The following is a 72,089-nucleotide window of genomic DNA, read 5'->3' as shown; positions in this document are numbered from 1 at the left end:
TTATCGCGACGAACGACATCTAAAATTTTTGATTGGTCTCGAGTATGTTTTTTCTGTTGACTGACTGTTGAGAAAATTTCTTCACCAAATCGTCCTAGCTAGAAATTTCACCGTCAGGTAACTTTTCAAACCACTCTCTTGCTGCCCCTATTAGTGTCAATGCGAACATGTGACACCAATAGGGAAGCGTCGAACCACTAACACCACCTATCGCCACAAAGTTCTGGAGATGATCGCTTGGATCAGTCATACCATTGTATTTACTTACCGATATAGGTATTTTAGCATTAACAGGAAAGGGTGCTGTGGCAATGCTTGCTATGAACTTTGATTTCTCAGCGAAAGCCGCGGGGCGATATGGTTTGGTAAAGTCTCGTTCAGCATTGCTATGGTACTCGATGTGGCGGACGGTGTCATGCGGACGACTACTTCTCGCCTGGGAGCTCATCCTACTATCCCCGGAATACATACTGTAATCTCCCGGGTGATAAGATGAATCGTAACTATCAAACTCGTCCAAATAAGATGGTATCCGCATGTCTATGCGAGGACGAGGGCGTAGCCTTGGTAACTCGCAAAACTCTGGCTCCGCCTGTTGGCTGTAACGAATCTGACTTCCTCTCACTATTGGTGGAGGGGAAGGAGATCCTCTAGGGGATTCCTCATAATCCAAAGTGCGAGCGTAAAGTCGTTCGTTACGCTTTCTACGCTCGTATTCAGCCACCAAATTTTGTCGTTGCATGCGGAGCCACTCTTCAGGAGTTAATGCTTATCTGGATCTAGAATTACATTGGTGAGATCTCGCGATGTCAGAATCGCCTGAATCATTTTCCAGATCTAATTCGGGCCGTTTCCGGCGAGTCTCATCCGTAATTCGTTTTTGACCCAAATTAGAACCTTCCGGTGCCAAGGCACGTCCCATGTTTGTGGGAGTGGGATCGGTTGGTGCTGTAACATTTTCTTGGGAAAAACCCAGTGATTCGTGACCCCGGAGAAGTGACACGTTCAAGAGCACGCCACCCGGAGTCGTGATACGTGCAAAATCACTAAGACCCGGAGGTGCTTCTGTGTTAGTTATACGTGAATCGGGTGCAGCAGTTCCCGTCGGCCCTTTAGGAAGTTTACTCATATCAAACGAACCAAAAACCAACAGAGACAAAATTATGCAGTTCTAACACCAACACGGATGGCGCCAATGAAGAAACACGGATCCAATCCCCGGGTATGGGTCCTGGATCCAATGAGTCTACAGGGTAAGATACGATAATAACTACCAATGATATGAGTGTGACTTCCCAAAGTCCAATGACCGGAACCTGCAAAACAGACACCGTGAGTCTCGTAACAGGAAGGAAAAGAGGGGGGGGTCTTCCTGTAACCACCCTCCGGCGTGAGAATCAGTAACGTTCGTAAATGGAGAAAGTACTGAAGTAAACAGACTAAGTGTAGTCAGAATGCAAGTGAGTGAATGAATACCTCATACCGTTTGACAAGGTATATATATAGCCGGAGGATGTAGGAAGGTGATTGGGCAAGCTGTCCTCTTCCAGAAGATCTTTGATAACTGCCTGGACGCGTGTCCTCTTGTGATAGGTTGAGCTATACGTCCCATGTGCATGGGTATAACAACCTGGACACGCGTGGCCCAATGATAGGATGGATTGCACCCAGGCCATGTGCACGGTTATAACAAACTGGCCAGGGGTCCTTTATTTATTGACTGTTCAGTCACGTATTCCCCAAGTAAAAGTCATGAACCTTCTTCTAGAGAGTATTTGAGTGATGACAACTGTCCCGCTGGCATTGTCTTCCGGATGTTTAGGCGGACAGATATCCCATCCTGCGGATGACTTTTGAGGATGCCAGGATGCTTTTGCGCGTGTTGTGAGGACGTTCCTCCTCATTCGTGATATGCGGGTGGTCCATGTGTCCCGCGGGTGGCTTATAAGAGGATTCTCTGTGACCCGCGGGTGATACTTAAGATTATTTGGGTCTTATTTGGTACCCTACCTCTACAGTCCACTAACACCTCATCTATATTTGTATCTTAGTTCCTCCCTATACAAGATTGTAAATAATAAGTTTGTAAATAATAAGTTACAAATAGCTTAAAAAACTAGTGTTTGCATTAATTAACTTTTTAAGCTCAAATAACTTATATATACTTTATTATTTTTGAAAATTGAAATATAAATTTATAAATTTTATTATCTTTAATTTAAATAGCACTATTATTTATTTTAAAAGAATCATATCTTTAGTTACTTATATTTATTTTTACCTTTTTAATGTATGTCATTCTAATTATCAAGCTACAACAATAACTTTCTGAAACATTTACATACAAATGATTAAGCTTAAGCTATGACATTTAAATAAAAATACATATAGGTAACTTTTTTTTAACATACCCTAGATCATTTTTACTTTGTAACTCAGATATCTAATAATATAAGTTTTTTATAACAATCAGTTTTTTATTTTACTTTTTGTTTGAATGGTGAATTTTCAATCATTTGAGATACTTGAACACAGGACCTCTCAACCTCTTAGTCGGGCCACCAACCCCCTTAAGGCAATGTGTAATGGGGCGAAGAAAGGGGCGAAGAGGGGTGACTTTTGGGTAGAACACCGCCCCCTTGGGCGAAATGGGTGGGAGCATGGGTTATTTGTCGCCGGAAGAAGATTGATTTTATTATTATTATATTACTAGTGTGTGTTATACATACATATATATATATATATATATATATATATGTAGCCCCTACACCATTACACCCAAAACACAAATTCTCATCCCTTGCTGACTGGGCGCCACACGGCGTAAAACGCCCCATTTGTAGTCCCTCCACTACGCATAGCCTAATTAGCTTTCTTTTTGAAGAGCTACTTTTTTTCATTACCAATTTTAAGTGAGACTATAATATTCCACAACCATTAGTTGAAAATTATACACCTTTGCAACTAGAACAAGCCAGTATAGTTAACCCCATTAATTAGTTAACGCACATTAACCACTTGTTTCAAAATTTAAAGAAGAATATGTCAAGTTACATAAACCCATAAAAACTTTTCAATGTTGTAGCATGTTATCCAAGTTGTCACACTTGTCATTTTCGCAAATTCAAGAGTTTGGGGACCGTTTTAATGAGGTAACATCCGACTTACTTGTTTCTTTGAGTTGTTTGACTCCTTGTGATAATTTTCGGGCATTTTCTATTCCAAAAATATTACGATTAGTCGAGTTGTACCCATACGATTTTGATGAAAGTGATAAAAGAAGACTCCCGGTTGAACTCGCGACATACATCAATAATTTGAAAGGAGATAAACGGTTTAAAAACTTGAATGGTTTAGCAAGTCTTGTTCAATTGATGATTCAAACAAAGAAACACCATTCCTTTGCATTGGTGTATCGTTTATTAAAGTTAGCTCTCGTATTACCCGTCGCATTTGCAACCGTTGAAAAATCCTTTTTGGCGATGAAGTATGTGAAGTACGATTACGTAATCAAATGGGTGATGAAAATTTAAGCGACAATTGTATTTGTTACATTGAGAAAGACCTGTTATCCAATGTTAAAGTAGATGATGTAATGGTTATATTTCAAAACTTGTAGAGAACAACTTTAATATATTGGTTATCTAATATTTTGTCTGGCAATCCTTTTTTTATATATGACCCGACCCGATTCGACTTGACAGTTGTATTAGTACCGACCTTAAAAATTCCCGAACTCTGTGAAAAGTTTTTCTGAATCCACCACTGCACTGCAAAGAGCTCACCATTATCCTACTATTAATCGAAATACTTATAGGTTCCTCAATCAAGGGTTATTTTTTAGTTTATTTGTCAACTTTAGTGTTTGAAAATTAACAAATCATTATTTTTGTTGTTGCCACAGTTGTGTAGTCAACAAACTTACTCACATAGGTTGCGTCCACGAGATTTGAATATATCTAAATGGATGAACGGTTTGCCTGTGAGGTGACGGTGCTTTGTCGATGGTGATTATTATGGTTTCGATGGTAGTGGTGCCGATGATAAACGTTGATTGGTGTTGAGAACTTGAGATAGGCATAGACAAGGCTATAAAACTACTTAGTTGAGTCCATCGTGTTATGCATAGTAATGTTTTTAAATAATTTATAAAAGTAGTGGCGTAATTTGTTACCCATTTGACTTTTTTTTATATAGAAAAACAAGTTAAGATGAGAAACAACAAAGATGGATAAACCCATATTTAGTCCCGTATAAATCAATTACCCATATTTAGTCCCTTTTTCTTTAGGCAATACGTCTGATCAAAGTTTAGGGGACATGCCTTAAATTGTTTTGTTGAGGTAACCATAACTTCTATACATACCAACCCAAGCCTAGAAGTCTAAAACTAGGTTTTGGATATTAGATATTATTATCAATATTATTATTATTCTCTCTTCTTTGTTAAAAAGTTACGATATTTGATTTTCAGTATAATATACTGAAGATTGATGGAAGGGTTTGGGAGGTATTGGGTTCAAGTCTCAAAAACGTAAAAAAAAAAAACTCACTTTACGGAATATTGATTTTAGAAATTCGGTCTTTTTAATGTAAAATGAAAAATTAGAAAAACAAGAAAAATACAAAATCGATTTTGTTATTGTTTTGGGCTACTATCTTTGTAAGCTGAGCTAACGACACACATGGGCCCAGGCCCAGATTATTTTTTACTTCATGGTTCGTACTTCATGCCATAGCAAGTGCTATATGCCTCTAATTATATAGAAGAGAACCCACCCCCACCATCATAGCAGGATATGTTTATAGGAACAATAACACGTGAATCATGTATAAAAACACTAGTTTGAGGCCTATGTATTACACGGGTAATTGTTGAAAGTTTTAAACTTTGACCATTAAGTGAAATACAGTCAACAAATTGATCATATATTGTTAATACAATTATAATTAAATTAAAATTACAGAAGTTACATAACCAAGATTACACAAATATGTTACAAATAGGTAAAAACTTCCTTTTACACTACATTTGTGATTGTATTAGCAGGTATACATTATTTATCAAAAATCAAAATTTTTAGTCCATGTCTGCATGTAACTCTTAATAAAGTAACATATAGGCCTGTTTATAACTCTTGATATAGCTATTTATAGTTGTCCGTGTGACAAAAAAGGTTCTCCAAATACATACCAACTCTAGATAAATGATAATATATATCCATAATACTAATAAAAAAAATTCATACACATAAAATGTCATAGCTTTTAATCAATTAATATGATGTCATTTGAGAACATCTCCCCAGTTCATCAAAAAAAAAAAAAAACTACATGATTATCCCTAAAACCAGATGTCTGACTTTGATGATATAATTATCCTTAGAATCTTTACAGTTTTAAATTAATTGATCATGATAAATTTGTTGTCATTAATATTCTGTGTGTGACAAATTTTTAATTGACTTTATATTTTATAATTAAAAATTGTATAATCAAGCAAAATAAAAACCGAAATTTAAATATAACAAAATGATTTGTTTATTTTATATTAATGTAATTGCCAGGAAAATAAAAATACATAATAACATTAAAACCATGTTCAAATAATAGTGATTATTCTGAGTTAAAAGAATATTAGAAGATTTAAAGTTGCATAAAATGAATATAGTGATTCTTATTTATAATCTTTGAAAGTAGGGCTGCCACTTTTACCCGTAACATGAAACCCAACCCAAGAAAACCTGTACTTGAACCCAAACTAACATGACTCGAGAAACTTGAATCTAAGAAAATACTAACCCGAACTTGAACCGAAGTAATTCGGATTGGTTCTTGGGTCCGAATTCTAGGTTTCGGGTCAACCCGAAAACTTTTAATCTTAAAAATTATATGTATTTTTAGGTATTAAAGGCTAAGCCTTAGCCGATGACGTTATCAAAATTTAGTCTAAGTCGATTGTTCTCATTCCACATATTATGAATCGAATGTTTATTATTTTGAATATAAACCATAATAAAAACTTTAATTAACACTTCAAAATTCACTAATCGTCTCTTGTCAATCCATATGGAGAATACTTATTATATGTACTAATGGATTTAATTGGAATAAACCTATAATTTCAATGTCATATATTGAAATGACTTAAAAGATAAGGACCATATATGAAAATTGGTTGAAAAAAAGGTGAGGAGTGCTATGGTGTTGACAAGTGGCAAAATTGGTAGGCTTTTATTAGAATAAATAGATAGATGTGTAATTAGTTGTATTAAAGAAACTTTTATTTTTAATTCATATTTCTTTTATTTTAGTTAATATTCAAATCATCTACTACCTTACTACCGCCCTTTTATTTAACGACGTTTGCAATTACCTTAAGTATCTGAGCTAGTCTTTATGAGACTCCACGAGCAATCACATTTTGATGTGTATTTGTATTTTTGCTTTACGAAAAAGCAGAAGAAAAAAAGATGGATTTGTATTTCACCAAAGCTAAAGTATCGCTAGGGTAAAGAGGTCGTAAGTTTTATAATTATGTTATAACTATGTCTATATGCATATCGTCAAGATTGTTAGATAAGTTCTTTGTTACCTTCAAACAAATAAAGAAATCTTATCTATAGATTTTAGAATTAGGTGTTAAAATAGGGATGACGGTTCCTAACATGACCCAACATGATATGAAAACATACATATTTTGGGGGGGTGGGTTAACGTGGCTCATTTTATTAAACAGGTCAACCCAACACACAAATTGTTTATTAAATGGTTTAACATAACACATCTCAAACACGAGATCAAAAAATACATGTTTTAGGGTGGGCTAACAGCCTATCACAACTCATTTAATTAAGCAGAACACGAACCGAATAATTGAGTTGTTACTCAGTTTGCTATCTTTGTCTTTGTTACTTATCCACCTACACAAATAATTGAGAAGAGAGTTGAAACTAAGATGTTTTCTCCTTTCTTCACCTGTAAGAACACCTCCATTCTGAAATTTTCAAGTGACCCATCAAGTTGAGAAAACAATGCCATGAATTAGTTTTTTCTTTTTGTCAGAAACCAGTAACGTGCCAAGCCAAATGACGATCCCAAAGACAGAAAGATATTGAATTGAGGTCAAAGCTAGCCATTTGCAAACGGCAACCCATATTTTGGACACCGTCCCATACTCTCCAAATAAATGATACATAGACTTCTCCGAATTAGAAAATATAGGGGAAAGAAGTTAATGAACATCAATTCTCATGATTATTTATTTTTTTAGCATTTTGATTGTATCACACGAAAACGAATATATTATCTTCTGTTAGGATAACAAATTTGTTGTAATAATCAATACAATTTTGTCATGCATTTTATTTGGATCAATTTTCTAGGGTTTTATTTTGTATTTAGGATGTCAATTATATACATGATAGTACAAGTGCTTAAAAGAGAAACAAATGCAATTTTGAAGCTAAAGGACTATAACTATCATTTTAGCATAGTACTATTTCTTTTTCTATTGAAATCGTAAATAGTAAATACAAAATGAGTATCTAGATTGGCCGTGCAGGTCTATGCTCGAGAATGCGATGGTCTCATAGCTAGTTCCCTTTCGACAATTCATCTCTCGCAATTTCTAGGGTTTACATTTCAATCTTCGTGTTGTTTCTGGTTATTAATTATTGCATGTTGATGTTATAGTGTAGCATTGTAAGTCGTTCAATTCATGTTAAACTGTTGTCCTTGAGTAGTGTAGATTTAGGGTTTAGTTCCTGTGAGATTGTCAGATTGTTTGCGTTACGAAGTATATGTAATAATAAAAACACACTTAACTATAATAAAACTAGACAAAGAACAATATTAGGATTATCCTCCATTTTTATATAATCAGTTTGTATTTTCTCATCATCAATTTAAAAAGTAATGCCATTTTTTTAATAAATTAATTAAAATTTAAAACTGTGTTCTCATTACTAGGCCCCAACGTTCTTCGGATGCATCATTAGTTATCATTTTTCTACTGGAAAGTTATAAGATGGGTTTATTTAATGATTACATGGAATGAAAAAAAAAAAGTTTCTTGTATATTAAAATAGAGATATAAATGTAAACCAATTAAATGTAAACAAAATCAAACTAGAAATTGCAAAGCTGTAATATTTTTGTAGTTCTTAAAACTACTAGTCTATCTTACTATACTAATAAACAAAAATAATGATGTCTATGTGTCATAATCACATTCATTCCTAGATTAAAATCCCTACTAATCTTCTAATTTCATTTCTTCTTAATTCATGCTATCCATGGGTCATTGGTGAAAATGGTTTGAAACTTTGACCCATGAGTTATATCTCAAGATATAATGCACACATTAATGACTATTAGCAACAATCTAAAATCTAAAATATAATTTTGCTCAATGTATTTGTTAAAGATGTAAACAAATGTTTTAAGAATAAGGACTCGTAAATTCAGTTTGAATTATGCAAGACTTTTCACTTCATATATATAAAGTTTTAATTATGCTATTTAATTCAAATTTTCAATTAATGTGATTATTAATTTTGTATCTTTATTTGATTTTCTAAACGTAGTCATTCTATAAAAACTTTTAGACATTGAAATCATGATCAGTTATACCTAAAATAATTAGAGTCATGTAATTTGGATTTTTGCTAAAATGTTATAAATCCGAATTCTTTGATTTTTGGAAACTGTCAAATTTCGAGGGGGGGGGGGGTTATTTTATAAACATTGATTACATAATCAATTTCAACAAAACAAATCTTATGTTACTCTACTAATAAAAGAAAATGTTGATGTTTAGGTGTCAAGCCTACATTCACTCTGAGTATAATTTTTCATCATAATATCTAATCTCTCATCTCATTCATCCTAATTATCCATTAGTCAAAACCATTTTATCGGTTGGATTATAACATAGTTAAATGGATTTTATTAATTATTTAAAGATGTATAAATGCCACATTTATAATCACCATTCAAGATGAGTTGATGCTAAATGAAATCAATTACTAGTTTGGTTCAGGGGCGGATCCAGCATACAAACGGGTGGTTCTCCGGAACCACCCGAGTTTCGAAATAATAGTGTACGGATATATAGAAGACGCGTAGGAACCACCTTATAAATTAAGAGGGAACCACCTAAAAAAATTCCTGGATCCGCCACTGGTTTGGTTGTGGTTTTTCAACATTGTAGAAAGTATATATTTAAGTGTGCTATATGTAATCTGATAACATTATACTCTAGTTTATTGTCTATATGCATATTGATCATCATCTTTTAAACATTGTTACATGAAAATTTACATTAAGTTCATATTATCCATCATGTGTAGTACACGTGGTGAAACATGAAAAAGATATATTTTATAAGTTGTGAAACGAGAAAAATTTATAATTCATAAATCGTTTACTTTGTCTAATACATTAATTTACATGTTCAATGAGACCTTAAAATGATGATTACAAATTTGAAATACTTCTTTGTATACAAAATTTGTATCACATGTTGCACTTAATGTGAAGACATCTTTTGGACATGCAATTCTATTACCAAATTGTGTTTGTCGCATTTTAGACTACAATTGTATCACATGTTTAGTTCTGATTTAACCTGAGACAATCATTGAATATGTACGACTCATTTTAAAAAATGGTATGTCGATAAAAACTAATATAGCCTCAAAGGCCCGTATAGGACCTTGCATTTATAGCAACTCGGTTTATTAACATCAATGAATCTTTTATATTTATTATATGGTAGCTACACACAATTTCAATCATAAGAAATATTTTAAGAATCACATTTAAAATATCATACCTGATTTATTTAATCTATTTTTACTTTTATATTTGTTTATTTATTTAAATAACATAACTTATATATTTTTGTCATTTGACAAATCTCGTGTAATACACTGGTTCAAAGACTAGTTCTTTTATATAAACCAATTGAAGAACATAGTTCTTTTATATAAACCAATTGAAGAACATATAAAAAATCTCTACACATTGATATTTGATAAAAAACACTATAAACTGTTTTGACTCCCAACTAATGGACGATAACCTCTGACTAACAATCTTATTCTGATTTAATTTTTAATTGTAAACAAATGAATGGTGACTTTTATCATTAACTCATGCTTTACCTCAGCTTCTGAATTTATGTTTTTATTCAGTGGCTAAAATTATATAATTAAGAAGATTTAAAGTTTAAATTGATAAAAAGCAAGAACCCGAACGGGAATAGTTTTTTATAGATTATTTTCTTATTAATGAAGATTACAATTAAGAAACCAATGCATAAAAAAAGATAAATAATAAGAAAACCTAATTAGAGTACAACAAAAAAATAAACTAATAGATAAATTTGATAAATATATATATATTTTTGAATAGCAAATTCCTATTTTTACTCTACACCAATATTACACGCATTTGCAATGTTGTTGAGACCGGACCGGACCGGACGGTCGAATCGGTTTGACCGGGATTCGGTCCACTGACCAGTCCGGTTCACACAGTTCGCTCGGCTGCTAGAGAACCGGCCGGTCCGAACCGGCTCGGCCGGTTGGACCGGAAAACCGGACCGGTTTTGTATGAAAAAAATATTTTTTTTTTGAAAAATCATTTTTTAAGATTGACCCGTCATTTTTTACCAAATTTGTTCGGCCGGTCCGACCGGTTCGACCAGTTGAAACGGTGAACCGGGAGGCTGTCCGGTTCGATGTCCGGTCCGGTTATGAAAACATTGCGCATTTGCTAGGTTTTAAGGTGACTACATGAGACCTCCTTCTTAAGAGAAACTTGTCTCTACCATAAACATTAGGATCATATCATAAACATTTGAGTAGGTGTTAAGGTATGTGTCCATATAACTAAAACACATGAATAAATAAACAAACTCAAATTACTTTTGAAATTTGCGGTATGGTACGTATATGGTGGCTTGTTTTTTCTCCTTAGAAACGACCCGTGAACTTAACATGTGCACCACTTTTCTTTGTCCACTAAAACCTCATCTATATTTGTATCTTAGTTCCTCCCTATGCCACTAATGTTTGTCCTTTAAATCATCAAATATTTGTACCAATAAAGTTGTAAATAATGAGTTACAAATACCCTTAGTGTAAAAAACTGAAAAAGGGTTAAATCTTCATTGTTGAATTTCTTATAGTTTGAATTTTATTTGCATTAATTAACTTTTTTAAGCTCAAATAACTTACATATACTTTATTATATTTGATAATTGAAATATAAATTTATAAATATTATTATTTTTAATTTGAATAGTACTATCTATTTATTTTAAAAGAATCATATCTTTAGTTACTTATATTTAAATTTTCCTTTTTAATGCATGTCATTCTAATTATCAAGCTACACCAATAACTTTCTGAAACATTTACATACAAATGATTAAGCTTAAGCTATGATATTTAAATAAAAATACATATAGGTAACTTTTTTTTAACATACCCTAAATTATTTTTATTGTGTAACTCAGATATCTAATAATATAAGTTTTTTATAACAATTAGTTTTTTATTTTACTTTTTATTTGAATGGTGAATTTTCAATCATTTGAGATACTTGAACACAAGACCTCTCAACCTCTTAGTGCTTTAAAGGTTTTGTCTTTGTTAACGGGCCACCAGCCCCCTTAATTAGCGTTCTTTTTGAAGAGCTATGTTTTTTCTTTACCAAATTTACTTCATGTCTCAAATGAGACTATAATCCACAACCATTTAGTTGAAAATCATAAACCTTTGCAACTAGAACAAGCTAGTGGTTAACCCCATTAGTTAGTTAACACACATTAACTAGTGTTTCCAAATTTAAAAAAGAATATTGTCAAAGCAACTAGACCCAAGTTGGCCATAAAAAGTTTTCAATGTTGTAGCATGTTATCCAAGTTGTCACACTTGTCATTTTCGCTGCCAGAATGCCTTCGGTATGTACTATGTAACAGGAATTGAAACAAAAGTAGCTAGAAAAGGAACAAAATTTTACGTGGAAACACAAAGATTTCAATAAACCTCAGAATCCAAAAAACCTTAGAAAATAACTAGAAATCCTAAAAAAAAAACTAGTTGAAAGTTGAAAGAAGCCTTCAAGGTTTAAAAGAATCCATATTGTGAGCACACACACTAATGACTAAACAATATGAATAATTTATTTTTTCAATCTTAAAAAAACTATAGAATAATATAAATTGATACAAACGAATGTTTTGTCATTCATGAAACAAAAAAGAAAAAATGATAAACAACTTTTATTTATATATATAATCTACATATGTGTAAGTAGGTGATATTATCTACACACTACACACAATCTACACTTGTATAGGTAACGATAAATAATTTTAAAATCAAAGGGCTTCTAGCCCAATAATATTAAGATGTGTATATTAGTGGTGTATGATTTAATAGTTCTTAAAAATAGTTTAAAATTTTATAAAAATCCAGTTTAGTGGTTTATTATGTACAGAGACACATATTTGTATGTAGGAAAAACAAAATTATATTAATATGAACCATCAACTGAGAGTTAAACAATCTAGTTTTATACATTTTATTCTTACAGTAACGCAGATTTTTTTTTACTGGACCTCACCTTATGAGAGTATTCCAAGTATACTTAACACTATATACGTGCCTTAGTGCCTAGTAATGGTGGCTTAGCAACCAACGAGGCTCGATGGCATGGGATCAAGGATTATGAATAAGTTTGAATTTGGGTGTTTTTATTGTTAGTCATTATATGTTGGGTGTTTAAAAACTTTTATGAGTACTTAAATATTTGGTGATGAAGCCCGTGAAGGGATTAAAAAGTTGTTGAGAATTCTTGTGTCTTTCTCTCTTTCTAACGTTGGGCTCTTTTTGTTTGAAATTTAAAATAAAATGATTGGAGATTTAGTTAAGCTAAATTATTAATGAGACTCTTCTGCTCTTCATATTGTGAATTGAAGATAAATTACCAAGTACAGTTTCTTTATGTTACTTGATTAGTTTTATCATACCGTTAAGTATCTAATTAAGTGAGACTTTTTTTTATCTATTTATAACTCTGGTAGGCTTTTATGTGTCATTTATAAAACATGAGAAGATACATAAGAATAAAAACATCGATACAAGAATTATTGGTGAAGAGAAAAACACTTACCCACATGTAAAGAGAAAAAAAGGGCGGGGGGGGGGGGGGGATACTCTCTTCTTGATTCATTCTCCGCATCGTTAAATTTATCACAAACTCAAACACTTCAATTTTTATCTAGTGTACCTTGGGCGCGTGACCTTTCCCGACAGTACATACTACTTTGGCCGTTGTATCATGGAAGATAGACTCTTTAGTAGAGACACAAAATGTGTTTTAAGAGACCCACACATGTTTAACATGAATCCTCAGCCACAACCGTCAACATTAGTTTGTTCATTCGTGTATCAAAGGATCGTACAAGAAGATGCAATTCAAGCTCTCATTGAAGGCTACACAAAATATCATACAAGAAGACGTGATTCTAGCTCTCGTTGAAGACTAAACAAAAGATTGTACAAGAAGGCGTAATTCAAGCTCTTGTTGAAGATCACGATTTGAATCAATTTATTTACGTATGTAGTGTTTCATGTTATTTTTGTTTGGTTTTGTATAGGTACATGTTATACAAGCTAGCTACAATTCCCAAATGTATAAAAAGGGTATTTTTATTAGTTTTGTTAATATTTTTTAATCAAAAAGTGACCCATTATTATAGAACATGGTCACTTTTGATTAGGGCAAACACACCTAGTTATAATATTTGTTTTAGAAAGATACACTTATTATTTAGGCCAAACACATCTCTATTATGCGTTATGACGTTTATGTCATCCACTTAGTTATATGTTTGCATTTATATTTGGACTAAAAAAAGACTTATTCCTTAACATCCAAGTTTAAATGCAAGACACGTTAACATTTAAGTGTTACTGGATAACACCATCCAATTTCTGGATGTGGTAAAGAAATGTTGTTTCTTAAAGACTTATTCCCTACATTTTTTTTGGCATCTTGATATAGTTTGTTTTACTTTACTTAGGATGAACTCGACACTCATGATTTAAATAAGACCATGTCTTTGTATCATTGAGTTCATCAATGCTTACTCATAGATCAACACATGCCTTAGTGTAAGCTTTCACCACTTGCTAGCGTTCAAGCTAAACTTGTTATAATTATAAGGCTGTTATCAAACCATCACAAACTTAGATGGATTCTAAATCACCATCTAGGACAAACCTTGAGGTCGTTTTAAGATCCTCATAAGTTCTATCATTTCCTCAGATTGAATGAAAACCTTCCATAAATTTGTCTAAACACAAATTCATTATTGTGTTGTGTATGCTTTAAATGTTTCATGTTAATTAGTCTTCCCCAAGGACCGCAATTAACAAATGCTTAGCATACGAACATTACAATATCACTCTCCAACATTTAACCCATAGTTTTAAACCAAATTATGAGACATTCACAAACCCAAAACCTTAATATTTACCATATTAGTTTGGACGAGAAAAAGAAAAAAAAAGGAGGGGGTGGGGATTATACGTCCAGGCCCGGCTCTAAGGGTGCCATGTGGGCCCCGTTCGGGGCACGTATTTTTGGGAGCACAAATTTTTTCTAAAATTCCTAATGTTAAATATATATAGAATACCAAAATACTTATAATCCCACTAGTTTTATAATACCCAAACACATTTTAGACCTACTTTTTTAGATTACACAAAAACAATTATAAATTGAAAAAAGCCTATTACTTTTAATTAATCAATAAATGTTAAAGAAACAAATAAGCGGGATAACAACAAAGTCAATTTTGAACACCAGTAGTCACGGTAGCATATTCAGAAATATTTTTTTAGAAATTATACTTATTGAAATCTTATTTACGATCCACAATGCCCTAAGAAAGATTTAGCGGGTTGACGATGATAGCTACCGGGAACGAAATATTAAAGAATCTAAACTACAAATAGTTGATCTATCAATTCGCTATCAAGAATGATAGGAGAGCTTCACAAATCAATTAGCTATTAGCCTATTTATCTGGATGTCATAAACTCAATCTAATACCATGATTTTGCTAATTGTTATTTTAATTGACATAAATTTCATCGGTGTATAAAAACATGTCTTTACATTATTTAGTATGTTTAGACTTAAGTGATATATTTTTTCCTGCTCGGTCAGGACACGTGAATTCTTAGAGCCGGCACTATATATGTCCCTTAGAATTTTTTATTTATTAGTTATAAAGATGTATGATTGCATCTACATAAGGGTATGGGGGCATTTGATCCCGTGAAGGGGCAGTCTTTTTCAACCAAGATCACCCATAAGAAACCAATAAAAATGGTTGAAAAATCACAAGCTGATGAAGTCCCACCTATCAAAGAAACTAACCCAACCAATTTAACATATTATTTGTTTTTCTCCTTTCCAATAAGTAAATGCAGATGTGCATGTGAAGCCTCAATAATTTCTCATGCAACCAAAGTGGGGTCCTTCAACTCTTTAGCCACCCTTCCTCTTTTGTTCACATGCCAACCTCCAACCCTTCAAAGATTCTTAACACAAAAAAAAAAAAAAAAACCATTTGTGTTTGTGTAGAAAACCATGCCACTTTTTCTCCATATCTTCATCTTTACACTTCTCATTTTACATGCTCCTCCGGCCACCACCGCTATCACCACCACCATCACGGGTGTTTATAGCGATGGAGATAGGCAGGTTCTCACTTTGAAGAAACTCAAGTGGACACAACAACAAACAACTACAACAAATTGCTTCCCTCAAAGAACAAGTGAGCACTCAACATCACATATATTTTTGGTTTACTGGTTTTTTGGATTGCATTCTAAAAGTGATTATCTGATTATATATCTATTCTAGTTTCAAGTGTCTCATTATAGTATATAGGTTATCTTGACTGTTATAGAGCCAGTTAAATAATTAGGACAAAGTCATAGAATCGTTTTCATACACCATTTTTGGCAAATACACACATTTTTCTGTAAACTGCGGTATGGGTCTTTATTCTTTAGGGTGTATGAAAACTAGGACACAGTCATAGATTTATACGAGAATCTAGCTTTGCATGCCTAAAATACAAGTTAGGACAGAAGTGTTGCTTTAAAGTTAGTAATTTTTGGTCTAGAAAAAAGGATAAGTACTCCATACTGTACGGAAGGCTATGGATGATAATCAAGAGCACATGAGACGCGTCACACCGGCGATGCAAGATCTGTTGAGACAACGGTCAGGATCATCGACTTTTCTCGATAGCGTACCTTAGGTAGATTTTTCTTCAAGTATATTTTATATTTAACTTAATTCTTTTATTTGGTTTACCTTATTTATTTTTATCATTCGTACACTTTACCAACTTTAAAATTTAATTTATTCATCAAAAAATTAAAAATGTTAAAAAATATATTACAATGACCGATGGGTTATTGAGTGCCACTTCGTCGTGTAACCAATTAGACCGACATATTAGAAAAGCCCCTCCATTTTGAACAACCTTAAAGGAGTCATCGGTTAAAATCCATTGGTATTACAGTCAGTAATATTTCGTCCCAAAAAGGTCGTTGTGGATGACCTTTAATATGTTGTTGGGGATCTATCGGAAATGTGATTGTGGGCAAAATCCGTTGTTAATCTGTAAATCTGGTCGCGGTTATTTCTTTATTACTATTTATTTTTGTGTAACCATTGCATACAAAATTTGACCGTCCGTGATAATCTTTTGTTTAGTAATTTTTAAGTCAAAATCTTTATGATGATTAGTGGTTTAAAGTAGCGTTTTAGAACCCAACCGAATCTTAAGTTCTATTTTTATTTCTTTTCTTTTAACATACCTATGTACTATATTAAACTTTATATTTTATTTATTTAAAAACTATGTTCTCTGTATCATTACAAATTTTATCGGATGTCCCTGATATTGCAAATTCAAACAAAACATAAATGTATTGTTATATTTTATTTCAAATTAACCTTATATGTTAAAATACTGTCCCCTCACACTTTACTATTCAATTTTGGTTTCATTTGATTGATTGTTAGTGGGATATGGTGCTATTTGTTTGATTTAAGTAACCTTTTATTTCTTTTGGTATATACTTACAAGCTCAATGTACAACCTTCCGGAGCATGTCCCATTTTTATGTTTTCTTCCTTTAGAGTATTAATGAAAGTACAAAATAATCCTTATGCATTACTTTTAATTTTAATAAATTCTAAACTGTATAAATTTATTTAACTATTATTATTAGTGTTGTTGTTATATACTATATCAATTCAAATCTGATTGAATTATGAGTTAACACGTTGCAATGCTCATGCAAAGGTTTACGTTTATACGTCTAGTTTTTGCTCGGTTTAGTGGTTCAACGTCTGTACGTTTAAAGTGTTAGGCAATGTATTGATACTATGATGCACCAAACGGATACCAACCAAATTTCCGCTGCACACCATAAGAGGGGAATTTTGCTAGTTTATATATATGTATAACTTTAAATTCTTTATAATGTTATTCGGTTTTTGAAATCAGTCCAACCAGTTAACCAGTAAGAACAAGAACGGTCCGGTTTTAAAACAAATGTTTTAAACTTTAAAGTACATTCATTTTCTTGTCCATGCAGGAACAGAAAAGAATGCAATAATATTAGAATTGCATAACAGGGATTATTGCTCTAGACCCAGATCAGATGGGAACCAAAGACTACTAAAAAACCTACTTTCGGATCAAATTTGGGTCCATTCGCTACAATCAAGAATCAAAATCTTGCTTTCTAAAGGCTTTAATCAAGAACTTTCACAATCTCAAATCCCACTTGTTTCTGGAGCCAAACTCCAGACTCTCAACTACATTGTGACCGTTACATTAGGCGGTCGAAATGTAACCCTAATCGTCGATACTGGAAGTGACCTAACATGGGTTCAGTGTGAACCCTGCAGTTCTTGTTATAATCAACAAGAACCGCTATTTAACCCCTCGCAATCACCTGCATACAAACCGGTGCTATGCAAGTCCACAACATGTCAAGATCTTGCATCAGCCACCGGTAGCTCAGGTGTTTGCGGGTTTAACTCCACTACATGTAACTACTATGTTACCTATGGGGATGGGTCATACACCCGTGGCGATTTAGCCAATGACAACCTTGTACTTGGTACCACATTGGTCAAGGATTTTGTGTTTGGTTGCGGACGGGACAACGATGGATTGTTCGGCGGAGTGTCCGGGCTTATGGGGCTTGGAAGAAGTGGTTTTTCAGTAGTGTCACAAACTTATGATGTGTTTGAAGGTGTGTTTTCTTACTGTTTACCTTCAGTAACTGATGAGGGTTCAGGGTCATTAATATTAGGTGATAACACTTCACTTTACAAGAACTTTACACCCTTTACTTTTACTAACTTAATATCCAACACAATGATGCCAACTTTTTACTTTCTTAACCTCACTGGAATCAGCATTGGTGGGGTGCCATTACAAGACTCAAGTTTTGGTAAAAATGAGATGCTAATAGACTCCGGAACAGTAATCACTCGGCTTAAACCATCGGTCTACAACGCGCTCAAGACCGAATTTCTAAAACAGTTTTCGGGTTATCCTAAAGCGCCCGCCTTTTCAATACTAGACACTTGTTTTAACCTCTCGGCTTACGAAGAAGTTGATATACCGACTATGAAAATGCATTTAGGGACGGATGCTATGCTTACCGTTGATGTGACCGGGATTTTTTATTTTGCGAAGGCGGATGCGTCTCAAGTTTGTTTAGCGATCGCTAGGCTGTCGGATGAAGAGGAGGTTGGTATTATTGGGAATTATCAACAAAAGAACACTAGGGTTGTATACAACACCAAGGCATCTACACTTGGATTTGCTAAAGAAACTTGCACTTTGGATTAAAATTGCTAATGTGATTGTTGTGAATATTTCATCATTCAAAATGTTTTCTTAAGTATTGGGGTGATGGTATAGATTATATATGAATGCTACTTATGATCATATAATTATGATACCGAATATGAATCCGTTGATAAAAAACCAATGATTTATATTTGTTCTTTTGAATCTTGTTATAATTATATCTTGTGATTAATATATCAAATTCACAAGTGAATAATATATGGACTAGACTATCAACTATGGTTGTGTTTGTTTTTGCTTCAAAGGTCTGCAGGAGAGTTATGTCAACGGGCGCGCAGACATAAGTTCCTGAAGACAGTTTGTTTAAAAAAAAGAAAAAGATCTGAAAACTGCTTATGTTGTCTTAAATAAGAAGCTAATATTCAACATCTTCACACTTATTATCATCCTACCAACATTCAATGTCCACCACCACCACCACCACCCACCGTGTGCCACCACCACCCACCGTCCGCCACCACCACCACACCCACCACCTACCGTCCACCGCCACCACCACCACCCACTGTCCGACACCACCACCACCACCCACCTTCCGCCACCACCACCCACCATCCACCACCACCACCCACCACAACCATCCATCACCACCGTTCACCGCCTACCACAATCATCTACCACCACCCACTTCCATAGTTCGTACACCACCACCCACTTCCACAGTCCGTACACCACTACCAATTATTTTAGCAGTCTACAAACGTTAAATGACTTCTATCTATTGTGATATATATGATAGGTTACTAGTTTTCAGCTTATGCAGACGATATCCAGTTTATAAAACAAACAGTATTATATTTTCAGATTGCAGACCTTCAGATCACATCTTTAATTTGCAGACATAAAATCAGATGAAATCAGATTGCAGACAGTTTTTTATCTTAAAAAACAAACATCACCTATGTAACTTGTCTTACTTGATACTGTCATAGATTAATCAAATGCAACTAGTTCAGAAAAAAAGAATCTTGAGAATTGTTGCATATGTAACCAAGTACAATGAAAGGGCCTGCCCGGAATTTCTAGGTTCACGAGCTATGATTCGTTTGTTTTACGGTTGAAAACATTCTGGTACATTCGATGTTAGTTGGAGCGTAACGAAAAGTGTTCGAATCTGTCTATACAGTGAATATTTCTGTATAGAACAGATGAATATTCAGAAAGAATGTAAAAGACAAGAGAAGAGAAAACTATATATGAAGAGGTGATACAAGGAGAAAACAATGAATATTTCTGTTTGAGACCGGCTTGTGAAAAAGCTTAATCAAGCCGGGCATAATCAAGCCCGTCCCCGAGTTCGAGCCTAAAAGTAAGTTCGTTTAATAAACAAGCCCGAGCCCGAGCTTCACTTATCGAGCTCAGGCCGGCTCGCGAGCCTAAATGAGTTTGTCATTTATATAATTTTTAAAATATAAATTTAATAATTACTAATTAGTATATATAATATTATGAAAAAATAAATAAAAATTACTAAATAATATACATTATTTTATACATAAAATTATTAATAGAAAAAAATATATAAAAAATAGTTAAAAGTATAAAAAATAATAATTAATAGTTAGTACATGAGTCGAGCCTGAGCTGAGCTCGAGCTTGAAAATATGCTCACGAGCCGAGCTCGAGCTTTGAAAATAGAGCTCGAAACGAGCCAAGCTCGAGCTCCGTGTAAGTTAAACAAGCCGAGCTCGGGCTTGGCTCAACTCGTTTTCACCCCTACTCCTGCGTCAAAAGGATTAGTTGATAATTTAACAAATTACATGGCTATTTTGAAAGTTTTCTTTTAATCAAAATTGCTAATTTGATGATTTTCCCAAATAAAAAAAGCTTAACTGCACAAACAAAAGATCCCACAAAATAAATGTAATCAACTCATCACACCTTAGCATCAAGTATTTCATGATATATAATTATATATATATAGTAATATATATAATTATATATATATATACACACACTATACCTGTCCTGTGCACACTAGAGCATAAGTTTTTAACTTACAAATTAATAATACAGACCAAATAAATATATACAAACTATAAACTACTGATAAAAGTGTTAGTTATTGTTGCATATAACAAGTTGCTGAAAAGCTTCATTTGTTCAGCTTCCAGCCCGATGACGATTGATAAGCTCCCATCTTTTATCGGGCTTCGTAACACACAAAATCTACCTCGTGATGGGAGTCGTGCAGGGCCCACGTAGAAGGGCCGGCCCCATCCAAAGTCAGCGCCTTGATGCGGTAGACTAGTCCAACTTATTACTTGAACATGCGTGTACTTATAATCCTCGGGCTTTTGATCAAGGTGTAGTTCCACATAATCGAGTAGTGATTTTAGACGATCGTTATTCATTATCGCTAAAGCATTATGGACTTTACTTACAGCGTACCAGAAAGGTTTCGATTGAATTTCGCCAGCGGTGGCTATAGCAGCGGCTGTGAAGATAACATTACCGAAATATCCAGGTGGAAGCGGTGGTTGAAAGCGGGTCCGTCCATCAACCGCAATTTTGAGCTTGGTGGTCTGATCGTCTTGCAAACCGCGAGCTTTACACACGCATTTCCAAACATGGCCCGAGAGAATTTCAAAAGTGCTGTACTTGATTGTGCTACCTTAAGCTTCCTTTGTTTTTGCTTTGAGCACATTGAGTTGGTCTCGTGTTAACTTGAAACTTGAGTAGACTGTTTTGCTTTCGTTCGTTGGGACTGTTGGATCGGGGTGGTATTCAATGTGGTCAAAAACGGGTTGTGGTGGGTCTTGTGCACGTAGAATGGTCCGGTCTATGAAAGGTGGGAGAGTGATGTCAAGGCCACGAGCTATCTCGGACCATGTGTTAATGAAGTGAGTCGAAGACATCCCGTCCATGACATGATGGTGGAGACCGACTCCTAGCGAAACACCACCGCATTTGAAGTAAGTTACCTGCTTTAAAGAGTAATTGTTATTAAAACCACTACTAACAAACTAACAAACAAATACTAACCTAACTATTTCAATAACAGTTAGTCAGTTACATGTCAGTTTTGGGCAGCAATTCCTGATACAACTTAAACACGACAACGAAAAACAAAAAAAGATTTTGGATTTGTTGACACGACCCCAACCCCAACATAACTTGTTTTAACTGTGACGGCCCGTTTTCTTAAAAAAAAGATCAACCTGAGCACGACCCTTTAAAAAGTGGGTTGACCTGTTAACACGTTTAAAAGTTTTGAAAAAAGTTAATATTTTGATTTTAGAGATGAAAAGTGTTAAAATTTAATCTCAAGTATTTTTGATGTTTAGGGTCTGTTTGGTATGAGGTAAATTCTTCATATAGCTATGAACTTTTTAAACTAGTATTATATATATATATATATATTTGAAACTTTTTATCTACTTTTCACTTCCTAACACTTTTATTTTTATAGTTCTATCAGTCCATTCTTTTATACTACTCGTTCGTGTATTCTACTATCGAGCATGAGAGATAAATACACAAAACACTTAAAATAACAAAAAAATACAAAAAGGTTTGATATGAATTGGATTGTTTAAAACTTTTACTATATCGATAAGTATAATTTATTCGGAAATGAACATAAAATGGATTGACCCGCAATACAACCCGAACACAAGACGAATAAGTATATGGGTCGGGTCGGGTCGGGGTTATAGAATTTAACCCGACAACCCGATACGATTTACACTCCTATTTAATTACCTGCAAGATGAGCAAAGGATCCAATTCAATTTCTAATATGGGAAAGAGTTTCAAAAACTCCGGTTGGGGAGCAAAGTCACCAAAATCATCGATAACACCATCGGACTCGGCCTCCAAAAACAACACGCCTTGTCCTCGACAATCAATCTCACTCCTACCATCTTTGCCTTTTTTAAGTCGTCCTGCAAGCGGGTAAAACGCAACTAACGCCCTGCTCAAAGCGTCCTTCATCACTTTTGCATCAAAGAAGTTGGTAGCACCATTCGGCCGGTAAAAATACACTAGAAGTGTTTTAAAGTTGGGGGCAATGAGATCCAGGCAAGAGTTCCATACGTTTACCGCCGGTCTCTTCTCCGCTGGCCTCACCATCGTCGATTCTCTTACCACCACCTTCATCTCAATCTATAATATCTGCAACAAAAGAAAAAAAAAACTAATGATAAGTATAAGCCTTTAGCTCTCCAATAAGTCAATAACCATTACACAAGTTCGAATCATGTGACGGGATTTTTAACCTTCCTGATTTTCTTGACGCGCCAAGGTATAAAACCCGAGACCTCCCCGGAGGAACCCCTTAAAGGAAATGTTGGTAATGTTAGTGTTATCGAAATATTTTAGTTACTGGATCGAGGTAACAGGTTGATTAATCGAGCTAGGTGACGTGGGAGTACGGACTCGTTTAACACTGATGTTATTTGGATTTTGTTATTGGATCTTATATTTGGGTTTTAGTAATAATATGGGCTTAAGTATAAAGTTAATGGGCTAATTAATTAATTAATTATTTTGGGCTCATGTGGAAAAACAAAACCATCGACATTCATATATCGATATCACGTTGTCTAATCCGATAAATCATTGTATGTAACCCATAAATACGTTTATCTCATAATGATTAGACGACTCAGAGATTGATCCAGGTTCCAATTTCTTCATCTACAATTGCATCCGATGTGTTTATTTGTTTGATTTTGGGTTATAGACTACAATATATACATCATAAAATCCCCAAGGAATTCTAAATTCGAATTAAAAGTGGAATTTGAATGAAATGGTTTTTATTAGATTGCCACGTGTCCTAAGAGGTTAGTCTAGTGACAAGACGCCTGCCCTATCAAAGCAGACATGCATGTTCGATTCCTACTTGGGCTAGTTCGAAGAACATTTGGGTGAATGGACGAGTCGAGGCTTTATTACACTACTAGAAAACAAGTCATTTTCACACAAAACTTTCCTACGACAAGTAGTTCCAACAAAAAAAAATAAGCTTAAACTTTGCTACAACATTATCTAAAAACATTATGTTAAGTCAAAATAGTTTTTGTAGGAAAGTTGGAGGAAGTTTACAACCACATGTTTTTTAGCAATTTTGTAAGAAAAGTCGTTGAAAACGACTTTCAAGCATGTGTTTTTCCGACGTAACTTTTTGTTGGAAAACTGTTAGAAACTGGATTTTCCAACAAATTTCCTACGAATTCAGTTGTAGAAAAACATATCTTTTTCTAGTAGTGATACCCGACAAAGGGCGAAGGTTTATCAAGAGTACGGTCTCACGGCGGTTGAGAAGTCGACCATAGATATAAACCCGAAAGGGTAGCTTTACACTTGAGATTATCTGCCGTTTAAAAAAATATAAAGATTGTCACGTGTATGCGGTTGACCGGAAGATTCAGCACCTGTTTTAAGAACTTGACAGGTGATCTATTTAAGTTAATTTAATTACTAAAACGAGTAATAAATATATAAATGGGTAACAAAGTACAACTAAGTAAAGAAAGCAAAGTGATCGGAACCTGATCACGGCCGGCGGTTGCTATTCTGGTCGGCGATGGTAATTGTCGATATTAATCGGACATAACATATCGACTTTACCAATTGTCATTTGTAGATATTTGTAAAATGTGTGTGGTGGCTGTGGTGTATTATTATTATTATTAAATTTAGTTATGAACAAATTTCAAAAAATATTTCTCATATAATAATAGTTTTGAGTTATATCATAAAATTTTTTTGATAAGTACGAGGACTTCCCGACTTCGTTAATTAACAAAAAAAATAACATGTTAACCCGTTCAATTTTGTGAATGTTTTGCTTCAGTTGAGTTTTGTACGACATGATTCACATACAACATTCTGATCATTATTTAAGGAAAAGTTAATGCTAACACAAATGCATCTAATTTGATAAAAGTTAAAAGCACTGATAGGCCTGGAGGTCACATGTCGGAAGTGTTTGTCATTTTCTCTTAAATTTTAATAGTCATGGGAAAAATACCCAATGTGCAAAATCCTGAATCTTTTGACTATTTCTAAAAATTATTCTTAAAACTAAATTCGAAACTCAATCACATTTAAAATTCTAACTTTCATTTTTTTACATTTTCAAGTCAAAACTTTAAACCCGTAACAAGTTTTATGATAAATCTATTTGCATTCTCAATTTTTTAAAAATATTCAGATTACCCTTTTTTCACCCGTAACAAATTTGAGTCAAATGTAGTTAATTTGTACCAAACGATATATTAACCAACTTTTAACCCGTTATAATCAAATTTAAGTTCCATAAAAACCTGAAGCAATCATTGATAAAAAAAAACCCAAAAAACTAAATACGATAAACTTTATAATATTTGAAAGTGATTACTATCCTTAAAATTTAACACATATATGTATGGTTTACTAAATTAACCGAAAAATAAATAGATAGATTTAAATCATATATTTATACTTTATAAATTTATATAGATAAATGGATTTATTTTAAAAAATGGATCAACTTTTAAGCATATATTTATAATTTAATAATAAAAAAATGTCTTCTTAAATTTAAAGCATATTAGATTTTTATTTGTGTTTTTTATTTACAATCTTCAACAATATACATAGTATAATATGTTAATAATAACATTTAAATTTATATTCTTTTCATTAACAAACACGATTTGTTGTTGATTTTTGGATTTCAACAAATATGTTGCGAAATATATTCTAACAATGTATAAAAGTATAATATGTAAATATTTATTTTTGTAAAAGTTCATAGATATAATATAAATAGAGTTTAACGCAAAGTGAAAAATTTAATCAGGTTATATATATATATATATATATATATATATATATATAATATAAATGGAGTGTAAAATGAAAGTGAATAATTAACCTAGCATATGAAATCAAGTTTTTTTGAAATTACGTGATCCTTCTAATTAATAACCAAGTATTCCATATATAGCTAAGTTAACAAAGGGACTGTGTGCAAATCAACGACACTTACGTGGTGGATAAAGGTTTATATCTTCAAACAGTAATTTATGAGTGGTCTAAATCGAAATAAGATTTTGTGGCATTTTCATGACAATTGTTAAGGAAAAAATGATTCTTTATTACAAGTTTTGAAGTCACGACCTTTAATTTATTATCAACAAGGCATATCATTACACAATACATTACTTGAATATACTTTACCCATTATAATATATCTATATATTATGTGTTTTTTTTTACTTGGAAGCCTTAATTAAACGTGGGCCTAAAACCATAACTTATTTTCACTGACCCATAGAGCCCTGTGAGTAATGTTAATGTTGAAACTAAAATAAATTCAATTCAATAATCAAAAAATTTATTATATAAATGTTCTAATTTGTTTTTGGTTTTACTGTGTTAAATAAGTTGGGCTGGATGCTGCATAGTGGGTTGAGAGCTGTTGGGCTTAAACGAAAATGATGGGCTTGTAGTCGAATGGATTGGATGGCTTGTAGCAGGCTGCAACAGTTGGGCTTTATTATTGTGGTTGAAGGCTTGGCCCATTTGTTTTGTTTATAATTATGTTACAAAGAGAGTATATAAATATATTGGGTAAGTGAGATATTATTTAAATTTCAGTTTCTCTCGTGATTTTAGAGGTCTAGGGTTCTGTTGTGCTCATCGCTATTCTAGTTTGAAGATCATCACATTTCTTGATTCTTTTATTCGTTAGAATGTCACATCCCCATCTAAGACGGAAATTTCGGGGCGCGAACCGATATTTCACAGCTCATAATATACTATCATGCAATATTAAATGTGACAATATCAATTTATTTAAATTAAATAATCCAAACAACCAAAGTACAAAATCTTTATAATGAAAGCAAACAAATTCAAATTTAACATAAGACTTGATAAATTCTTCTAACTTAAATAATCACTAAGTTCTTCACTAACTTGAAATCAATTCAAACGAAAACCTGCATATGCGTATAAAATAAAGTAGATTTACAACATAAGGTTGAGTGAGTAAAACATCAACAATTTAAATATAATATAATATAAAAAATGCAAAACTGTCCATTGTGAGATAAATAATAAAGCCAATGAGCAAATAATGAGTGTCGGTAAAACCATTGCTTTGCAAAGTGGGCTTTGGCTACTACGATGGTCGTATGATCATACTATTAATGTGATTATGATAGACCTCACCAAATGCGATCAAATAAACAATTAGACATGTAACAAACTAGACAAATAATTGATATGCACACAAGGTTAACAATTTGCTAATGTGAATGCTAAGTAATATATAAATATGATATTACGCATACGCCCCCAAAATGATTAAAAATAAGTAAAAAAGGGGAATGGGTTACTCACCTTATCAATTAAGCAAATATGATAAGAATCGATAAGAAAAATATGAGTCACGCTCTTCGAGAGTTACCAAAGAGAAATCCTAATTAAGAACGATAGCGAGAAAAATAGATATTAAAAACGGATTCTATATTTGATAGGGATTCAGGATTTGAGGATGATCAGGTGTGTTTGTGAAATCATAAACTATTTAATCAATTATTATTTATAAAAAACAATTATTTACTAAAAGTTAAGATTACATAATATAAATAATATAATATAAATGTCTACATAAAATATATTTATAATTAAAGAAACATAATTAAATACATTTTATTGTTAACATGAAAACAGTGAGAACCAATTTGCTGTTATCATTAGGTTCATTTTTATAGGTGTTTGCTGTTATTTTTTGTTCGTATTTTTCGATTATGGGACACTATAAGTATTTGCTTATTTATATTTTGTTTTTATTATTTGACTTTTTTTCTTTTGCTGTTATAATATTTGTTGGTATTTGTTGTTATTATTTTGTTCTTGAGTTTGATTTTTGTTATAATTTTTAGGTTTTTTCTTTGTTATTATAAAAAATTGTTTATTATACCCCTTTGGCAATACTGGCAAAATTTCGAACTGGCCTCGAGGTGGTGTCAGGGCATAATTATTGATCCGATTCTTTCGTATGTTTATAAAATATTGTATGGAAGTCTCTAAGACCGAATTTCTGATCCGATTCAATGGTTTGACCCATACTCAGTTTTTTTTTCCGGCTCAGTGAACATACCCCTTTGGCAATACTGGCAAAAATTCGAACAGGCCGTGGGGTGGCGTCAGGGCATAATTATTGATCCGATTCTTTCTTAGGGTAATCAAATATTGTATGGAAGTCACCAAGACCAAATTTCTGATCCGATTCAGTGGTTCGACCCATACTCAGTTTTTTCTCCGGCTCGGTTAACATACCTCTTTGGCAATGCTGGAAAAATTTCGAACGGGCCGCGGGGAGGCGTCAGGGCATAATTATTGATCCGATTCTTTCTTAGGGTAATAAAATATTGTATGGAAGTCACCAAGAACAAATTTCTTTTCAGATACAGTGGTTCGACCCATCTAAGTATTTTCTCCGGCTTGGTGAACATACCCCTTTGGCAATACTAGCAAAATTTAGAACGAGTCCCGGGGTGGCGTCAAGGCATAATTATTGATCCGATTATTTCATATATTTATAAAATATTGTATGGAAGTCACAAAGACCAAATTTCTGATCAGATTCAGTGGTTTGACCAATAATCAGTTTTTCTCCGGCTCGGTGAACATACCCCTTTGGAAATACTGGCAAAATTTTGAACGGGCCCCGGGGTGGCATCAGGGTATAATCATTGATCCGATTCTTTCGTATGTTTATAAAATATTGTACGGAAGTCTCCAAGACCGAATTTCTGATCCGATTCAGTGATTCGACCCATCCTCAGTTTTTTCTCTGGCTCGGTAAGCATACCCCTTTAGCAATACTGGCAAAATTTCTAACGAGCCCCGGGGTTGCGGCAGGGCCTAATTATTGATCCGATTCTTTCGTATGTTTATAAAATATTGTATGGAAGTCTACAACACCGAATTTCTGATTCGATTCAGTGGATTGCTCCATACTCAGTTTTTTCTCCGGCTCGGTGAACATACCACTTTGGCAATACTGGCAAAATTTCAAACGGGCCACGGGGTGGGGTCAAGGCATAATTATTGATCCGATTCTTTTTAGGGTAATAAAATATAGTGTGGAAGTCACCAAGACCAAATTTCTGATCAGATTCAGTGGTTCGACTCATACTTAGGTTTTTCTCTGGCTCGGTGAACATACCCCTTTGGCAATACTGGAAAATTTAGAACGAGTCCCGGGGTGGCGTCAAGGTATAATTATTGATCTGATTCTTTCGTGTATTTATAAAATATTGTATGGAAGTCACAAAGACCAAATTTTTGATCAGATTCAAGGTTTGACCCATACTCAGTTTTTCTCTGACTCGGTGAACATACCCCTTTAGCAATACTGAAAAATTTAGAAAGGGCACCGGGGTGGCTTCAGAGCATAATTATTGATCCTATTCTTTCGTATGTTTATAAAATATTGTATGGAGGTCTCCAAGACCGAATTTCTGATCCTATTCAGTGGTCCGACCCACACTTAGTTTTTTTCCTGCTCGGTAAACATACCCCTTTGGCAATACTGACAAAATTTCGAACGGGCCTTGGGGTGGCGTCAGGGCATAATTATTGATCCGATTATTTCTTAGGGTAATAAAATATTGTATAGAAGTTTCCAAGACCGAATGTCTGATCCGATTAAGTGGTTCGACCCATACTCAGTTTTTCTCCAGCACGGTGAACATACCTCTTTGGCAACACTGCAAAATTGCGAACGGGCCCCGGGATGGCGTCAGGGCATAATTATTGATCCGATTCTTTCGTATGTTTATAAAATATTGTATGGAGGTCTCCAAGACTGAATTTCTGATCCGATTCAGTGGTCCGACCCACACTTAGTTTTTTTCCGGCTCGGTGAACATACCCCTTTGGCAATACTGACAAAATTTCGAACGGGCCTTGGGGTGGCGTCAGGGCATAATTATTGATCCGATTCTTTCTTAGGGTAATAAAATATTGTATAGAAGTATCTAAGACCGAATTTCTGATCCGATTCAGTGGTCTGACCCACACTTAGTTTTTTTCTTCGGCTCGGTGAACATAGCCCTTTGGAAATATTGGCAAAATTTCGAACGGGCCTCGGGGTGGCGTCAGGGCATAATTATTGATCCGCGTATGTTTATAAAATATTGTATGGAAGTCTCCAATACCGAATTTCTGATCCGATTCAGTGATTCGACCTATACTCAATGTTTTTTCTCCAAGACACTCAACGACTATGACTGCGAAATAGTTTATCATGAAGGTAAAGCCAACGTTGTGGCTGATGCCTTAAGTCGTAAAGAACATGAAAAGCCCAAAAGAGTCCGAGTGTTAATGCTAGAACTTCAAATCGATCTTGTTGACCAAATCAAATCCGCTCAAACTCAAGCGATCAACGAAAACCAAATCTCTAATGAAAATCGTAATGGCACCATTGACTCGTTAGTAAAGGGTGATGATGGTATTCTTAGAATGGGAAACCGAATTTGGGTACCAATTGTTGGAGGATTGCGTGAGAAAATCTTGAGCGAAGCTCATAAGTCGAAATACATGATGCATCCCGGGAGCGACAAAATGTACCATAATCTTAAAGCAAACTATTGGTGGAATGGGATGAAAAGGAATGTCGCTTCGAATGTTGCGAAATGTCTTTGTAGGTTCCCAGCCGGATCTACACGAGATATCTCGTTCTATGTAGGTGCGGAATCCCTACGTAAGACGTTACGAGTGTAGAAGACAAAACGATTAAACACGTTACAATAAACACAAACACGTTATATTGTAACCGTAAACACGTGATACAAAGATCACCAAAAAACAGACTCTCTCTGACTCGTTCTCTGAATAATGAACTCGTTGAATTATTATTTTTTCTAAGCCGTAGCCTAGAACATATATATCACGACAACTTCGCCTGGCATGTTCAGGCGAAGTTGTCCCTAACTTCGCTTGTCTAATAAGTTCGCCTATATCAGCGAACTTGTTAGCAACTTCGCTTACATACAAACTCAAATCCAAACGACTCGATTACAGACACTAGACACTGAACTACTGACATCATGTACCAACAGACTCCCCCCTTGGCAGTAGCTTCATCTCTTTATCTTCAAGCACGTGTCTTGTAATCTTCAACGACCTTATCTTTCGGCTATCAACGCCACCACATGATGCCTGATTAACCTTCCGCCACTTTTAACGTTATTTTCACTTGATTAGTAAAATAACGTCAAAATTAGTGCAATTTTACTTTTGCCCACCCAAGGGTTCACACATATATATATTATATGTGCGCACCGCAAGCAGGGCGTGCACTAATGACTAAACAATATGAATAATTTATTTTTTCAATCTTAAAAAAACTATAGAATAATATAAATTGATACAAACGAATATTTTGTCATTCATGAAACAAAAAAGAAAAAAAGATAAACAACTTTTATTTATATATATAATCTACATATGTGTAAGTAGGTGATATTATCTACACACTACACACAATCTACACTTGTATAGGTAACGATAAATAATTTTAAAATCAAAGGGCTTCTAGCCCAATAATATTAAGATGTGTATATTAGTGGTGTATGATTTAATAGTTCTTAATAATAGTTTAAAATTTTATAAAAATCCAGTTTAGTGGTTTATTATGTACAGAGACATACATATTTGTATGTAGGAAAAACAAAATTATATTAATATGAACCATCAACTGAGAGTGAAACAATCTAGTTTTATACATTTTATTCTTACAGTAACGCAGATTTTTTTTACTGGACCTCACCTTATGAGAGTATTCCAAGTATACTTAACACTATATACGTGCCTTAGTGCCTAGTAATGGTGGCTTAGCAACCAACGATCTAGAGAAGACCAAGAGTATGTCGGGCCCATACCCAACGACGATGATGATCCAAGGCTCGATGGCATGGGATCAAGGATTATGAATAAGTTTGAATTTGGGTGTTTTTATTGTTAGTCATTATATGTTGGGTGTTTAAAAACTTTTATGAGTACTTAAATATTTGGTGATGAAGCCCGTGAAGGGATTAAAAAGTTGTTGAGAATTCTTGTGTCTTTCTCTCTTTCTAATGTTGGGCTCTTTTTGTTTGAAATTTAAAATAAAATGATTGGAGATTTAGTTAAGCTAAATTATTAATGAGACTCTTCTGCTCTTCATATTGTGAATTGAAGATAAATTACCAAGTACAGTTTCTTTATGTTACTTGATTAGTTTTATCATACCGTTAAGTATCTAATTAAGTGAGACTTTTTTTTATCTATTTATAACTCTGGTAGGCTTTTATGTGTCATTTATAAAACATGAGAAGATACATAAGAATAAAAACATCGATACAAGAATTATTGGTGAAGAGAAAAACACTTACCCACATGTAAAGAGAAAGAAAGGGCGGGGGGGGGGGGGGGGGATACTCTCTTCTTGATTCATTCTCCGCATCGTTAAATTTATCACAAACTCAAACACTTCAATTTTTATCTAGTGTACCTTGGGCGCGTGACCTTTCCCGACAGTACATACTACTTTGGCCGTTGTATCATGGAAGATAGACTCTTTAGTAGAGACACAAAATGTGTTTTAAGAGACCCACACATGTTTAACATGAATCCTCAGCCACAACCGTCAACATTAGTTTGTTCATTCGTGTATCAAAGGATCGTACAAGAAGATGCAATTCAAGCTCTCATTGAAGGCTACACAAAATATCATACAAGAAGACGTGATTCTAGCTCTCGTTGAAGACTAAACAAAAGATTGTACAAGAAGGCGTAATTCAAGCTCTTGTTGAAGATCACGATTTGAATCAATTTATTTACGTATGTAGTGTTTCATGTTATTTTTGTTTGGTTTTGTATAGGTACATGTTATACAAGCTAGCTACAATTCCCAAATGTATAAAAAGGGTATTTTTATTAGTTTTGTTAATATTTTTTAATCAAAAAGTGACCCATTATTATAGAACATGGTCACTTTTTATTAGGGCAAACATATCTAGTTATAATATTTGTTTTAGAAAGATACACTTATTATTTAGGCCAAACACATCTCTATTATGCGTTATGACGTTTATGTCATCCACTTAGTTATATGTTTGCATTTATATTTGGACTAAAAAAAGACTTATTCCTTATCATCCAAGTTTAAATGCAAGACACGTTAACATTTAAGTGTTACTGGATAACACCATCCAATTTCTGGATGTGGTAAAGAAATGTTGTTTCTTAAAGACTTATTCCCTACATTTTTTTTGGCATCTTGATATAGTTTGTTTTACTTTACTTAGGATGAACTCGACACTCATGATTTAAATAAGACCATGTCTTTGTATCATTGAGTTCATCAATGCTTACTCATAGATCAACACATGCCTTAGTGTAAGCTTTCACCACTTACTAGCGTTCAAGCTAAACTTGTTATAATTATAAGGCTGTTATCAAACCATCACAAACTTAGATGGATTCTAAATCACCATCTAGGACAAACCTTGAGGTCGTTTTAAGATCCTCATAAGTTCTATCATTTCCTCAGATTGAATGAAAACCTTCCATAAATTTGTCTAAACACAAATTCATTATTGTGTTGTGTATGCTTTAAATGTTTCATGTTAATTAGTCTTCCCCAAGGACCGCAATTAACAAATGCTTAGCATACGAACATTACAATATCACTCTCCAACATTTAACCCATAGTTTTAAACCAAATTATGAGACATTCACAAACCCAAAACCTTAATATTTACCATATTAGTTTGGACGAGAAAAAGAAAAAAAAAGGAGGGGGTGGGGATTATACGTCCAGGCCCGGCTCTAAGGGTGCCATGTGGGGCCCGTTCGGGGCACGTATTTTTGGGAGCACAAATTTTTTCTAAAATTCCTAATGTTAAATATATATAGAATACCAAAATACTTATAATCCCACTAGTTTTATAATACCCAAACACATTTTAGACCTACTTTTTTAGATTACACAAAAACAATTATAAATTGAAAAAAGCCTATTACTTTTAATTAATCAATAAATGTTAAAGAAACAAATAAGCGGGATAACAACAAAGTCAATTTTGAACACCAGTAGTCACGGTAGCATATTCAGAAATATTTTTTTAGAAATTATATTTATTGAAATCTTATTTACGATCCACAATGCCCTAAGAAAGATTTAGCGGGTTGACGATGATAGCTACCGGGAACGAAATATTAAAGAATCTAAACTACAAAGAGTTGATCTATCAATTCGCTATCAAGAATGATAGGAGAGCTTCACAAATCAATTAGCTATTAGCCTATTTATCTGGATGTCATAAACTCAATCTAATACCATGATTTTGCTAATTGTTATTTTTATTGACATAAAGTTCATCGGTGTATAAAAACATGTCTTTACATTATTTATTATGTTTAGACTTAAGTGATATGTTTTTTCCTGCTCGGTCAGGACACGTGAATTCTTAGAGCCGGCACTATATATGTCCCTTAGAATTTTTTATTTATTAGTTATAAAGATGTATGATTGCATCTACATAAGGGTATGGGGGCATTTGATCCCGTGAAGGGGCAGTCTTTTTCAACCAAGATCACCCATAAGAAACCAATAAAAATGGTTGAAAAATCACAAGCTGATGAAGTCCCACCTATCAAAGAAACTAACCCAACCAATTTAACATATTATTTGTTTTTCTCCTTTCCAATAAGTAAATGCAGATGTGCATGTGAAGCCTCAATAATTTCTCATGCAACCAAAGTGGGGTCCTTCAACTCTTTAGCCACCCTTCCTCTTTTGTTCTCGTGCCAACCTCCAACCCTTCAAAGATTCTTAACACAAAAAAAAAAAAAAACCATTTGTGTTTGTGTAGAAAACCATGCCACTTTTTCTCCATATCTTCATCTTTACACTTCTCATTTTACATGCTCCTCCGGCCACCACCGCTATCACCACCACCATCACGGGTGTTTATAGCGATGGAGATAGGCAGGTTCTCACTTTGAAGAAACTCAAGTGGACACAACAACAAACAACTACAACAAATTGCTTCCCTCAAAGAACAAGTGAGCACTCAACATCACATATATTTTTGGTTTACTGGTTTTTTGGATTGCATTCTAAAAGTGATTATCTGATTATATATCTATTCTAGTTTCAAGTGTCTCATTATAGTATATAGGTTATCTTGACTGTTATAGAGCCAGTTAAATAATTAGGACAAAGTCATAGAATCGTTTTCATACACCATTTTTGGCAAATACACACATTTTTCTGTAAACTGCGGTATGGGTCTTTATTCTTTAGGGTGTATGAAAACTAGGACACAGTCATAGATTTATACGAGAATCTAGCTTTGCATGCCTAAAATACAAGTTAGGACAGAAGTGTTGCTTTAAAGTTAGTAATTTTTGGTCTAGAAAAAAGGATAAGTACTCCATACTGTACGGAAGGCTATGGATGATAATCAAGAGCACATGAGACGCGTCACACCGGCGATGCAAGATCTGTTGAGACAACGGTCAGGATCATCGACTTTTCTCGATAGCGTACCTTAGGTAGATTTTTCTTTAAGTATATTTTATATTTAACTTAATTCTTTTATTTGGTTTACCTTATTTATTTTTATCATTCGTACACTTTACCAACTTTAAAATTTAATTTATTCATCAAAAAATTAAAAATGTTAAAAAATATATTACAATGACCGATGGGTTATTGAGTGCCACTTCGTCGTAACCAATTAGACCGACATATTAGAAAAGCCCCTCCATTTTGAACAACCTTAAAGGAGTCATCGGTTAAAATCCATTGGTATTACAGTCAGTAATATTTCGTCCCAAAAAGGTTGTTGTGGATGACCTTTAATATGTTGTTGGGGGTCTATCGGAAATGTGATTGTGGGCAAAATCCGTTGTTAATCTGTAAATCTGGTCGCGGTTATTTCTTTATTACTATTTATTTTTGTGTAACCATTGCATACAAAATTTGACCGTCCGTGATAATCTTTTGTTTAGTAATTTTTAAGTCAAAATCTTTATGATGATTAGTGGTTTAAAGTAGCGTTTTAGAACCCAACCGAATCTTAAGTTCTATTTTTATTTCTTTTCTTTTAACATACCTATGTACTATATTAAACTTTATATTTTATTTATTTAAAAACTATGTTCTCTGTATCATTACAATTTTATCGGATGTCCCTGATATTGCAAATTCAAACAAAACATAAATGTATTGTTATATTTTATTTCAAATTAACCTTATATGTTAAAATACTGTCCCCTCACACTTTACTATTCAATTTTGGTTTCATTTGATTGATTGTTAGTGGGATATGGTGCTATTTGATTGATTTAAGTAACCTTTTATTTCTTTTGGTATATACTTACAAGCTCAATGTACAACCTTCCGGAGCATGTCACATTTTTATGTTTTCTTCCTTTAGAGTATTAATGAAAGTACAAAATAATCCTTATGCATTACTTTTAATTTTAATAAATTCTTAACTGTATATTTATTTAACTATTATTATTAGTGTTGTTGTTATATACTATATCAATTCAAATCTGATTGAATTATGAGTTAACACGTTGCAATGCTCATGCAAAGGTTTACGTTTATACGTCTAGTTTTTGCTCGGTTTAGTGGTTCAACGTCTGTACGTTTAAAGTGTTAGGCAATGTATTGATACTATGATGCACCAAACGGATACCAACCAAATTTCCGCTGCACACCATAAGAGGGGAATTTTGCTAGTTTATATATATGTATAACTTTAAATTCTTTATAATGTTATTCGGTTTTTGAAATCAGTCCAACCAGTTAACCAGTAAGAACAAGAACGGTCCGGTTTTAAAACAAATGTTTTAAACTTTAAAGTACATTCATTTTCTTGTCCATGCAGGAACAGAAAAGAATGCAATAATATTAGAATTGCATAACAGGGATTATTGCTCTAGACCCAGATCAGATGGGAACCAAAGACTACTAAAAAACCTACTTTCGGATCAAATTTGGGTCCATTCGCTACAATCAAGAATCAAAATCTTGCTTTCTAAAGGCTTTAATCAAGAACTTTCACAATCTCAAATCCCACTTGTTTCTGGAGCCAAACTCCAGACTCTCAACTACATTGTGACCGTTACATTAGGCGGTCGAAATGTAACCCTAATCGTCGATACTGGAAGTGACCTAACATGGGTTCAGTGTGAACCCTGCAGTTCTTGTTATAATCAACAAGAACCGCTATTTAACCCCTCGCAATCACCTGCATACAAACCGGTGCTATGCAAGTCCACAACATGTCAAGATCTTGCATCAGCCACCGGTAGCTCAGGTGTTTGCGGGTTTAACTCCACTACATGTAACTACTATGTTACCTATGGGGATGGGTCATACACCCGTGGCGATTTAGCCAATGACAACCTTGTACTTGGTACCACATTGGTCAAGGATTTTGTGTTTGGTTGCGGACGGGACAACGATGGATTGTTCGGCGGAGTGTCCGGGCTTATGGGGCTTGGAAGAAGTGGTTTTTCAGTAGTGTCACAAACTTATGATGTGTTTGAAGGTGTGTTTTCTTACTGTTTACCTTCAGTAACTGATGAGGGTTCAGGGTCATTAATATTAGGTGATAACACTTCACTTTACAAGAACTTTACACCCTTTACTTTTACTAACTTAATATCCAACACAATGATGCCAACTTTTTACTTTCTTAACCTCACTGGAATCAGCATTGGTGGGGTGCCATTACAAGACTCAAGTTTTGGTAAAAATGAGATGCTAATAGACTCCGGAACAGTAATCACTCGGCTTAAACCATCGGTCTACAACGCGCTCAAGACCGAATTTCTAAAACAGTTTTCGGGTTATCCTAAAGCGCCCGCCTTTTCAATACTAGACACTTGTTTTAACCTCTCGGCTTACGAAGAAGTTGATATACCGACTATGAAAATGCATTTAGGGACGGATGCTATGCTTACCGTTGATGTGACCGGGATTTTTTATTTTGCGAAGGCGGATGCGTCTCAAGTTTGTTTAGCGATCGCTAGGCTGTCGGATGAAGAGGAGGTTGGTATTATTGGGAATTATCAACAAAAGAACACTAGGGTTGTATACAACACCAAGGCATCTACACTTGGATTTGCTAAAGAAACTTGCACTTTGGATTAAAATTGCTAATGTGATTGTTGTGAATATTTCATCATTCAAAATGTTTTCTTAAGTATTGGGGTGATGGTATAGATTATATATGAATGCTACTTATGATCATATAATTATGATACCGAATATGAATCCGTTGATAAAAAACCAATGATTTATATTTGTTCTTTTGAATCTTGTTATAATTATATCTTGTGATTAATATATCAAATTCACAAGTGAATAATATATGGACTAGACTATCAACTATGGTTGTGTTTGTTTTTGCTTCAAAGGTCTGCAGGAGAGTTATGTCAACGGGCGCGCAGACATAAGTTCCTGAAGACAGTTTGTTTAAAAAAAAGAAAAAGATCTGAAAACTGCTTATGTTGTCTTAAATAAGAAGCTAATATTCAACATCTTCACACTTATTATCATCCTACCAACATTCAATGTCCACCACCACCACCACCACCCACCGTGTGCCACCACCACCCACCGTCCGCCACCACCACCACACCCACCACCTACCGTCCACCGCCACCACCACCACCCACTGTCCGACACCACCACCACCACCCACCTTCCGCCACCACCACCCACCATCCACCACCACCACCCACCACAACCATCCATCACCACCGTTCACCGCCTACCACAATCATCTACCACCACCCACTTCCATAGTTCGTACACCACCACCCACTTCCACAGTCCGTACACCACTACCAATTATTTTAGCAGTCTACAAACGTTAAATGACTTCTATCTATTGTGATATATATGATAGGTTACTAGTTTTCAGCTTATGCAGACGATATCCAGTTTATAAAACAAACAGTATTATATTTTCAGATTGCAGACCTTCAGATCACATCTTTAATTTGCAGACATAAAATCAGATGAAATCAGATTGCAGACAGTTTTTTATCTTAAAAAACAAACATCACCTATGTAACTTGTCTTACTTGATACTGTCATAGATTAATCAAATGCAACTAGTTCAGAAAAAAAGAATCTTGAGAATTGTTGCATATGTAACCAAGTACAATGAAAGGGCCTGCCCGGAATTTCTAGGTTCACGAGCTATGATTCGTTTGTTTTACGGTTGAAAACATTCTGGTACATTCGATGTTAGTTGGAGCGTAACGAAAAGTGTTCGAATCTGTCTATACAGTGAATATTTCTGTATAGAACAGATGAATATTCAGAAAGAATGTAAAAGACAAGAGAAGAGAAAACTATATATGAAGAGGTGATACAAGGAGAAAACAATGAATATTTCTGTTTGAGACCGGCTTGTGAAAAAGCTTAATCAAGCCGGGCATAATCAAGCCCGTCCCCGAGTTCGAGCCTAAAAGTAAGTTCGTTTAATAAACAAGCCCGAGCCCGAGCTTCACTTATCGAGCTCAGGCCGGCTCGCGAGCCTAAATGAGTTTGTCATTTATATAATTTTTAAAATATAAATTTAATAATTACTAATTAGTATATATAATATTATGAAAAAATAAATAAAAATTACTAAATAATATACATTATTTTATACATAAAATTATTAATAGAAAAAAATATATAAAAAATAGTTAAAAGTATAAAAAATAATAATTAATAGTTAGTACATGAGTCGAGCCTGAGCTGAGCTCGAGCTTGAAAATATGCTCACGAGCCGAGCTCGAGCTTTGAAAATAGAGCTCGAAACGAGCCAAGCTCGAGCTCCGTGTAAGTTAAACAAGCCGAGCTCGGGCTTGGCTCAACTCGATTTCACCCCTACTCCTGCGTCAAAAGGATTAGTTGATAATTTAACAAATTACATGGCTATTTTGATAGTTTTCTTTTAATCAAAATTGCTAATTTGATGATTTTCCCAAATAAAAAAAGCTTAACTGCACAAACAAAAGATCCCACAAAATAAATGTAATCAACTCATCACACCTTAGCATCAAGTATTTCATGATATATAATTATATATATATATACACACACTATACCTGTCCTGTGCACACTAGAGCATAAGTTTTTAACTTACAAATTAATAATACAGACCAAATAAATATATACAAACTATAAACTACTGATAAAAGTGTTAGTTATTGTTGCATATAACAAGTTGCTGAAAAGCTTCATTTGTTCAGCTTCCAGCCCGATGACGATTGATAAGCTCCCATCTTTTATCGGGCTTCGTAACACACAAAATCTACCTCGTGATGGGAGTCGTGCAGGGCCCACGTAGAAGGGCCGGCCCCATCCAAAGTCAGCGCCTTGATGCGGTAGACTAGTCCAACTTATTACTTGAACATGCGTGTACTTATAATCCTCGGGCTTTTGATCAAGGTGTAGTTCCACATAATCGAGTAGTGATTTTAGACGATCGTTATTCATTATCGCTAAAGCATTATGGACTTTACTTACAGCGTACCAGAAAGGTTTCGATTGAATTTCGCCAGCGGTGGCTATAGCAGCGGCTGTGAAGATAACATTACCGAAATATCCAGGTGGAAGCGGTGGTTGAAAGCGGGTCCGTCCATCAACCGCAATTTTGAGCTTGGTGGTCTGATCGTCTTGCAAACCGCGAGCTTTACACACGCATTTCCAAACATGGCCCGAGAGAATTTCAAAAGTGCTGTACTTGATTGTGCTACCGTAAGCTTCCTTTGTTTTTGCTTTGAGCACATTGAGTTGGTCTCGTGTTAACTTGAAACTTGAGTAGACTGTTTTGCTTTCGTCCGTTGGGACTGTTGGATCGGGGTGGTATTCAATGTGGTCAAAAACGGGTTGTGGTGGGTCTTGTGCACGTAGAATGGTCCGGTCTATGAAAGGTGGGAGAGTGATGTCAAGGCCACGAGCTATCTCGGACCATGTGTTAATGAAGTGAGTCGAAGACATCCCGTCCATGACATGATGGTGGAGACCGACTCCTAGCGAAACACCACCGCATTTGAAGTAAGTTACCTGCTTTAAAGAGTAATTGTTATTAAAACCACTACTAACAAACTAACAAACAAATACTAACCTAACTATTTCAATAACAGTTAGTCAGTTACATGTCAGTTTTGGGCAGCAATTCCTGATACAACTTAAACACGACAACGAAAAACAAAAAAAGATTTTGGATTTGTTGACACGACCCCAACCCCAACACAACTTGTTTTAACTGTGACGGCCCGTTTTCTTAAAAAAAAGATCAACCTGAGCACGACCCTTTAAAAAGTGGGTTGACCTGTTAACACGTTTAAAAGTTTTGAAAAAAGTTAATATTTTGATTTTAGAGATGAAAAGTGTTAAAATTTAATCTCAAGTATTTTTGATGTTTAGGGTCTGTTTGGTATGAGGTAAATTCTTCATATAGCTATGAACTTTTTAAACTAGTATTATATATATATATATTTGAAACTTTTTATCTACTTTTCACTTCCTAACACTTTTATTTTTATAGTTCTATCAGTCCATTCTTTTATACTACTCGTTCGTGTATTCTACTATCGAGCATGAGAGATAAATACACAAAACACTTAAAATAACAAAAAAATACAAAAAGGTTTGATATGAATTGGATTGTTTAAAACTTTTACTATATCGATAAGTATTATTTATTCGGAAATGAACATAAAATGGATTGACCCGCAATACAACCCGAACACAAGACGAATAAGTATATGGGTCGGGTCGGGGTTATAGAATTTAACCCGACAACCCGATACGATTTACACTCCTATTTAATTACCTGCAAGATGAGCAAAGGATCCGATTCAATTTCTAATATGGGAAAGAGTTTCAAAAACTCCGGTTGGGGAGCAAAGTCACCAAAATCATCGATAACACCATCGGACTCGGCCTCCAAAAACAACACGCCTTGTCCTCGACAATCAATCTCACTCCTACCATCTTTGCCTTTTTTAAGTCGTCCTGCAAGCGGGTAAAACGCAACTAACGCCCTGCTTAAAGCGTCCTTCATCACTTTTGCATCAAAGAAGTTGGTAGCACCATTCGGCCGGTAAAAATACACTAGAAGTGTTTTAAAGTTGGGGGCAATGAGATCCAGGCAAGAGTTCCATACGTTTACCGCCGGTCTCTTCTCCGCTGGCCTCACCATCGTCGATTCTCTTACCACCACCTTCATCTCAATCTATAATATCTGCAACAAAAGAAAAAAAAAACTAATGATAAGTATAAGCCTTTAGCTCTCCAATAAGTCAATAACCATTACACAAGTTCGAATCATGTGACGGGATTTTAACCTTCCTGATTTTCTTGACGCGCCAAGGTATAAAACCCGAGACCTCCCCGGAGGAACCCCTTAAAGGAAATGTTGGTAATGTTAGTGTTATCGAAATATTTTAGTTACTGGATCGAGGTAACAGGTTGATTAATCGAGCTAGGTGACGTGGGAGTACGGACTCGTTTAACACTGATGTTATTTGGATTTTGTTATTGGATCTTATATTTGGGTTTTAGTAATAATATGGGCTTAAGTATAAAGTTAATGGGCTAATTAATTAATTAATTATTTTGGGCTCATGTGGAAAAACAAAACCATCGACATTCATATATCGATATCACGTTGTCTAATCCGATAAATCATTGTATGTAACCCATAAATACGTTTATCTCATAATGATTAGACGACTCAGAGATTGATCCAGGTTCCAATTTCTTCATCTACAATTGCATCCGATGTGTTTATTTGTTTGATTTTGGGTTATAGACTACAATATATACATCATAAAATCCCCAAGGAATTCTAAATTCGAATTAAAAGTGGAATTTGAATGAAATGGTTTTTATTAGATTGCCACGTGTCCTAAGAGGTTAGTCTAGTGACAAGACGCCTGCCCTATCAAAGCAGACATGCATGTTCGATTCCTACTTGGGCTAGTTCGAAGAACATTTGGGTGAATGGACGAGTCGAGGCTTTATTACACTACTAGAAAACAAGTCATTTTCACACAAAACTTTCCTACGACAAGTAGTTCCAACAAAAAAAAATAAGCTTAAACTTTGCTACAACATTATCTAATAAACATTATGTTAAGTCAAAATAGTTTTTGTAGGAAAGTTGGAGGAAGTTTACAACCACATGTTTTTTAGCAATTTTGTAAGAAAAGTCGTTGAAAACGACTTTCAAGCATGTGTTTTTCCGACGTAACTTTTTGTTGGAAAACTGTTAGAAACTGGATTTTCCAACAAATTTCCTACGAATTCAGTTGTAGAAAAACATATCTTTTTCTAGTAGTGATACCTGACAAAGGGCGAAGGTTTATCAAGAGTACGGTCTCACGGCGGTTGAGAAGTCGACCATAGATATAAACCCGAAAGGGTAGCTTTACACTTGAGATTATCTGCCGTTTAAAAAAATATAAAGATTGTCACGTGTATGCGGTTGACCGGAAGATTCAGCACCTGTTTTAAGAACTTGACAGGTGATCTATTTAAGTTAATTTAATTACTAAAACGAGTAATAAATATATAAATGGGTAACAAAGTACAACTAAGTAAAGAAAGCAAAGTGATCGGAACCTGATCACGGCCGGCGGTTGCTATTCTGGTCGGCGATGGTAATTGTCGATATTAATCGGACATAACATATCGACTTTACCAATTGTCATTTGTAGATATTTGTAAAATGTGTGTGGTGGCTGTGGTGTATTATTATTATTATTAAATTTAGTTATGAACAAATTTCAAAAAATATTTCTCATATAATAATAGTTTTGAGTTATATCATAAAATTTTTTTGATAAGTACGAGGACTTCCCGACTTCGTCAATTAACAAAAAAAATAACATGTTAACCCGTTCAATTTTGTGAATGTTTTGCTTCAGTTGAGTTTTGTACGACATGATTCACATACAACATTCTGATCATTATTTAAGGAAAAGTTAATGCTAACACAAATGCATCTAATTTGATAAAAGTTAAAAGCACTGATAGGCCTGGAGGTCACATGTCGGAAGTGTTTGTCATTTTCTCTTAAATTTTAATAGTCATGGGAAAAATACCCAATGTGCAAAATCCTGAATCTTTTGACTATTTCTAAAAATTATTCTTAAAACTAAATTCGAAACTCAATCACATTTAAAATTCTAACTTTCATTTTTTTACATTTTCAAGTCAAAACTTTAAACCCGTAACAAGTTTTATGATAAATCTATTTGCATTCTCAATTTTTTAAAAATATTCAGATTACCCTTTTTTCACCCGTAACAAATTTGAGTCAAATGTAGTTAATTTGTACCAAACGATATATTAACCAACTTTTAACCCGTTATAATCAAATTTAAGTTCCATAAAAACCTGAAGCAATCATTGATAAAAAAAAACCCAAAAAACTAAATACGATAAACTTTATAATATTTGAAAGTGATTACTATCCTTAAAATTTAACACATATATGTATGGTTTACTAAATTAACCGAAAAATAAATAGATAGATTTAAATCATATATTTATACTTTATAAATTTATATAGATAAATGGATTTATTTTAAAAAATGGATCAACTTTTAAGCATATATTTATAATTTAATAATAAAAAAATGTCTTCTTAAATTTAAAGCATATTAGATTTTTATTTGTGTTTTTTATTTACAATCTTCAACAATATACATAGTATAATATGTTAATAATAACATTTAAATTTATATTCTTTTCATTAACAAACACGATTTGTTGTTGATTTTTGGATTTCAACAAATATGTTGCGAAATATATTCTAACAATGTATAAAAGTATAATATGTAAATATTTATTTTTGTAAAAGTTCATAGATATAATATAAATAGAGTTTAACGCAAAGTGAAAAATTTAATCAGGTTATATATATATATATATATATATAATATAAATTGAGTGTAAAATGAAAGTGAATAATTAACCTAGCATATGAAATCAAGTTTTTTTGAAATTACGTGATCCTTCTAATTAATAACCAAGTATTCCATATATAGCTAAGTTAACAAAGGGACTGTGTGCAAATCAACGACACTAACGTGGTGGATAAAGGTTTATATCTTCAAACAGTAATTTATGAGTGGTCTAAATCGAAATAAGATTTTGTGGCATTTTCATGACAATTGTTAAGGAAAAAATGATTCTTTATTACAAGTTTTGAAGTCACGACCTTTAATTTATTATCAACAAGGCATATCATTACACAATACATTACTTGAATATACTTTACCCATTATAATATATCTATATATTATGTGTTTTTTTTACTTGGAAGCCTTAATTAAACGTGGGCCTAAAACCATAACTTATTTTCACTGACCCATAGAGCCCTGTGAGTAATGTTAATGTTGAAACTAAAATAAATTCAATTCAATAATCAAAAAATTTATTATATAAATGTTCTAATTTGTTTTTGGTTTTACTGTGTTAAATAAGTTGGGCTGGATGCTGCATAGTGGGTTGAGAGCTGTTGGGCTTAAACGAAAATGATGGGCTTGTAGTCGAATGGATTGGATGGCTTGTAGCAGGCTGCAACAGTTGGGCTTTATTATTGTGGTTGAAGGCTTGGCCCATTTGTTTTGTTTATAATTATGTTACAAAGAGAGTATATAAATATATTGGGTAAGTGAGATATTATTTAAATTTCAGTTTCTCTCGTGATTTTAGAGGTCTAGGGTTCTGTTGTGCTCATCGCTATTCTAGTTTGAAGATCATCACATTTCTTGATTCTTTTATTCGTTAGAATGTCACATCCCCATCTAAGACGGAAATTTCGGGGCGCGAACCGATATTTCACAGCTCATAATATACTATCATGCAATATTAAATGTGACAATATCAATTTATTTAAATTAAATAATCCAAACAACCAAAGTACAAAATCTTTATAATGAAAGCAAACAAATTCAAATTTAACATAAGACTTGATAAATTCTTCTAACTTAAATAATCACTAAGTTCTTCACTAACTTGAAATCAATTCAAACGAAAACCTGCATATGCGTATAAAATAAAGTAGATTTACAACATAAGGTTGAGTGAGTAAAACATCAACAATTTAAATATAATATAATATAAAAAATGCAAAACTGTCCATTGTGAGATAAATAATAAAGCCAATGAGCAAATAATGAGTGTCGGTAAAACCATTGCTTTGCAAAGTGGGCTTTGGCTACTACGATGGTCGTATGATCATACTATTAATGTGATTATGATAGACCTCACCAAATGCGATCAAATAAACAATTAGACATGTAACAAACTAGACAAATAATTGATATGCACACAAGGTTAACAATTTGCTAATGTGAATGCTAAGTAATATATAAATATGATATTACGCATACGCCCCCAAAATGATTAAAAATAAGTAAAAAAGGGGAATGGGTTACTCACCTTATCAATTAAGCAAATATGATAAGAATCGATAAGAAAAATATGAGTCACGCTCTTCGAGAGTTACCAAAGAGAAATCCTAATTAAGAACGATAGCGAGAAAAATATATATTAAAAACGGATTCTATATTTGATAGGGATTCAGGATTTGAGGATGATCAGGTGTGTTTGTGAAATCATAAACTATTTAATCAATTATTATTTATAAAAAACAATTATTTACTAAAAGTTAAGATTACATAATATAAATAATATAATATAAATGTCTACATAAAATATATTTATAATTAAAGAAACATAATTAAATACATTTTATTGTTAACATGAAAACAGTGAGAACCAATTTGCTGTTATCATTAGGTTCATTTTTATAGGTGTTTGCTGTTATTTTTTGTTCGTATTTTTCGATTATGGGACACTATAAGTATTTGCTTATTTATATTTTGTTTTTATTATTTGACTTTTTTTCTTTTGCTGTTATAATATTTGTTGGTATTTGTTGTTATTATTTTGTTCTTGAGTTTGATTTTTGTTATAATTTTTAGGTTTTTTCTTTGTTATTATAAAAAATTGTTTATTATACCCCTTTGGCAATACTGGCAAAATTTCGAACTGGCCTCGAGGTGGTGTCAGGGCATAATTATTGATCCGATTCTTTCGTATGTTTATAAAATATTGTATGGAAGTCTCTAAGACCGAATTTCTGATCCGATTCAATGGTTTGACCCATACTCAGTTTTTTTTTCCGGCTCAGTGAACATACCCCTTTGGCAATACTGGCAAAAATTCGAACAGGCCGTGGGGTGGCGTCAGGGCATAATTATTGATCCGATTCTTTCTTAGGGTAATCAAATATTGTATGGAAGTCACCAAGACCAAATTTCTGATCCGATTCAGTGGTTCGACCCATACTCAGTTTTTTCTCCGGCTCGGTTAACATACCTCTTTGGCAATGCTGGAAAAATTTCGAACGGGCCGCGGGGAGGCGTCAGGGCATAATTATTGATCCGATTCTTTCTTAGGGTAATAAAATATTGTATGGAAGTCACCAAGAACAAATTTCTTTTCAGATACAGTGGTTCGACCCATCTAAGTATTTTCTCCGGCTTGGTGAACATACCCCTTTGGCAATACTAGCAAAATTTAGAACGAGTCCCGGGGTGGCGTCAAGGCATAATTATTGATCCGATTATTTCATATATTTATAAAATATTGTATGGAAGTCACAAAGACCAAATTTCTGATCAGATTCAGTGGTTTGACCAATAATCAGTTTTTCTCCGGCTCGGTGAACATACCCCTTTGGAAATACTGGCAAAATTTTGAACGGGCCCCGGGGTGGCATCAGGGTATAATCATTGATCCGATTCTTTCGTATGTTTATAAAATATTGTACGGAAGTCTCCAAGACCGAATTTCTGATCCGATTCAGTGATTCGACCCATCCTCAGTTTTTTCTCTGGCTCGGTGAGCATACCCCTTTAGCAATACTGGCAAAATTTCTAACGAGCCCCGGGGTTGCGGCAGGGCCTAATTATTGATCCGATTCTTTCGTATGTTTATAAAATATTGTATGGAAGTCTACAACACCGAATTTCTGATTCGATTCAGTGGATTGCTCCATACTCAGTTTTTTCTCCGGCTCGGTGAACATACCACTTTGGCAATACTGGCAAAATTTCAAACGGGCCACGGGGTGGGGTCAAGGCATAATTATTGATCCGATTCTTTTTAGGGTAATAAAATATAGTGTGGAAGTCACCAAGACCAAATTTCTGATCAGATTCAGTGGTTCGACTCATACTTAGGTTTTTCTCTGGCTCAGTGAACATACCCCTTTGGCAATACTGGAAAATTTAGAACGAGTCCCGGGGTGGCGTCAAGGTATAATTATTGATCTGATTCTTTCGTGTATTTATAAAATATTGTATGGAAGTCACAAAGACCAAATTTTTGATCAGATTCAAGGTTTGACCCATACTCAGTTTTTCTCTGACTCGGTGAACATACCCCTTTAGCAATACTGAAAAATTTAGAAAGGGCACCGGGGTGGCTTCAGAGCATAATTATTGATCCTATTCTTTCGTATGTTTATAAAATATTGTATGGAGGTCTCCAAGACCGAATTTCTGATCCTATTCAGTGGTCCGACCCACACTTAGTTTTTTTCCTGCTCGGTAAACATACCCCTTTGGCAATACTGACAAAATTTCGAACGGGCCTTGGGGTGGCGTCAGGGCATAATTATTGATCCGATTATTTCTTAGGGTAATAAAATATTGTATAGAAGTTTCCAAGACCGAATGTCTGATCCGATTAAGTGGTTCGACCCATACTCAGTTTTTCTCCAGCACGGTGAACATACCTCTTTGGCAACACTGCAAAATTGCGAACGGGCCCCGGGATGGCGTCAGGGCATAATTATTGATCCGATTCTTTCGTATGTTTATAAAATATTGTATGGAGGTCTCCAAGACTGAATTTCTGATCCGATTCAGTGGTCCGACCCACACTTAGTTTTTTTCCGGCTCGGTGAACATACCCCTTTGGCAATACTGACAAAATTTCGAACGGGCCTTGGGGTGGCGTCAGGGCATAATTATTGATCCGATTCTTTCTTAGGGTAATAAAATATTGTATAGAAGTATCTAAGACCGAATTTCTGATCCGATTCAGTGGTCTGACCCACACTTAGTTTTTTTCTTCGGCTCGGTGAACATAGCCCTTTGGAAATATTGGCAAAATTTCGAACGGGCCTCGGGGTGGCGTCAGGGCATAATTATTGATCCGCGTATGTTTATAAAATATTGTATGGAAGTCTCCAATACCGAATTTCTGATCCGATTCAGTGATTCGACCTATACTCAATGTTTTTTCTCCAAGACACTCAACGACTATGACTGCGAAATAGTTTATCATGAAGGTAAAGCCAACGTTGTGGCTGATGCCTTAAGTCGTAAAGAACATGAAAAGCCCAAAAGAGTCCGAGTGTTAATGCTAGAACTTCAAATCGATCTTGTTGACCAAATCAAATCCGCTCAAACTCAAGCGATCAACGAAAACCAAATCTCTAATGAAAATCGTAATGGCACCATTGACTCGTTAGTAAAGGGTGATGATGGTATTCTTAGAATGGGAAACCGAATTTGGGTACCAATTGTTGGAGGATTGCGTGAGAAAATCTTGAGCGAAGCTCATAAGTCGAAATACATGATGCATCCCGGGAGCGACAAAATGTACCATAATCTTAAAGCAAACTATTGGTGGAATGGGATGAAAAGGGATGTCGCTTCGAATGTTGCGAAATGTCTTTGTAGGTTCCCAGCCGGATCTACACGAGATATCTCGTTCTATGTAGGTGCGGAATCCCTACGTAAGACGTTACGAGTGTAGAAGACAAAACGATTAAACACGTTACAATAAACACAAACACGTTATATTGTAACCGTAAACACGTGATACAAAGATCACCAAAAAACAGACTCTCTCTGACTCGTTCTCTGAATAATGAACTCGTTGAATTATTATTTTTTCTAAGCCGTAACCTAGAACATATATATCACGACAACTTCGCCTGGCATGTTCAGGCGAAGTTGTCCCTAACTTCGCTTGTCTAATAAGTTCGCCTATATCAGCGAACTTGTTAGCAACTTCGCTTACATACAAACTCAAATCCAAACGACTCGATTACAGACACTAGACACTGAACTACTGACATCATGTACCAACAGACTCCCCCCTTGGCAGTAGCTTCATCTCTTTATCTTCAAGCACGTGTCTTGTAATCTTCAACGACCTTATCTTTCGGCTATCAACGCCACCACATGATGCCTGATTAACCTTCCGCCACTTTTAACGTTATTTTCACTTGATTAGTAAAATAACGTCAAAATTAGTGCAATTTTACTTTTGCCCACCCAAGGGTTCACACATATATATATTATATGTGCGCACCGCAAGCAGGGCGTGCACTAATGACTAAACAATATGAATAATTTATTTTTTCAATCTTAAAAAAACTATAGAATAATATAAATTGATACAAACGAATATTTTGTCATTCATGAAACAAAAAAGAAAAAAAGATAAACAACTTTTATTTATATATATAATCTACATATGTGTAAGTAGGTGATATTATCTACACACTACACACAATCTACACTTGTATAGGTAACGATAAATAATTTTAAAATCAAAGGGCTTCTAGCCCAATAATATTAAGATGTGTATATTAGTGGTGTATGATTTAATAGTTCTTAATAATAGTTTAAAATTTTATAAAAATCCAGTTTAGTGGTTTATTATGTACAGAGACATACATATTTGTATGTAGGAAAAACAAAATTATATTAATATGAACCATCAACTGAGAGTGAAACAATCTAGTTTTATACATTTTATTCTTACAGTAACGCAGATTTTTTTTACTGGACCTCACCTTATGAGAGTATTCCAAGTATACTTAACACTATATACGTGCCTTAGTGCCTAGTAATGGTGGCTTAGCAACCAACGATCTAGAGAAGACCAAGAGTATGTCGGGCCCATACCCAACGACGATGATGATCCAAGGCTCGATGGCATGGGATCAAGGATTATGAATAAGTTTGAATTTGGGTGTTTTTATTGTTAGTCATTATATGTTGGGTGTTTAAAAACTTTTATGAGTACTTAAATATTTGGTGATGAAGCCCGTGAAGGGATTAAAAAGTTGTTGAGAATTCTTGTGTCTTTCTCTCTTTCTAATGTTGGGCTCTTTTTGTTTGAAATTTAAAATAAAATGATTGGAGATTTAGTTAAGCTAAATTATTAATGAGACTCTTCTGCTCTTCATATTGTGAATTGAAGATAAATTACCAAGTACAGTTTCTTTATGTTACTTGATTAGTTTTATCATACCGTTAAGTATCTAATTAAGTGAGACTTTTTTTTATCTATTTATAACTCTGGTAGGCTTTTATGTGTCATTTATAAAACATGAGAAGATACATAAGAATAAAAACATCGATACAAGAATTATTGGTGAAGAGAAAAACACTTACCCACACGTAAAGAGAAAGAAAGGGCGGGGGGGGGGGGGGGGGATACTCTCTTCTTGATTCATTCTCCGCATCGTTAAATTTATCACAAACTCAAACACTTCAATTTTTATCTAGTGTACCTTGGGCGCGTGACCTTTCCCGACAGTACATACTACTTTGGCCGTTGTATCATGGAAGATAGACTCTTTAGTAGAGACACAAAATGTGTTTTAAGAGACCCACACATGTTTAACATGAATCCTCAGCCACAACCGTCAACATTAGTTTGTTCATTCGTGTATCAAAGGATCGTACAAGAAGATGCAATTCAAGCTCTCATTGAAGGCTACACAAAATATCATACAAGAAGACGTGATTCTAGCTCTCGTTGAAGACTAAACAAAAGATTGTACAAGAAGGCGTAATTCAAGCTCTTGTTGAAGATCACGATTTGAATCAATTTATTTACGTATGTAGTGTTTCATGTTATTTTTGTTTGGTTTTGTATAGGTACATGTTATACAAGCTAGCTACAATTCCCAAATGTATAAAAAGGGTATTTTTATTAGTTTTGTTAATATTTTTTAATCAAAAAGTGACCCATTATTATAGAACATGGTCACTTTTTATTAGGGCAAACATATCTAGTTATAATATTTGTTTTAGAAAGATACACTTATTATTTAGGCCAAACACATCTCTATTATGCGTTATGACGTTTATGTCATCCACTTAGTTATATGTTTGCATTTATATTTGGACTAAAAAAAGACTTATTCCTTATCATCCAAGTTTAAATGCAAGACACGTTAACATTTAAGTGTTACTGGATAACACCATCCAATTTCTGGATGTGGTAAAGAAATGTTGTTTCTTAAAGACTTATTCCCTACATTTTTTTTGGCATCTTGATATAGTTTGTTTTACTTTACTTAGGATGAACTCGACACTCATGATTTAAATAAGACCATGTCTTTGTATCATTGAGTTCATCAATGCTTACTCATAGATCAACACATGCCTTAGTGTAAGCTTTCACCACTTACTAGCGTTCAAGCTAAACTTGTTATAATTATAAGGCTGTTATCAAACCATCACAAACTTAGATGGATTCTAAATCACCATCTAGGACAAACCTTGAGGTCGTTTTAAGATCCTCATAAGTTCTATCATTTCCTCAGATTGAATGAAAACCTTCCATAAATTTGTCTAAACACAAATTCATTATTGTGTTGTGTATGCTTTAAATGTTTCATGTTAATTAGTCTTCCCCAAGGACCGCAATTAACAAATGCTTAGCATACGAACATTACAATATCACTCTCCAACATTTAACCCATAGTTTTAAACCAAATTATGAGACATTCACAAACCCAAAACCTTAATATTTACCATATTAGTTTGGACGAGAAAAAGAAAAAAAAAGGAGGGGGTGGGGATTATACGTCCAGGCCCGGCTCTAAGGGTGCCATGTGGGGCCCGTTCGGGGCACGTATTTTTGGGAGCACAAATTTTTTCTAAAATTCCTAATGTTAAATATATATAGAATACCAAAATACTTATAATCCCACTAGTTTTATAATACCCAAACACATTTTAGACCTACTTTTTTAGATTACACAAAAACAATTATAAATTGAAAAAAGCCTATTACTTTTAATTAATCAATAAATGTTAAAGAAACAAATAAGCGGGATAACAACAAAGTCAATTTTGAACACCAGTAGTCACGGTAGCATATTCAGAAATATTTTTTTAGAAATTATATTTATTGAAATCTTATTTACGATCCACAATGCCCTAAGAAAGATTTAGCGGGTTGACGATGATAGCTACCGGGAACGAAATATTAAAGAATCTAAACTACAAAGAGTTGATCTATCAATTCGCTATCAAGAATGATAGGAGAGCTTCACAAATCAATTAGCTATTAGCCTATTTATCTGGATGTCATAAACTCAATCTAATACCATGATTTTGCTAATTGTTATTTTTATTGACATAAAGTTCATCGGTGTATAAAAACATGTCTTTACATTATTTATTATGTTTAGACTTAAGTGATATGTTTTTTCCTGCTCGGTCAGGACACGTGAATTCTTAGAGCCGGCACTATATATGTCCCTTAGAATTTTTTATTTATTAGTTATAAAGATGTATGATTGCATCTACATAAGGGTATGGGGGCATTTGATCCCGTGAAGGGGCAGTCTTTTTCAACCAAGATCACCCATAAGAAACCAATAAAAATGGTTGAAAAATCACAAGCTGATGAAGTCCCACCTATCAAAGAAACTAACCCAACCAATTTAACATATTATTTGTTTTTCTCCTTTCCAATAAGTAAATGCAGATGTGCATGTGAAGCCTCAATAATTTCTCATGCAACCAAAGTGGGGTCCTTCAACTCTTTAGCCACCCTTCCTCTTTTGTTCTCGTGCCAACCTCCAACCCTTCAAAGATTCTTAACACAAAAAAAAAAAAAAACCATTTGTGTTTGTGTAGAAAACCATGCCACTTTTTCTCCATATCTTCATCTTTACACTTCTCATTTTACATGCTCCTCCGGCCACCACCGCTATCACCACCACCATCACGGGTGTTTATAGCGATGGAGATAGGCAGGTTCTCACTTTGAAGAAACTCAAGTGGACACAACAACAAACAACTACAACAAATTGCTTCCCTCAAAGAACAAGTGAGCACTCAACATCACATATATTTTTGGTTTACTGGTTTTTTGGATTGCATTCTAAAAGTGATTATCTGATTATATATCTATTCTAGTTTCAAGTGTCTCATTATAGTATATAGGTTATCTTGACTGTTATAGAGCCAGTTAAATAATTAGGACAAAGTCATAGAATCGTTTTCATACACCATTTTTGGCAAATACACACATTTTTCTGTAAACTGCGGTATGGGTCTTTATTCTTTAGGGTGTATGAAAACTAGGACACAGTCATAGATTTATACGAGAATCTAGCTTTGCATGCCTAAAATACAAGTTAGGACAGAAGTGTTGCTTTAAAGTTAGTAATTTTTGGTCTAGAAAAAAGGATAAGTACTCCATACTGTACGGAAGGCTATGGATGATAATCAAGAGCACATGAGACGCGTCACACCGGCGATGCAAGATCTGTTGAGACAACGGTCAGGATCATCGACTTTTCTCGATAGCGTACCTTAGGTAGATTTTTCTTTAAGTATATTTTATATTTAACTTAATTCTTTTATTTGGTTTACCTTATTTATTTTTATCATTCGTACACTTTACCAACTTTAAAATTTAATTTATTCATCAAAAAATTAAAAATGTTAAAAAATATATTACAATGACCGATGGGTTATTGAGTGCCACTTCGTCGTAACCAATTAGACCGACATATTAGAAAAGCCCCTCCATTTTGAACAACCTTAAAGGAGTCATCGGTTAAAATCCATTGGTATTACAGTCAGTAATATTTCGTCCCAAAAAGGTCGTTGTGGATGACCTTTAATATGTTGTTGGGGGTCTATCGGAAATGTGATTGTGGGCAAAATCCGTTGTTAATCTGTAAATCTGGTCGCGGTTATTTCTTTATTACTATTTATTTTTGTGTAACCATTGCATACAAAATTTGACCGTCCGTGATAATCTTTTGTTTAGTAATTTTTAAGTCAAAATCTTTATGATGATTAGTGGTTTAAAGTAGCGTTTTAGAACCCAACCGAATCTTAAGTTCTATTTTTATTTCTTTTCTTTTAACATACCTATGTACTATATTAAACTTTATATTTTATTTATTTAAAAACTATGTTCTCTGTATCATTACAATTTTATCGGATGTCCCTGATATTGCAAATTCAAACAAAACATAAATGTATTGTTATATTTTATTTCAAATTAACCTTATATGTTAAAATACTGTCCCCTCACACTTTACTATTCAATTTTGGTTTCATTTGATTGATTGTTAGTGGGATATGGTGCTATTTGATTGATTTAAGTAACCTTTTATTTCTTTTGGTATATACTTACAAGCTCAATGTACAACCTTCCGGAGCATGTCACATTTTTATGTTTTCTTCCTTTAGAGTATTAATGAAAGTACAAAATAATCCTTATGCATTACTTTTAATTTTAATAAATTCTAAACTGTATAAATTTATTTAACTATTATTATTAGTGTTGTTGTTATATACTATATCAATTCAAATCTGATTGAATTATGAGTTAACACGTTGCAATGCTCATGCAAAGGTTTACGTTTATACGTCTAGTTTTTGCTCGGTTTAGTGGTTCAACGTCTGTACGTTTAAAGTGTTAGGCAATGTATTGATACTATGATGCACCAAACGGATACCAACCAAATTTCCGCTGCACACCATAAGAGGGGAATTTTGCTAGTTTATGTATATGTATAACTTTAAATTCTTTATAATGTTATTCGGTTTTTGAAATCAGTCCAACCAGTTAACCAGTAAGAACAAGAACGGTCCGGTTACAAAACAAATGTTTTAAACTTTAAAGTACATTCATTTTCTTGTCCATGCAGGAACAGAAAAGAATGCAATAATATTAGAATTGCATAACAGGGATTATTGCTCTAGACCCAGATCAGATGGGAACCAAAGACTACTAAAAAACCTACTTTCGGATCAAATTTGGGTCCATTCGCTACAATCAAGAATCAAAATCTTGCTTTCTAAAGGCATTAATCAAGAACTTTCACAATCTCAAATCCCACTTGTTTCTGGAGCCAAACTCCAGACTCTCAACTACATTGTGACCGTTACATTAGGCGGTCGAAATGTAACCCTAATCGTCGATACTGGAAGTGACCTAACATGGGTTCAGTGTGAACCCTGCAGTTCTTGTTATAATCAACAAGAACCGCTATTTAACCCCTCGCAATCACCTGCATACAAACCGGTGCTATGCAAGTCCACAACATGTCAAGATCTTGCATCAGCCACCGGTAGCTCAGGTGTTTGCGGGTTTAACTCCACTACATGTAACTACTATGTTACCTATGGGGATGGGTCATACACCCGTGGCGATTTAGCCAATGACAACCTTGTACTTGGTACCACATTGGTCAAGGATTTTGTGTTTGGTTGCGGACGGGACAACGATGGATTGTTCGGCGGAGTGTCCGGGCTTATGGGGCTTGGAAGAAGTGGTTTTTCAGTAGTGTCACAAACTTATGATGTGTTTGAAGGTGTGTTTTCTTACTGTTTACCTTCAGTAACTGATGAGGGTTCAGGGTCATTAATATTAGGTGATAACACTTCACTTTACAAGAACTTTACACCCTTTACTTTTACTAACTTAATATCCAACACAATGATGCCAACTTTTTACTTTCTTAACCTCACTGGAATCAGCATTGGTGGGGTGCCATTACAAGACTCAAGTTTTGGTAAAAATGAGATGCTAATAGACTCCGGAACAGTAATCACTCGGCTTAAACCATCGGTCTACAACGCGCTCAAGACCGAATTTCTAAAACAGTTTACGGGTTATCCTAAAGCGCCCGCCTTTTCAATACTAGACACTTGTTTTAACCTCTCGGCTTACGAAGAAGTTGATATACCGACTATGAAAATGCATTTTGGGACGGATGCTATGCTTACCGTTGATGTGACCGGGATTTTTTATTTTGCGAAGGCGGATGCGTCTCAAGTTTGTTTAGCGATCGCTAGGCTGTCGGATGAAGAGGAGGTTGGTATTATTGGGAATTATCAACAAAAGAACACTAGGGTTGTATACAACACCAAGGCATCTACACTTGGATTTGCTAAAGAAACTTGCACTTTGGATTAAAATTGCTAATGTGATTGTTGTGAATATTTCATCATTCAAAATGTTTTCTTAAGTATTGGGGTGATGGTATAGATTATATATGAATGCTACTTATGATCATATAATTATGATACCGAATATGAATCCGTTGATAAAAAACCAATGATTTATATTTGTTCTTTTGAATCTTGTTATAATTATATCTTGTGATTAATATATCAAATTCACAAGTGAATAATATATGGACTAGACTATCAACTATGGTTGTGTTTGTTTTTGATTCAAAGGTCTGCAGGAGAGTTATGTCAACGGGCGCGCAGACGGAAGTTCCTGAAGACAGTTTGTTTAAAAAAAAGAAAAAGATCTGAAAACTGCTTATGTTGTCTTAAATAAGAAGCTAATATTCAACATCTTCACACTTCTTATCATCCTACCAACATTCAATGTCCACCACCACCACCACCCACCGTGTGCCACCACCACCCACCGTCCGCCACCACCACCACACCCACCACCTACCGTCCACCGCCACCACCACCACCACCCACTGTCCGACACCACCACCACCACCCACCTTCCGCCACCACCACCCACCATCCACCACCACCACCCACCACAACCATCCATCACCACCGTTCACCGCCTACCACAATCATCTACCACCACCCACTTCCACAGTCCGTACACCACTACCAATTATTTTAGCAGTCTACAAACGTTAAATGACTTCTATCTATTGTGATATATATGATAGGTTACTAGTTTTCAGCTTATGCAGACGATATCCAGTTTATAAAACAAACAGTATTATATTTTCAGATTGCAGACCTTCAGATCACATCTTTAATTTGCAGACATAAAATCAGATGAAATCAGATTGTAGACAGTTTTTTATCTTAAAAAACAAACATCACCTATGTAACTTGTCTTACTTGATACTGTCATAGATTAATCAAATGCAACTAGTTCAGAAAAAAAGAATCTTGAGAATTGTTGCATATGTAACCAAGTACAATGAAAGGGCCTGCCCGGAATTTCTAGGTTCACGAGCTATGATTCGTTTGTTTTACGGTTGAAAACATTCTGGTACATTCGATGTTAGTTGGAGCGTAACGAAAAGTGTTCGAATCTGTCTATACAGTGAATATTTCTGTATAGAACAGATGAATATTCAGAAAGAATGTAAAAGACAAGAGAAGAGAAAACTATATATGAAGAGGTGATACAAGGAGAAAACAATGAATATTTCTGTTTGAGACCGGCTTGTGAAAAAGCTTAATCAAGCCGGGCATAATCAAGCCCGTCCCCGAGTTCGAGCCTAAAAGTAAGTTCGTTTAATAAACAAGCCCGAGCCCGAGCTTCACTTATCGAGCTCAGGCCGGCTCGCGAGCCTAAATGAGTTTGTCATTTATATAATTTTTAAAATATAAATTTAATAATTACTAATTAGTATATATAATATTATGAAAAAATAAATAAAAATTACTAAATAATATACATTATTTTATACATAAAATTATTAATAGAAAAAAATATATAAAAAATAGTTAAAAGTATAAAAAATAATAATTAATAGTTAGTACATGAGTCGAGCCTGAGCTGAGCTCGAGCTTGAAAATATGCTCACGAGCCGAGCTCGAGCTTTGAAAATAGAGCTCGAAACGAGCCAAGCTCGAGCTCCGTGTAAGTTAAACAAGCCGAGCTCGGGCTTGGCTCAACTCGATTTCACCCCTACTCCTGCGTCAAAAGGATTAGTTGATAATTTAACAAATTACATGGCTATTTTGATAGTTTTCTTTTAATCAAAATTGCTAATTTGATGATTTTCCCAAATAAAAAAAGCTTAACTGCACAAACAAAAGATCCCACAAAATAAATGTAATCAACTCATCACACCTTAGCATCAAGTATTTCATGATATATAATTATATATATATATACACACACTATACCTGTCCTGTGCACACTAGAGCATAAGTTTTTAACTTACAAATTAATAATACAGACCAAATAAATATATACAAACTATAAACTACTGATAAAAGTGTTAGTTATTGTTGCATATAACAAGTTGCTGAAAAGCTTCATTTGTTCAGCTTCCAGCCCGATGACGATTGATAAGCTCCCATCTTTTATCGGGCTTCGTAACACACAAAATCTACCTCGTGATGGGAGTCGTGCAGGGCCCACGTAGAAGGGCCGGCCCCATCCAAAGTCAGCGCCTTGATGCGGTAGACTAGTCCAACTTATTACTTGAACATGCATGTACTTATAATCCTCGGGCTTTTGATCAAGGTGTAGTTCCACATAATCGAGTAGTGATTTTAGACGATCGTTATTCATTATCGCTAAAGCATTATGGACTTTACTTACAGCGTACCAGAAAGGTTTCGATTGAATTTCGCCAGCGGTGGCTATAGCAGCGGCTGTGAAGATAACATTACCGAAATATCCAGGTGGAAGCGGTGGTTGAAAGCGGGTCCGTCCATCAACCGCAATTTTGAGCTTGGTGGTCTGATCGTCTTGCAAACCGCGAGCTTTACACACGCATTTCCAAACATGGCCCGAGAGAATTTCAAAAGTGCTGTACTTGATTGTGCTACCGTAAGCTTCCTTTGTTTTTGCTTTGAGCACATTGAGTTGGTCTCGTGTTAACTTGAAACTTGAGTAGACTGTTTTGCTTTCGTCCGTTGGGACTGTTGGATCGGGGTGGTATTCAATGTGGTCAAAAACGGGTTGTGGTGGGTCTTGTGCACGTAGAATGGTCCGGTCTATGAAAGGTGGGAGAGTGATGTCAAGGCCACGAGCTATCTCGGACCATGTGTTAATGAAGTGAGTCGAAGACATCCCGTCCATGACATGATGGTGGAGACCGACTCCTAGCGAAACACCACCGCATTTGAAGTAAGTTACCTGCTTTAAAGAGTAATTGTTATTAAAACCACTACTAACAAACTAACAAACAAATACTAACCTAACTATTTCAATAACAGTTAGTCAGTTACATGTCAGTTTTGGGCAGCAATTCCTGATACAACTTAAACACGACAACGAAAAACAAAAAAAGATTTTGGATTTGTTGACACGACCCCAACCCCAACACAACTTGTTTTAACTGTGACGGCCCGTTTTCTTAAAAAAAAGATCAACCTGAGCACGACCCTTTAAAAAGTGGGTTGACCTGTTAACACGTTTAAAAGTTTTGAAAAAAGTTAATATTTTGATTTTAGAGATGAAAAGTGTTAAAATTTAATCTCAAGTATTTTTGATGTTTAGGGTCTGTTTGGTATGAGGTAAATTCTTCATATAGCTATGAACTTTTTAAACTAGTATTATATATATATATATATATATATATATTTGAAACTTTTTATCTACTTTTCACTTCCTAACACTTTTATTTTTATAGTTCTATCAGTCCATTCTTTTATACTACTCGTTCGTGTATTCTACTATCGAGCATGAGAGATAAATACACAAAACACTTAAAATAACAAAAAAATACAAAAAGGTTTGATATGAATTGGATTGTTTAAAACTTTTACTATATCGATAAGTATTATTTATTCGGAAATGAACATAAAATGGATTGACCCGCAATACAACCCGAACACAAGACGAATAAGTATATGGGTCGGGTCGGGGTTATAGAATTTAACCCGACAACCCGATACGATTTACACTCCTATTTAATTACCTGCAAGATGAGCAAAGGATCCGATTCAATTTCTAATATGGGAAAGAGTTTCAAAAACTCCGGTTGGGGAGCAAAGTCACCAAAATCATCGATAACACCATCGGACTCGGCCTCCAAAAACAACACGCCTTGTCCTCGACAATCAATCTCACTCCTACCATCTTTGCCTTTTTTAAGTCGTCCTGCAAGCGGGTAAAACGCAACTAACGCCCTGCTTAAAGCGTCCTTCATCACTTTTGCATCAAAGAAGTTGGTAGCACCATTCGGCCGGTAAAAATACACTAGAAGTGTTTTAAAGTTGGGGGCAATGAGATCCAGGCAAGAGTTCCATACGTTTACCGCCGGTCTCTTCTCCGCTGGCCTCACCATCGTCGATTCTCTTACCACCACCTTCATCTCAATCTATAATATCTGCAACAAAAGAAAAAAAAAACTAATGATAAGTATAAGCCTTTAGCTCTCCAATAAGTCAATAACCATTACACAAGTTCGAATCATGTGACGGGATTTTAACCTTCCTGATTTTCTTGACGCGCCAAGGTATAAAACCCGAGACCTCCTCGGAGGAACCCCTTAAAGGAAATGTTGGTAATGTTAGTGTTATCGAAATATTTTAGTTACTGGATCGAGGTAACAGGTTGATTAATCGAGCTAGGTGACGTGGGAGTACGGACTCGTTTAACACTGATGTTATTTGGATTTTGTTATTGGATCTTATATTTGGGTTTTAGTAATAATATGGGCTTAAGTATAAAGTTAAATGGGCTAATTAATTAATTAATTAATTAATTATTTTGGGCTCATGTGGAAAAACAAAACCATCGACATTCATATATCGATATCACGTTGTCTAATCCGATAAATCATTGTATGTAACCCATAAATACGTTTATCTCATAATGATTAGACGACTCAGAGATTGATCCAGGTTCCAATTTCTTCATCTACAATTGCATCCGATGTGTTTATTTGTTTGATTTTGGGTTATAGACTACAATATATACATCATAAAATCCCCAAGGAATTCTAAATTCGAATTAAAAGTGGAATTTGAATGAAATGGTTTTTATTAGATTGCCACGTGTCCTAAGAGGTTAGTCTAGTGACAAGACGCCTGCCCTATCAAAGCAGACATGCATGTTCGATTCCTACTTGGGCTAGTTCGATGAACATTTGGGTGAATGGACGAGTCGAGGCTTTATTACACTACTAGAAAACAAGTCATTTTCACACAAAACTTTCCTACGAAAGTAGTTCCAACAAAAAAAATAAGCTTAAACTTTGCTACAACATTATCTAATAAACATTATGTTAAGTCAAAATAGTTTTTGTAGGAAAGTTGGAGGAAGTTTACAACCACATGTTTTTTAGCAATTTTGTAAGAAAAGTCGTTGAAAACGATTTTCAAGCATATCTTTTTCTAGTAGTGATACCTGACAAAGGGCGAAGGTTTATCAAGAGTACGGTCTCACGGAAGTTGAGAAGTCGACCATAGATATAAACCCGAAAGGGTAGCTTTACACTTGAGATTATCTGCCGTTTAAAAAAATATAAAGATTGTCACGTGTATGCGGTTGACCGGAAGATTCAGCACCTGTTTTAAGAACTTGACAGGTGATCTATTTAAGTTAATTTAATTACTAAAACGAGTAATAAATATATAAATGGGTAACAAAGTACAACTAAGTAAAGAAAGCAAAGTGATCGGAACCTGATCACGGCCGGCGGTTGCTATTCTGGTCGGCGATGGTAATTGTCGATATTAATCGGACATAACATATCGACTTTACCAATTGTCATTTGTAGATATTTGTAAAATGTGTGTGGTGGCTGTGGTGTATTATTATTATTATTAAATTTAGTTATGAACAAATTTCAAAAAATATTTCTCATATAATAATAGTTTTGAGTTATATCATAAAATTTTTTTGATAAGTACGAGGACTTCCCGACTTCGTCAATTAACAAAAAAGTAACATGTTAACCCGTTCAATTTTGTGAATGTTTTGCTTCAGTTGAGTTTTGTACGACATGATTCACATACAACATTCTGATCATTATTTAAGGAAAAGTTAATGCTAACACAAATGCATCTCATTTGATAAAAGTTAAAAGCACTGATAGGCCTGGAGGTCACATGTCGGAAGTGTTTGTCATTTTCTCTTAAATTTTAATAGTCATGGGAAAAATACCCAATGTGCAAAATCCTGAATCTTTTGACTATTTCTAAAAATTATTCTTAAAACTAAATTCGAAACTCAATCACATTTAAAATTCTAACTTTCATTTTTTTACATTTTCAAGTCAAAACTTTAAACCCGAAACAAGTTTTATGATAAATCTATTTGCATTCTCAATTTTTTAAAAATATTCAGATTACCCTTTTTTCACCCGTAACAAATTTGAGTCAAATGTAGTTAATTTGTACCAAACGATATATTAACCAACTTTTAACCCGTTATAATCAAATTTAAGTTCCATAAAAAACCTGAAGCAATCATTGATAAAAAATAACCCAAAAAACTAAATACGATAAACTTTATAATATTTGAAAGTGATTACTATCCTTAAAATTTAACACATATATGTATGGTTTACTAAATTAACCGAAAAATAAATAGATAGATTTAAATCATATATTTATACTTTATAAATTTATATAGATAAATGGATTTATTTTAAAAAATGGATCAACTTTTAAGCATATATTTATAATTTAATAATAAAAAAATGTCTTCTTAAATTTAAAGCATATTAGATTTTTATTTGTGTTTTTTATTTACAATCTTCAACAATATACATAGTATATATGTTAATAATAACATTTAAATTTATATTCTTTTCATTAACAAACACGATTTGTTGTTGATTTTTGGATTTTAACAAATATGTTGCGAAATATATTCTAACAATGTATAAAAGTATAATATGTAAATATTTATTTTTGTAAAAGTTCATAGATATAATATAAATAGAGTTTAACGCAAAGTGAAAAATTTAATCAGGTTATATATATATATATATATATATATATATATATATATATATATATAATATAAATGGAGTGTAAAATGAAAGTGAATAATTAACCTAGCATATGAAATCAAGTTTTTTTGAAATTACGTGATCCTTCTAATTAATAACCAAGTATTCCATATATAGCTAAGTTAACAAAGGGACTGTGTGCAAATCAACGACACTAACGTGGTGGATAAAGGTTTATATCTTCAAACAGTAATTTATGAGTGGTCTAAATCGAAATAAGATTTTGTGGCATTTTCATGACAATTGTTAAGGAAAAAATGATTCTTTATTACAAGTTTTGAAGTCACGACCTTTAATTTATTATCAACAAGGCATATCATTACACAATACATTACTTGAATATACTTTACCCATTATAATATATCTATATATTATGTGTTTTTTTTTACTTGGAAGCCTTAATTAAACGTAGGCCTAAAACCATAACTTATTTTCACTGACCCATAGAGCCCTGTGAGTAATGTTAATGTTGAAACTAAAATAAATTCAATTCAATAATCAAAAAATTTATTATATAAATGTTCTAATTTGTTTTTGGTTTTACTGTGTTAAATAAGTTGGGCTGGATGCTGCATAGTGGGTTGAGAGCTGTTGGGCTTAAACGAAAATGATGGGCTTGTAGTCGAATGGATTGGATGGCTTGTAGCAGGCTGCAACAGTTGGGCTTTATTATTGTGGTTGAAGGCTTGGCCCATTTGTTTTGTTTATAATTATGTTACAAAGAGAGTATATAAATATATTGGGTAAGTGAGATATTATTTAAATTTCAGTTTCTCTCGTGATTTTAGAGGTCTAGGGTTCTGTTGTGCTCATCGCTATTCTAGTTTGAAGATCATCACATTTCTTGATTCTTTTATTCGTTAGAATGTCACATCCCAATCTAAGACGGAAATTTCGGGGCGCGAACCGATATTTCACAGCTCATAATATACTATCATGCAATATTAAATGTGACAATATCAATTTATTTAAATTAAATAATCCAAACAACCAAAGTACAAAATCTTTATAATGAAAGCAAACAAATTCAAATTTAACATAAGACTTGATAAATTCTTCTAACTTAAATAATCACTAAGTTCTTCACTAACTTGAAATCAATTCAAACGAAAACCTGCATATGCGTATAAAATAAAGTAGATTTAGAACGAGTCCCGGGGTGGCGTCAAGGCATAATTATTGATCCGATTATTTCATATATTTATAAAATATTGTATGGAAGTCACAAAGACCAAATTTCTGATCAGATTCAGTGGTTTGACCAATAATCAGTTTTTCTCCGGCTCGGTGAACATACCCCTTTGGAAATACTGGCAAAATTTTGAACGGGCCCCGGGGTGGCATCAGGGTATAATCATTGATCCGATTCTTTCGTATGTTTATAAAATATTGTACGGAAGTCTCCAAGACCGAATTTCTGATCCGATTCAGTGATTCGACCCATCCTCAGTTTTTTCTCTGGCTCGGTGAGCATACCCCTTTAGCAATACTGGCAAAATTTCTAACGAGCCCCGGGGTTGCGGCAGGGCCTAATTATTGATCCGATTCTTTCGTATGTTTATAAAATATTGTATGGAAGTCTACAACACCGAATTTCTGATTCGATTCAGTGGATTGCTCCATACTCAGTTTTTTCTCCGGCTCGGTGAACATACCACTTTGGCAATACTGGCAAAATTTCAAACGGGCCACGGGGTGGGGTCAAGGCATAATTATTGATCCGATTCTTTTTAGGGTAATAAAATATAGTGTGGAAGTCACCAAGACCAAATTTCTGATCAGATTCAGTGGTTCGACTCATACTTAGGTTTTTCTCTGGCTCGGTGAACATACCCCTTTGGCAATACTGGAAAATTTAGAACGAGTCCCGGGGTGGCGTCAAGGTATAATTATTGATCTGATTCTTTCGTGTATTTATAAAATATTGTATGGAAGTCACAAAGACCAAATTTTTGATCAGATTCAAGGTTTGACCCATACTCAGTTTTTCTCTGACTCGGTGAACATACCCCTTTAGCAATACTGAAAAATTTAGAAAGGGCACCGGGGTGGCTTCAGAGCATAATTATTGATCCTATTCTTTCGTATGTTTATAAAATATTGTATGGAGGTCTCCAAGACCGAATTTCTGATCCTATTCAGTGGTCCGACCCACACTTAGTTTTTTTCCTGCTCGGTAAACATACCCCTTTGGCAATACTGACAAAATTTCGAACGGGCCTTGGGGTGGCGTCAGGGCATAATTATTGATCCGATTATTTCTTAGGGTAATAAAATATTGTATAGAAGTTTCCAAGACCGAATGTCTGATCCGATTAAGTGGTTCGACCCATACTCAGTTTTTCTCCAGCACGGTGAACATACCTCTTTGGCAACACTGGCAAAATTGCGAACGGGCCCCGGGATGGCGTCAGGGCATAATTATTGATCCGATTCTTTCGTATGTTTATAAAATATTGTATGGAGGTCTCCAAGACTGAATTTCTGATCCGATTCAGTGGTCCGACCCACACTTAGTTTTTTTCCGGCTAGGTGAACATACCCCTTTGGCAATACTGACAAAATTTCGAACGGGCCTTGGGGTGGCGTCAGGGCATAATTATTGATCCGATTCTTTCTTAGGGTAATAAAATATTGTATAGAAGTATCTAAGACCGAATTTCTGATCCGATTCAGTGGTCTGACCCACACTTAGTTTTTTTCTTCGGCTCGGTGAACATAGCCCTTTGGAAATATTGGCAAAATTTCGAACGGGCCTCGGGGTGGCGTCAGGGCATAATTATTGATCCGCGTATGTTTATAAAATATTGTATGGAAGTCTCCAATACCGAATTTCTGATCCGATTCAGTGATTCGACCTATACTCAATGTTTTTTCTCCAAGACACTCAACGACTATGACTGCGAAATAGTTTATCATGAAGGTAAAGCCAACGTTGTGGCTGATGCCTTAAGTCGTAAAGAACATGAAAAGCCCAAAAGAGTCCGAGTGTTAATGCTAGAACTTCAAATCGATCTTGTTGATCAAATCAAATCCGCTCAAACTCAAGCGATCAATGAAAACCAAATCTCTAATGAAAATCGTAATGGCACCATTGACTCGTTAGTAAAGGGTGATGATGGTATTCTTAGAATGGGAAACCGAATTTGGGTACCAATTGTTGGAGGATTGCGTGAGAAAATCTTGAGCGAATCTCATAAGTCGAAATACATGATGCATCCCGGGAGCGACAAAATGTACCATAATCTTAAAGCAAACTATTGGTGGAATGGGATGAAAAGGGATGTCGCTTCGCATGTTGCGAAATGTCTTTGTAGGTTCCCATCCGGATCTACACGAGATATCGCGTTCTATGTAGGTGCGGAATCCCTACGTAAGACGTTACGAGTGTAGAAGACAAAACGATTAAACACGTTACAATAAACACAAACACGTTATATTGTAACAGTAAACACGTGATACAAAGATCACCAAAATACAGACTCCCTCTGACTCGTTCTCTGAATAATGAACTCGTTGAATTATTATTTTTTCTAAGCCGTAACCTAGAACATATATATCACGACAACTTCGCCTGGCATGTTAAGGCGAAGTTGTCCCTAACTTCGCTTGTCTAATAAGTTCGCCTATATCAGCGAACTTGTTAGCAACTTCGCTTACATACAAACTCAAATCCAAACGACTCGATTACAGACACTAGACACTAAACTACTGACATCATGTACCAACAGACTCCCCCTTGGCAGTAGCTTCATCTCTTTATCTTCAAGCACGTGTCTTGTAATCTTCAACGACCTTGCATCTTCATCTTCAAGCATGAACTCCTTCGCGTACACAAACTGATACAATCCTTTGATATTTCTTCGCTTCGTCTTTCCAAGCAGGAATATAAAAGATTTTCTTCTCATTCAGCACATGCAGATCAGCTTGCGACAAGTTCACTAGATGCATCGGATCATAAACTCTTAGCAGCTCTTGTTCATCTTCGTCTTCCATCACTGCTTCAGCTGTTTCACAATCAACATACCACCACTTTAGATATTTGAGCACATCCTTGGGCATCTGTTTCATCGGCACTTCTTTCAGACACCGGATCGGCTTATACTTCATAATCATCCAAGGTTTACCATCTGCTCTCAATCCACGATCTTTGTCTTCGATAAGTTTTCCCTTTTGTGGTTTCAACAGCTCAAACTTCTTCTCTTTTATACTTTCCTTCCAAACAATCTTCCCAATAACTCTAGCCATATTATTATCACTTCGGTTTATCAATCCCAATCTGGCTAAGTCTTTCACCTCACATTCTGGCAGTGTATTCAACGATCTTAAAAGTCTTTTGAAGTACTGAACACCATCATATCTCTTAATCACGAAGAGCCTCAACTGCTCATCGTATATCCAGCAAATAATCCCTTTTCTCACTTCAGCATAGCCTTTAATGTTGTAACTCTTCTTAAACATTGTAGGGACCGCTGGTTTCTTCGTTTTTACAAACCATTGAGCATAGCCTTCTTTCCATCTAGGCTGCTCTTCCCATTCAGTCTCATCATTCCCAATCTCTTGACTCATATCTACGTTCTCGACTTGCGGTATCTCATGCTCCACATTCTCCTCTACTATCTCTCCTTCTTCAATATCATTATCAATCACTATCTCTGCACCAATCTTCTCTATCTCATCACTCGGTAGTACATCATCATCACCAACCAACTCATCATCTATCTCCTCTACGTCCACTACCACCACATCATCATCACCAGCTGCAGTTGTCGACTCCCCCTGAGTTGTGGAAGTTCCAAGAGCTTGATCAGTTCTTGGCAACTCACCACCTGCATCTTTCGATGCATTGGGATCATCGTCTCTATCATTGCGTCTCTTGGTCCTCAACTCATCGCCTTTACAACTCGTCTCCCCCTGAGATGCCAAGAACTCCTTCAGAGCATCTATGATTTTACCATGTTCTACCAGCAGGGACGACTGCATCTGATTCTCTGCAACAAGGCGTTGAATAGCCTGGGTCTGGATAAGATTAATCCTTGATTGCTCTGCCACGACCCGTTCAAGTGCTGCTATTCGTTCTGAGTCTGATAAGGTTGCATCGAAATCAAACCTCAGATGTGATATATCTTGAGTGTACTGAGGAGGGATTTCCGATGTAACCGGGACCTCAGAAGTAGGCAAAGACGTAACCGCAGGTGGTATCGTCACCGATAACCCTGCAGTGGCCACAACCGTCGACTCAATAAAGTGTGCCACGACCTCCGTTGGAGTAACAGTCGGCGACGGCAACGAAACGATCTCTGGAGTCGGTAGTTGGAATGAAGTTGGTGGGAGGCCAAAGGCAGATGAGGTAGCCACCACGGGAACGTCCGTGGCGCTTGGCCTTGTAACCTGTAATGATGAGGGAACCATTGTCATACCGGATAGTGCGGGTGAGGTGAAACGTACCACCCTCGAGCTCTCACCAGCTCCAGATCCTGCACCTATCCGTTCCCTTCTTGATCTGCGTATTAACTGTTGTACCTCTTCCTCATAATCTGACTCGCTATCATCATCAGTTCTCTTTCTTTTCCAATGAGTCCGTTCATGTGTTACCAAAATCCTTCTTGCCTCATCAGAACCAGCCACAGTAGCAGCTGTCCTAGTAACATTCACAGTCGACACCCTCTCAACCGAGACTTGCACATACTCCTCTGGATCAACCCTCTCCATGTCAAAAAATCCTTGACTGCCAAACTATGCGTCAAGGTCAACGTTCTCCTCCGGTAACACAACAGGTGCAGCAGGTATAACTTGAGGTGCTCCTGCTTGTTGTGGTGCCGGGTCCCGAAACTCGTCCCCTCGAGCAGGCACATACCCTGGGTTGATTAAGTACCCAAATAGTGGAGTATGCCGAGGACGGAGCTCAGGTTTGCTCCTCTCACTGGAGGATCTGCATTGGGCAAAGATCCTTTTGCTCACACTTTCTACGTATCGGATTGGACGGCGCTGAGGTAGCGTTGGAGCAACATGATTCAAGATCATTTGTAGGAATCTTGGATACATGATGAATCTCTCACGCGCCATCGCCCTTCTCTGACGATCAATCTCATAGAAGACCATCTGACTAAAGCTGTATCGCTTGTTGTAAGTCAGAGCAGTCATCGCCGACTGCATGGTCGCGCCCATGCCATCAGTGCCCGCCTTTCTCCCTGACATGCATACAATCATGACATGCATGAGAAAGCGCCACTGGTCAAGCGAAAACCCTTTCCTTCTCTGCGTATCCCCCAAGGGACCAGAGTATCCCATCCTCAAAAACGCTCCATCACGGAAAGGAGCCACAAACTCTGTCGGGTCATCCCTTGTCTCATTTCCAAACCGTAAAGCCGCCCGGATCTGTTCAGAAGAGAACTGAACAACCTGATTGTTGACTGTTGCGCGCATCACCAGGGGCTCGACTCTACAGTCATATTCCACGGTCTGCCAAAAATCCTCAATGTTGGGCAAGGATATCGGCAGTGTTGTAGTGATCGCGTGGAATATACGCGAGCGTAGTAAGAATGTGATGATTTCGCGGAAATCATCAACTCCGCTCGCCTCTGGGTCTAATGTTATATACATGTTGTGACCCGGGAAGAACTGTCTCTGGTTATCACCACCGTCATCTCCGCCTGCACCACCTACAGCTGCCATATCTGCATCAAACAGACTAAGTTAGATACACGTCAACACAAATCACAAGTTCGCCTGTTACCATGAGCGAAGTTGTGATTTATTCTGTACAGGCGAAGTTAGAGGTGGGGCGAAGTTGGGAACAACTTCGCCTCAACTTGAACTTTGTCTGTCAACTGTTAAGTAAAAAGGTCCAGGCGAAGTTAATGATAACTTCGCTTAACCACAACATCGCCTCATAAACTGTTTCAAAATCTATAATCAGGCGAAGTTAAACCTCAGGCGAAGTTACGGATAACTTCGCCTAAACTGAAACTTCGCTGAATTCGAATCGGCAACAGTTAGGATTATCGAACGACGTGTAGATGATGAAATTGGAGATCGAGGACTCCGTAACACATGATTTTATGAAGTTTTAGACGTTTAGGTATATTACGAACACGTAATAACAAGTTTGAAATCGTGTGTTTAATGTTTCGAAAGACGAGGTCGAGAATCGGGTCAATATGACCTATAATTAACACCTTATGACAAAGATTATACGATATATAGAACCCTACACACCTTTAATCGGATTAGAATCGAAAAAGAATGAACACAGATGAATGAGATCGATAATACGATAAGTTCGCTTAGGTTTAGGAGATAAGTTCGCTGGTTTTGAAATAATGATACTGTTTGACCTTAAAACTTCTTTATATAGGGTCAAAATTTGACAGGCGAAGTTATGGATAACTTCGCCTATTGCAGGCGAAGTTATGGATAAGTTCGCCTATATATGAAAATTTTCAAAACAAACCCCTATAATTTGAACAATTTGCAATTAAGTTTTAAAACAACCTTTAAAGAATTAAATGATACGATTAAGACCAAGTAACCAGGTATAAAATCAAACAACTACATAAGCAGAAAAATTTTAAAAATAAAATACACGGGATCAAATTTCAGTCTTGATAGGGACTACCATGTTTTAGAAAAGATCCAAACAGGAATCATACTAACTACGTGACTGTCACACAGATCCGTGTTTAGCTGTATTATGACATAAAGAAACAGGTTGTAAGCAGGTAAATAACTTAGAATGGTTTTCATCGTTTCTGTGATACGGGTTAGGTTCAATTAAGCTCAAAATTTTAAATGGGCAACAACTCAGAGATTATGATACCTCCTATCTATTCTCAAAGCGTATTTGGCTTTCCCCAAGTCACCCCGAGTTGACCTCGACCCGTAGTGTCTGATTAAATAGTAAGTACTCTTCGATCTTTAGATTTTGCTTCCCGTTCTCTTTCTTACACCTTTATTGAGAAGTATAAATATTATGAACTCTAGAATTTCTCAAATTTTTCCTTTTTTTTTATGTATTTACACAACTTCAGATAAACTACTGCAAGTCCCGA

General features: G+C 34.9%; 5 protein-coding genes and 1 pseudogene across 6 annotated transcripts; 3 read left to right on the top strand and 3 right to left on the bottom strand.

Annotated features, from left to right (window-relative positions):
- The first annotated feature begins 15,491 nt into the window (after positions 1-15,491).
- Positions 15,492-18,987, top strand: LOC143545412 (aspartyl protease family protein At5g10770-like). Its single transcript, XM_077037320.1, has 2 exons — positions 15,492-15,865; positions 17,709-18,987. Exons 1-2 carry the CDS (start codon positions 15,679-15,681, stop codon positions 18,977-18,979), a joined length of 1,458 nt encoding a protein of 485 aa, XP_076893435.1. The 5' UTR covers positions 15,492-15,678; the 3' UTR covers positions 18,980-18,987.
- A 1,990-nt stretch (positions 18,988-20,977) lies between these two features.
- On the bottom strand, positions 20,978-23,131 carry LOC143545395 (shikimate O-hydroxycinnamoyltransferase-like; annotated as a pseudogene). Its single transcript, XR_013137420.1, has 2 exons — positions 22,706-23,131; positions 20,978-21,924 (listed from the first exon to the last, which is right to left on the bottom strand). The product of XR_013137420.1 is annotated as a shikimate O-hydroxycinnamoyltransferase-like (transcript).
- An 11,579-nt stretch (positions 23,132-34,710) lies between these two features.
- LOC143545394 (aspartyl protease family protein At5g10770-like) lies at positions 34,711-38,179 on the top strand. The gene is made up of 2 exons (XM_077037306.1): positions 34,711-35,062; positions 36,901-38,179. Exons 1-2 carry the CDS (start codon positions 34,876-34,878, stop codon positions 38,169-38,171), a joined length of 1,458 nt encoding a protein of 485 aa, XP_076893421.1. The 5' UTR covers positions 34,711-34,875; the 3' UTR covers positions 38,172-38,179.
- A 1,943-nt stretch (positions 38,180-40,122) lies between these two features.
- Positions 40,123-43,692, bottom strand: LOC143545411 (shikimate O-hydroxycinnamoyltransferase-like). Its single transcript, XM_077037319.1, has 3 exons — positions 43,656-43,692; positions 41,863-42,273; positions 40,123-41,090 (listed from the first exon to the last, which is right to left on the bottom strand). Exons 2-3 carry the CDS (start codon positions 42,256-42,258, stop codon positions 40,203-40,205), a joined length of 1,284 nt encoding a protein of 427 aa, XP_076893434.1. The 5' UTR covers positions 42,259-42,273; positions 43,656-43,692; the 3' UTR covers positions 40,123-40,202.
- Positions 43,693-53,841: 10,149 nt separating this feature from the next.
- LOC143545410 (aspartyl protease family protein At5g10770-like) lies at positions 53,842-57,325 on the top strand. The gene is made up of 2 exons (XM_077037318.1): positions 53,842-54,206; positions 56,047-57,325. The coding sequence occupies exons 1-2, from the start codon at positions 54,020-54,022 to the stop codon at positions 57,315-57,317; spliced, it is 1,458 nt and encodes a 485-aa protein (XP_076893433.1). The 5' UTR covers positions 53,842-54,019; the 3' UTR covers positions 57,318-57,325.
- A 1,933-nt stretch (positions 57,326-59,258) lies between these two features.
- LOC143545393 (shikimate O-hydroxycinnamoyltransferase-like) lies at positions 59,259-62,749 on the bottom strand. Its single transcript, XM_077037305.1, has 3 exons — positions 62,705-62,749; positions 60,994-61,404; positions 59,259-60,209 (listed from the first exon to the last, which is right to left on the bottom strand). The coding sequence occupies exons 2-3, from the start codon at positions 61,387-61,389 to the stop codon at positions 59,322-59,324; spliced, it is 1,284 nt and encodes a 427-aa protein (XP_076893420.1). The 5' UTR covers positions 61,390-61,404; positions 62,705-62,749; the 3' UTR covers positions 59,259-59,321.
- Between the last annotated feature and the right edge of the window lie 9,340 nt (positions 62,750-72,089).

Source organism: Bidens hawaiensis, unplaced genomic scaffold (genome assembly GCF_021521415.1).
Source record: "Bidens hawaiensis isolate Kalapana, Puna unplaced genomic scaffold, B.hawaiensis_p1.1 tig00013943_1, whole genome shotgun sequence".
Classification (NCBI taxonomy): Eukaryota; Viridiplantae; Streptophyta; class Magnoliopsida; order Asterales; family Asteraceae; genus Bidens; species Bidens hawaiensis.
The sequence above is the reverse complement of the archived record's forward strand: the minus strand, read 5'-3'. Positions and strand labels throughout refer to the sequence as shown.

Excerpts from the sequence above, each read along its gene's own strand:
- LOC143545412 (XM_077037320.1), top strand. The coding sequence starts at position 15,679 with ATGCCACTTTTTCTCCATATCTTCATCTTTACACTTCTCATTTTACAT. Across the intron at positions 15,866-17,708 it reads TTGCTTCCCTCAAAGAACAA|GAACAGAAAAGAATGCAATA; the intron begins GTGAGCACTCAA and ends TTGTCCATGCAG.
- LOC143545394 (XM_077037306.1), top strand. The coding sequence starts at position 34,876 with ATGCCACTTTTTCTCCATATCTTCATCTTTACACTTCTCATTTTACAT. Across the intron at positions 35,063-36,900 it reads TTGCTTCCCTCAAAGAACAA|GAACAGAAAAGAATGCAATA; the intron begins GTGAGCACTCAA and ends TTGTCCATGCAG.
- LOC143545411 (XM_077037319.1), bottom strand. The coding sequence starts at position 42,258 with ATGAAGGTGGTGGTAAGAGAATCGACGATGGTGAGGCCAGCGGAGAAG. Across the intron at positions 41,091-41,862 it reads ATCCTTTGCTCATCTTGCAG|GTAACTTACTTCAAATGCGG; the intron begins GTAATTAAATAG and ends TCTTTAAAGCAG.
- LOC143545410 (XM_077037318.1), top strand. The coding sequence starts at position 54,020 with ATGCCACTTTTTCTCCATATCTTCATCTTTACACTTCTCATTTTACAT. Across the intron at positions 54,207-56,046 it reads TTGCTTCCCTCAAAGAACAA|GAACAGAAAAGAATGCAATA; the intron begins GTGAGCACTCAA and ends TTGTCCATGCAG.
- LOC143545393 (XM_077037305.1), bottom strand. The coding sequence starts at position 61,389 with ATGAAGGTGGTGGTAAGAGAATCGACGATGGTGAGGCCAGCGGAGAAG. Across the intron at positions 60,210-60,993 it reads ATCCTTTGCTCATCTTGCAG|GTAACTTACTTCAAATGCGG; the intron begins GTAATTAAATAG and ends TCTTTAAAGCAG.